At 32.7% G+C, this 70,940-nt stretch overlaps 9 protein-coding genes and 1 non-coding gene across 17 annotated transcripts in view; 7 read left to right on the top strand and 3 right to left on the bottom strand.

Annotated features, from left to right (window-relative positions):
- The window catches only part of LOC107371420 (uncharacterized), a 21,906-nt gene extending 7,016 nt beyond the window's left edge, over positions 1-14,890 (bottom strand). The window contains exons 1-4 of one of the 5 annotated variants that reach the window (XM_015939499.3): positions 14,107-14,890; positions 11,771-12,041; positions 5,281-7,903; positions 3,556-5,189 (exon numbers count right to left, since the gene is read on the bottom strand). In XM_015939499.3, coding sequence (XP_015794985.2) covers positions 3,556-5,189; positions 5,281-7,903; positions 11,771-11,821 — 4,308 coding nt within the window. In that variant the 5' untranslated portion in view covers positions 11,822-12,041; positions 14,107-14,890. Of the gene's footprint in view, positions 1-3,555; positions 5,190-5,280; positions 7,904-8,002; positions 8,254-9,417; positions 9,554-11,770; positions 12,042-14,102 lie in introns of those variants that run through there. The other 4 variants (XM_025162658.2, XM_089269783.1, XM_015939500.3 and 1 more) reach the window with 4 other exon arrangements.
- Positions 14,891-26,801: 11,911 nt separating this feature from the next.
- LOC107371861 (uncharacterized) lies at positions 26,802-35,561 on the top strand. 2 transcript variants are annotated; one of them, XM_015940021.3, is made up of 5 exons: positions 26,802-26,934; positions 27,076-27,231; positions 29,667-29,705; positions 29,847-29,934; positions 34,595-35,561. In XM_015940021.3, exons 1-5 carry the CDS (start codon positions 26,923-26,925, stop codon positions 35,317-35,319), a joined length of 1,020 nt encoding a protein of 339 aa, XP_015795507.2. In that variant the 5' UTR covers positions 26,802-26,922; the 3' UTR covers positions 35,320-35,561. The 2 variants fall into 2 exon arrangements, with proteins under 2 accessions (XP_015795507.2, XP_015795508.2); XM_015940022.3 differs by lacking the exon at positions 29,667-29,705.
- A 2,274-nt stretch (positions 35,562-37,835) lies between these two features.
- Mcm7 (minichromosome maintenance 7) lies at positions 37,836-48,015 on the top strand. 3 transcript variants are annotated; one of them, XM_089269457.1, is made up of 6 exons: positions 37,836-38,079; positions 38,234-38,329; positions 38,397-43,451; positions 43,634-45,543; positions 45,630-46,802; positions 46,878-48,015. In XM_089269457.1, the coding sequence occupies exons 4-6, from the start codon at positions 45,519-45,521 to the stop codon at positions 47,852-47,854; spliced, it is 2,175 nt and encodes a 724-aa protein (XP_089125583.1). In that variant the 5' UTR covers positions 37,836-38,079; positions 38,234-38,329; positions 38,397-43,451; positions 43,634-45,518; the 3' UTR covers positions 47,855-48,015. The 3 variants fall into 3 exon arrangements, with proteins under 3 accessions (XP_089125583.1, XP_015795208.1, XP_089125584.1); XM_015939722.3 differs by having other exon boundaries at positions 38,397-43,463; XM_089269458.1 differs by having other exon boundaries at positions 37,836-38,089; positions 38,397-43,463.
- Positions 38,585-43,312, bottom strand: GluProRS (Glutamyl-prolyl-tRNA synthetase). Its single transcript, XM_015939489.3, has one exon. It carries the CDS (start codon positions 43,200-43,202, stop codon positions 38,703-38,705), a length of 4,500 nt encoding a protein of 1,499 aa, XP_015794975.2. The 5' UTR covers positions 43,203-43,312; the 3' UTR covers positions 38,585-38,702.
- A 174-nt stretch (positions 48,016-48,189) lies between the features above and the next one.
- Positions 48,190-49,035, bottom strand: Gar1 (Gar1 ribonucleoprotein). The gene has a single exon (XM_015939882.3). The coding sequence runs from the start codon at positions 48,928-48,930 to the stop codon at positions 48,262-48,264; it is 669 nt and encodes a 222-aa protein (XP_015795368.1). The 5' UTR covers positions 48,931-49,035; the 3' UTR covers positions 48,190-48,261.
- Positions 49,036-49,234: 199 nt separating this feature from the next.
- On the top strand, positions 49,235-50,790 carry LOC107371730 (fidgetin-like protein 1). The gene has a single exon (XM_015939881.3). The coding sequence runs from the start codon at positions 49,235-49,237 to the stop codon at positions 50,567-50,569; it is 1,335 nt and encodes a 444-aa protein (XP_015795367.1). The 3' UTR covers positions 50,570-50,790.
- A 206-nt stretch (positions 50,791-50,996) lies between these two features.
- On the top strand, positions 50,997-51,106 carry LOC112539991 (U6atac minor spliceosomal RNA). Its single transcript, XR_003084032.1, has one exon. It is a non-coding gene; the product is annotated as a U6atac minor spliceosomal RNA (small nuclear RNA).
- A 3,204-nt stretch (positions 51,107-54,310) lies between these two features.
- LOC107371766 (uncharacterized) lies at positions 54,311-55,590 on the top strand. The gene is made up of 2 exons (XM_015939923.3): positions 54,311-55,111; positions 55,181-55,590. Exons 1-2 carry the CDS (start codon positions 54,575-54,577, stop codon positions 55,487-55,489), a joined length of 846 nt encoding a protein of 281 aa, XP_015795409.2. The 5' UTR covers positions 54,311-54,574; the 3' UTR covers positions 55,490-55,590.
- A 79-nt stretch (positions 55,591-55,669) lies between these two features.
- LOC107370836 (H/ACA ribonucleoprotein complex subunit 1-like) lies at positions 55,670-56,098 on the top strand (the record flags this gene model as incomplete). Its single annotated transcript, XM_015938788.3, has 1 exon — positions 55,670-56,098. A coding segment is annotated over one exon (414 nt), but the record flags the coding sequence as incomplete, so codon positions are not given.
- Positions 56,099-58,232: 2,134 nt separating this feature from the next.
- On the top strand, positions 58,233-59,593 carry LOC107371765 (uncharacterized). The gene is made up of 2 exons (XM_015939922.3): positions 58,233-58,812; positions 58,905-59,593. The coding sequence occupies exons 1-2, from the start codon at positions 58,261-58,263 to the stop codon at positions 59,289-59,291; spliced, it is 939 nt and encodes a 312-aa protein (XP_015795408.2). The 5' UTR covers positions 58,233-58,260; the 3' UTR covers positions 59,292-59,593.
- Positions 59,594-70,940: the final 11,347 nt, after the last annotated feature.

Genomic DNA, 70,940 nt, shown 5'->3' with positions numbered 1-70,940 from the left:
ATTAACAATATGAAACCATTAATCACAATGAGGTTAAGATTGACATTTAATTAAAAGCCTTAAAAGGTTGACAGATGAAAATGTCAATTGAAAGATTGGGATCAAATTGTTGAAAATCAAAGTTGATAATCATTTCCATTGTTGTGTTTAAGTGTGAAATGTAAGCAAAAACAAATTTGATAGTTTTCACCATTAAACTGATGTTCAATTAAATGTTTTCCAATCAAATGATTACTTTGCATTATTGCTTCCAATAATCAAGGTTTTTCTAGTTTTACATTAATCATGGCAAGTTCATATAAAATGAGCCATTTTGATTCATTGGAAATCGATTGATTACCATTTAAAGACAAATAATAACAGAAACTTTTACTTTTACTATTAACTAAACAAACACAATTTATTTATTCATTTCTCTGTTTCTTTACTGATTTTTTGTTCTCCTTCTCTTCATCATGTTTCTCAGTTGATAATAATCAAACTGATTTGGTATTCAGTTCATTCTGATGATGACCTCGTAATGGATTCATGTTGTCATGGTATTTCAAGTTGCCAAAGTTCCATATCATTTCTCTATCAACATTTTTTTTCTCATGTTTTTACTCTAATTGATCAATTAGTCAATTACAATTAATGGCAAATTAACTAGTAAAATATGAAAAAAAGAGAAGAAAAAGAAAGAAGGAAAATAATCTTAATTTTCATTTGATCAACTTTCATGAAGCGACAACAGGAAAAGGATGATTTCCATGATGATAATGATGGAATTGAGATGAAAAGATTATTCAAATAGATTTATTAATTATATTTGCTAATAAACATTGTTGGCAAGTTTGTTATCAAAGTGAGTGTAAAATTATCGCAATTGTTGAATTAAGCTTAAGGTAAAGCTTATCAACTTTAATCATCGTCTTGGTTTGCTTTTGCATTTTCATGATAACATGAAATGGAAAAGAAGAAGAAGAAGAAAGAAGTAAAAATAATAAGCTAATTGGTCTTATGTCTTTAAATGTCAACTTTGTACAATCAATTGTACAATATCCTTGGAAACACCAATCCAAAAGTAAACAGATGAAGAGAAATGAAGATGAAGATGAGGAAAGTTGATAAATAGGTAGATAGATAGTTTGAAATTGTACAATAAATAAATAATGTGTGAATAACTGTGATTATTGAAATGCAAATATTGATTGAGAAAAGCAAAGTGAGGCTAAAAAATGTTTCGAGGGGAGTTTTGAGGTGGATACTGGGAGGTGAAACAGAGTCCAAATTTTATACAAAAGTGTCTAATAGTCGAGATACTTTGTTTTACAATTTACTTGAAACCTTATTTTTATCGTTTTTTTTCTTCTTCTTCTCTTCTCTCTTTTCCTTGTTCCACCCACTCAATGATATTATTTAAGAAATGAGATGAAGGGGAGAGTTGTGGGAGTGTGTCAAGTCTCGTCTGTTGTTACATTAATGGCGGGTTGTTTTGTTTAAACAGCTTTTGCTTTTTGCTTTTTGCACAAACAAACTTTGAGGTTTGCTTTTTTGTTGTTGTTGCATTTAAATTAGCAAAAAGGAAACCATAAAAAACAATCAAAAGGTGGGTAAATGAGAAGGTGGTTGGTGGGTGGGGAATGAGGGAGAATCCAGAGTAAATTGAGTGACAGACAGTCAAGCTTAAAATGGGATACAACATGTCGGAAAATGTTTAATGTTTAATGTTAACAGAAAATTAGATAAAACTTCTTAATGGTTGGTTAGTATGGTGAGATGGATCATGTTGATTGCAATGTTAATGAAAGGTAAATTTAAAGCTGTTTCACTTTTGTTTGTTTTCGATAGTATAAATCAACAATCAGGTAAAATCGACAAATTTAAAGCTTCGCTTGTCTTGCAATTGATCATTATCCAGCTATTTTCAATGAATACTGTTTTTGTGCTTTAAACAAAAATTTACAAATGCGCGACTAGTAAATGAAGCTGAGGCTTTTCAATTTATTGAGATACTTAGAGTTCCAAGAAAAATTCATTCCAAGTTAAAATTTTGAATTTCATTTTCTTTCGATTAGAAACTTCGAGTTGAAATCTTCGATAGTTCAAGTCGCAGATACAGTAATAGAAGTAAATCGAAATCCTCTTCAAAAAAGAATCAGAAATTTCTTTTGGGGAAAAGTGATTCATGACTCAATCTTCATTTAAAAATAACTATTCAATTAGGAAACGATCCATTGGAACTTTTGATTCGAAGTAAAAAATTGTTTTTCATCAAATTTCTATTCTTGATAGTCAGAAAACTGATAAAAGGTGAAACATTGAAACATTTGAAAGCTTCACTAAGGAGGCTCATAAGCTTGATTAGTCAAAGATGAAGGCAATTTGAGTTGAAAAAAGTCATCACCAGACTTGAGAAGCTCATGAATTTGCTAATTCAATGTTTGTTTCATAAAATTGCAGCATAAATGTCAATATGGAACTTAACTTGATGCGAACATTGATTGTTATTAAATGTACTCAACCATTTCAACAGTTGGAGATAAGCAAATTATTATCTCACCAAAACTGGCAATTAAATGAAAATTTCAATCTAAATTAAATATTAATCTGAAGATGATCAATTTTCCTGTAACATGATTGAACCCAAAGAAACCAACAAAAAAAACTATAAAAATAACAATTTGAAATGAAAGTCAACTGAGCAATAAATTTCATCTCTTGCCAAGTTACGAGTTAACAATTTAAATTGAAAAGCCATTAATAAAAAGGAAAAATTTGCCTTCACTAAATTATACTTTTCATTGAGGCTTATTTGGTGTTCATTGAAAGACGAGAAAAAAGCAGATTATGATTAAAATTGTAATATCCGGATGAAGTTGATATTGAAAAATGAGGTAAAATGTTGATAAAGATAATAAACAAGAAGCAAGATGTTGGCATTTTCAACAAAAAATAATCTTTCCTTTCATCCTTATTATCAGTCGCTTTTTACACTTCACTGTACACAAGGGCAAAGTTGACACTCGGTTGGTCCTCTCATGCCAATGGTCATTTCTTTTTCTTTCCTTTAAAGTAAAATGCAAAATTTTGACCATTGGGTCCAAGGAAAGGTCATTATTTTTCTCCCTCTTTTGTATTATTAATATTTAAACCGGATTTTCAAGTGACACTTTGCAATTATTTCACTTTTTATTGCTTTACGTTTGTTTCATTTTTATATTATTTGTTGAATTTTTGGTCCAAAAAAAAATAAAATAAAACGGAAAAAACTGGCAACAAGCTCGAAGCTCATAAATAATGTAACCTCGAGCTTGTTTGCTGCAAGTCAAGGTTTCACTTTTGTAAAAACGCAAATCAACAAAAGCAAATGTCATCATGACTCTTGACAGGTAAAGACTTTGGCTCGTGACTTTTGTTTTCAATTTTGGCTTTTTTTGTGTGTTTAACTTTCATTGACCTTTGCTTTACCTTTTTTTTGCATGATTTTGCTTGAATTGAAATCATTTCTTTTTCATGACAATGAATATTGAAATTGGCTTGCTTTTGAGGGGAAAATGAAAATGTTAAACTTACATAATTACACAATTGGTTTATCAAAGTATCGGGTAAACTTGATGTTTCATGAGATGCTGAGGGTGGACTTGAGGGTGACATTGATCCGTTAATTCGTTGAGATGGAGTCACTGTTGATGGATTATCTTCTGTGCTTTGACCGTCAAGTCCAGCTAATGGTGACATGTTTGACTCTCGGTTGCACTGTTGCCCACTATTTGTTTTAATATCATTACTCGAATTGGAATTACCGTTATTAGCAGTAGCATTGTTATTACTGTCATCATTGATATTATTGTTATCATTATTGTTAGTATTTGAATTATTGGAATTATTATTATTATTATTATTACTAGAATTGTGAACAGAATTGTTGGTTGCCTTGTTGACTGATGAAGATAAATCAGTTGCCTCTGAATTGATGTCATTAAGTTGGGTTAAACCAAATAAACTGGAACCAGTTAAAGAAGCCAATTCTTCTGGACTCGTCTTGTGATCTTTCAACAAATGAATTTGCAATGCTATTCTATCGGAACAAATTTGTCCACACATGACACACATGCGACTCAGGTCATAAGAAAACTGGGAATGTAGGCCAGTCGAGAGATCAGAGTTGGAACAATGGTTTCCATTGCCGTTGGGTCGAAGTATATGATCACTGTGATCATTGGCCATGTGAGTCTTTAACCATTTAATTGACTTGAAACGTCGCTCACAAAGTGGACAGACTTCAGTGTAATGGCTAAAATAGCGATTACCCGTATCACCTGGATCAATGCCGACAGAATTTTCCTTGTCTGAGGCCAGGCCAGACGAACAGTCGAGACCAGATTCACTTTCCTTGCTTGTTACACCGGTTGAATGAGCCACTGAAGATGAACACAGAGCGTTGCTTGTACTGTTTGTTGTCGTTGTTGTTGCTTTGCTTGTTAGACTAACAACTTGATTTAAAGCGGTCAACCCACTTGCACCTGGAATCATTAATCCAACTGAATTGGCCAGGGAAACGGCAGTCAATCCCGTTCGAGCCGAGTCTTTCATGTTCGGTGTATCCTCACCTATTCCATGAGTGTTTTGCTTGTGAACTTTGAGAAAATACTTGGAACACAATTCTTTTTGACAGATATCACAGGTAACTCCACCGATTGTTGAGGTAAATGCAGCTTCAGCTGGATGCTCATCAATGTTGATGTTGTGCATCTTCATCATGTGAGTCTTCATGAAATACTTGTTACACAATTCTTTGTTACAAATGTTGCAATAATTTCGACAGTTGCCCGGAGGACGTGAACTTGCACCCGATCCACTCGAGGAAAGGTTTGTACATTTAACAGACATTATTCCTTCCATTCCAAAGGATCGATTCAATGCATATGCAGCGGCTGCCGCTACTTGGTTTGAGGTTGCATTTGTTGAACAGTTTCGCGGTGATTCGGGCGATTTATTTTCTTCACTTCGTCGATTAGAGTTGCAATTGTCACCCGACAGCGAACCAGTTCGACTAATGACACAGTTGCTCGAGTTGAATGTATTCATGCGAATACCGTGAATGTTGACTCGATGAGCTCGAAGAGAGGATTTACTTTGAAAATTTTTGCCACAAATTTCGCAAATTAATTCACTATCTGAGTTGAGTGTTAAAGCAATTCCGTTACCTAATGAAAGGACAATTAATTAATTGCTAGATGGTTGAAAATTTAATAGAAAGAAAAGAGAGAAAAGAGAGAAAAGGAATTTTAATCTTACCTTGATTAGATGATGAATTAACTGCACTTAAAGTTACTGAACTTTGGCTTGGAGTTATTGGTGATGCTGATGAAGCTCTCATTTTATCGGTAAAAGGTGTTGATGTTGTCGGTGTTATCGTTACATGGGATGATGATGTGCTAAATATGAGACCAGTTGGTGATCCAAGTGAGGAAGGACGTCGTTCTTGGTTTGAATCTTCATTGGCCGAAGATCGAGGTGACATTGTGTTGTCTTCTGGACACGAAATGGACTGCCTCTCACCAAACATGAACTCTCGAGGACCATTTAAACTTTTATCTTCCCTTTCACTTCGACTTTTGTCTTCACCTTTGATATGACCAGAAGCATTTGATTTGGTTGAACCGCAATTGGATGCTGTATCAAGAGTTCCAATGCCATGTTTATTCAGTTTGTGAGTTCGAAGGAAATATTTGTTACAAAATTCTCTCTTGCAAATCTCACAGAATGCATCAGCATTAATGACACCCATTTCACGAAGCTTTTCAGGAGTAAATATAATGTTTTCTCCGGCCGATCCAGCGGGAATGTTGATTGGTCGACCCAACAGAGCAAAGGATTCCGCTTGAAGGGAAGCCATCATGGCTTGCCATTGATCACGAGTCCATGAAGATGAAGGTGACCCTTGAGGTGCCATTGAATGCATTATCGTTTTGTGGGCTTGAAGAGCAATTGGATTGACCAGATCGGTTCGACAAATGTCACAATAGGTTTCACAATTGGTGTTGGCATTGGAATTGGTTAAACTGTTGTTGGTTGGTAAACAATTTGCGGTTGAAACTGTTGTTATTGTGGTTGCGGGTGAAGATAAAGGTGACGATGAGGTGGAAGATGATGCGAGGGAAGAGGCAATGATTTGAGTCGTTAATCCATTGCGATCGGTTGAGACTAGATTACCTGAGGATGAGGTGCGAATGACTGGTGTTACTGTTGTCACTTTAAGGGAAGAAGATGATTGGCAATTTTCGCTTTTAATGTTGCTATTGTTGGTAATCACTGACATGGATTCCTGTTGATCATTTGACAAGGGTGACATGGCCGGTGACCGTGAGGGCACCTTGGTTGAGACTAGACTAATGGCTTCAATTAAACCAGTTGAATCACTTTGACCAGATGAACTTGACGGTGAAATGGATCGGTTACAGGTTTGATGGTCCATTGATGAGCCTGCAGTCAATGCCAAGCCCGTTAAATTGGCTAAAGATGTTACCGAAGAGTGATCATTGGATCCATGATAACCTGAACCTTGGCCGGTCAACATTAAAGGAGCATTGCCCGACAAGGAAGATGAAGAGGAATGAATGTTGTGAATTTTGGATCGATGTTTCTTTAAGAAATATTTGTTGCAAAATTGTTTCTGACAAATATCACAATAAGATTCCATGTTGATCATTCCAACGGTTCGTGAGGCAAGGGCAACCATTGCCGCTGCATTGGAAGTATCGATATTGGGTGTTGTTGGATTTGACCCATTACCACTTGTACCGGGACCATTGGATCCAGAGGCTGAATTGGCGCTCGCCTGTTGAAGTAACTGTTGCATTTGCATAGCGGCAGCAGCTTGAGCCTGAGCAGAGCCAGTTGGCATTCCAGTTGATTGAAAGTAAGCTGCAGCAGTGTTGAATGCCACTGCCACTGCGGCAGCTTGAGCTGCATTCCCTGATCCACTGGTTGACGTTGATGATCCAGTTGTTGTTCCAGGACCCGATGAACTTGGGATCGTGTCTGATGTGTAAATACCGTGTTTATTTGCTTTATGAGTTTTAAGGAAATACTTGTTACATAATTCCTTATTACACAATTCACAATAAGCTTCTGGATTGAATATCTTTTGAACATTGACCGGATTAACAGCGTTTAATCCAGCCATTCCGATTCCATTGTGTATTGCACCACTGGTCAGATTAACACCAGTTCCGTTTCCACTGACACTTGAACCGTTGGCGTGGTTTGCACCAGAATTATTTGAACCATTTGATCCATTCGATCCAGGCAGAACATTGAATAAATAAGGAAACATTGCAATGGGCATTACATTTCCGGATGAATTGGCTTTACTTTCACCGCAATTCAGTTGACCGGATTGAGATGCAGAAGAAATGGCAACTTGTGTCTGAGGTGTTGAAGATGAGGAATGATGATGATGTTGATGGTGATGAGAATGATTACCTGTTGATATTGAGGGTGATGAGGTTGACGGTGGTGAGGGTTTAGGTGATGAACTTGGCGGTGAACCTGTAGGTGATGGCGGCTCCAAGGGCGGTGGGGTGGGTGAGGGTAACGGTGATATTACAGAATTTGGTTGTTGACAAGAAACACTGTGAAGTTTAAATGATAATAAAGAGGCAAAATCTTTGGCTGAACCTGATGCAGTTTCATTTATATCGTTTGATGAATCAGATTCCGGTTCAGGAGATGAACCAGAACCAGGTTCAGATGATGAACCATTTGTATTACTGGAAACTCCTGTTATGGTCATTGAGTGATGTCCAGAACCATAACGAACCGGGTTACTTTGTTTCCGTCGCTTTTTGGTTTTCGGTTCATCCATTTCATAATAACTCTGAGTATTATCTAAATGACCAGAAGTTTCTTCATCAGGCTGAGAGAAAGAAAAGAGAAGAAAAAAAGAGAAACATTATTTTCTCATTGGTCACTTTCAATCAACTTTCAATGTTAACACATCAACAATCAACCCAACCTTGTACAAGTTATCACAGTAACAATCAATTTAATTTATCCATATTTGTTGATGAAAAATTGACTTAAAAATTCGAAAATTTCCAAATTTGATTTTCGATAAAAAATCAATTTCGATTAAAAAAAATTGTAATCAAATTAAACTGAAAAATGGATCAACACAAGAAATAAAAAAAACTCAATGAGTAAACTTTACGAAACTAACATACAGACCAGTAAACGGACTTTGGTCATAATAATTCTAGTTCATCTTCTTTCCTCTTTTCACATTTGCTTCTCCCTAATACTCACTCAATCTGCCTCGTGGGTTCACTCGCATTGGTAGGTCAATCTAACGGACACACGGATAACTCCGCTACATTTGGGCAATAACTCAAATGGCCTTTAAAATTACTTTTACCAGAAGTACAGAGAGTGAGAAGAAGAGAGAAGTAGAAGAGGATGAAAGGGAGACTGGCTATTAAATAAAATCTTATGTGGTTTGGAAAGAGAAGAAAGAGAAGAGAAAGAGAGAGAGAGAGACTTAAAACCCTCCAAGGCATGGACATTGGCACGAGCCATCGGGCCAGACCAGGTCAGGCCACGAGTCTCTCTTTCCTTTTCATTCTTTAACTTAAAAGCTGACAAAATTTACAATGGAACAGGATTAGAAGAGAAAAGATGAAAAATAAATAAAAATTGTGTGGACAGTAAATTTATAATGACCAATATGCTTTGTATCACAAGAGAAACCCTTTTTTTCTCAAATCCTCATTTCCATCAAAATGAAAACATTTTTCCTTTAAAACATTCATTTCCTTTGCAATATTGCATTCACATTTTTAATATAAAAAATCAGGTTAAAGGTTAATCCATTCATGTATCATTGATATCGACAGTCTTTGCTCAATGGTCAACTCTTTTACCTATCCTTTTCAATCGACAACCGCTAACCTTTCATCTGATTCTCAATGAAATGTTTACTGAAACCTCGACTCTAGAACATTATTTTTGATTAACATTTTTAAAACAATGAAATCAATTAGCAACTAATCTTGACCAGTTGACAATGTCATCTTTTGATATCAATGAAATGAACCTTTTTACCTGCTTTTTTATTCTCAATTTTGATTGCATACAAGAAGTGTGGAGGAAGGAGTAAGATAGGTTGAAATGGGGTGGAGAGTAAAATTTTAAGTTATCAGGCAAGAATAGGGTTTGGTTTGAGAGTGAAGAAGGTTTGGTTTAAAATGAAATTGAACAAATAAAATATTGAACAATGTTGAAAAAAAGTTAAGAAAAGGGCTGAACTCACAGGGAAAGAGGAGGATAGCATGGAGAGAGAGAGAAGAGAGAGATTAAGGATGTTGGAGAGGGAGAGAGCAAATTTTGAATGGATGAGAAAAGATGAAAAATAAAAAATTTTGAGTGTCTTACCATTTTGAAGAGATGCTTGGAGTGACGATGGCCCGTTGCATACCCCTCTTCATGCAGCCATTTTTAACTTTACTCTCAGCAACTCATGGTTACAGACACTCAGACCCACAAGATGCTCACTCAAAGAGCAAGGGAGTTGCGTGAGCATTTGGGAGGTTAGAGGGGAGAGGAATCAACATCATTACATTGTAAAGCAAAAAATTATATCACACAAAGGGGAGCAAACTCGATGCTTTTCCCCTTTTCTCTTTTTTTTCTTCTAAAAAGGTTACAAGAAAGAAAAGATTTTAAGAGAAAAAAGAAAGACTCGATTCATTGAGCAAACTCACATTCAACTCCAATCAATAAAATTTATACTGATAACATGATAAATAAAAGGGAGGAGCGACAATGTTATGCGCTGGTAAAAACCAGAAGAGTGAGAAAGAGGGAAGAGAGAGGGAGGAGGAGGAGGGAAACACTTATCTTTTTAGTTTATTTTCACTTCGAATTTTTTTCAACTTCGAATTACTTCTAGTGACGCCACTAGCACCATCTATTGGTGGACAAGTTACTTTTCCATTTGCATATTCATTATTGATTGAATAACGGAAAGGATTGCAAGAGGTTTATCATGTTCTGGACTCGATTGTCACTCGAAATTGGGGAAAACTTGGTCGAAACTCAATTTTTAGTAACTTTAAGTTTTGAAGGAATCAAGTTTTCTGTAAAAACTATATTTTTACTTTGAGTTCAGAAACTATTCATTGAAAAACAGTAAATTTAAAGATTTGAAGATTTGAAGATTTTTCAAAAACTTTATGAAAACTTCGCAACTTACAACTCGAGTCAGTAATGTTACTTCATTGTAATACACTAGTAGTCAGGGTTAAGTTAAGAAAAGTGGAGATTTTTTTCATAGTCGCCATCTAACAAGAAATAAAAGTACCTTTAAGATCGAACTTAATTTTTCATAGATTTCATTTTTTAGTGTCTCTAAAACGGTAAATACTCGAGATGGCGACACTTAAAAATTAACTTAAATCTGACCCTTTTTTATTAACTTAACCCTGACTACTAGTGTAGCGTTCAGTTTGGAATTGAAACTTTCTGAAGCAATTTTAAAGCTCAAAGCTATTCAATGAAGTAAATCTATAGAAACTCATCAGAATTTAAACTTCAATTGGATTCGGAGCATTTCAAGACTTGCATCTGTCAATGAATTTAAATAAGATGAACTCGATTCTAGATTTTCCTAATTCGTTTAAAATATCATTTCTTCTCATTAAAATGATTTTTAAATGTTGAAGTTGAGTAAATGAAAAATATATTCATGCACATTTTGATCAACCTTTACATTCATTTCATCTGAATTTCGTTGCTCGCATTATTATCAACTTTTTCATTAGTTTTGATTCTTTGATTTCTTAAGATTTCGAGTTTCATTTCATGATCACAGCAGCCTCTTTTAAAACCTTGAATTCATTCAACATGAAATTGCGATTTTGATATTTTTCAAAAGCTTTTTTCATCAAATTATTTATCGGTGAAAAATGTTTGATATTAAGTATAATTAAGGTGTTTTTAAAGCAAACAAAACAATCGGTGTGGTAATATTTAGGTAATTTTGCTAATGTAAATTGCAACTGATTTCAATTGATGAGTGATTAGATGCGTATTTAGATACTTAATGCATTGCTATCCATAAAATTATCAACAGATCCTAAGTAATAAACAATGTTTGATTTGCATGAAAACATTGTTTCCTTATGTCTACAAAGGATGGCAACGACTTGAGCTTAACTAGTAAAAAGTATATCAACTGACTCAGCATTGAATCAAATCTCAAGGTTCAGATGCTTCATCAAGATATTTCTTAGTAAGTTAGAAGAAGAAGAATAAAGACAAATGAATGAAATTCACTTTCTTATGGAATCTCAGTATACATGAACTGCAAACTCTGTCAGTGTCGTAAAAATATTTCCAGATAAATTGCAGTTCTAAAGCAAATCAATTGCAAACCGCAAACTGTAATTTTCACTCAAATTATTGTCACTTGCATTGCTATTGATTTACAGGGAAAAGATCTTTTTCATGAAAAGATCGAACGATCGAACCAATAAATCGATGTAGATAATCTTTCTGTATGATAGATCATCTTACGAATCTGAAAACTGTCCAAGATCAATCATTACTACCAACGAAGCTATACCTTCATCGTTAGGACAGCAAGATTTTAGCTTTGAATTGGTTCTTTTCAGCGAAAAAAATCAAAGTCTGAGTCTTTTAAAAGTTCGGACTGAAGGAAGTCGGGAATGATTCAATGGTTCAAGTTTCATGGAACATTGAGATGAAATTTTATAAGAAAAATAACCTTTGTTAAGCATTCATTATCACATGCTTCTTTGCTTATCAAATTTTTCATTATCAATTTGATTTTGGTTGCGCCAAATGTATTCGTAATCCAAAAGTCGAAACTTTCCTTCTTTCAATCAACGGGTAAAACACGAACTTTTGATTCTGTATTTATCCACAAACTTAAGGTACGGTAACATCAATCCTGGAAGAAGTTGCGATTCGAAGTAAACACTTTGATCCAAGCAAATGTCCAATAAGTTGGCAAAAGTAAATTCACTTGTAAAAACCTGTTAAATTGAAAATGAATGGCATTTCAGTTAATCATCAATAATCAAGAAATGAATGAAACTAAACTTAACATAATTAAATAAAAGTTATTACTGATTGAATAAGAATAACGGAGATGTCGATTCATGTGAAAACTTTTAATTAACCCGTTTCCCGTTAATCAAATGAAGTATTAAAACGATTAAAAACATTAACCCTGCAATCTGCCGTGTGAATCTAAATGTTTACCTTTAGCCAGACGTCCACTAAGATCACATATTCAGATAACTTAAAAGGTGTGAAAATGTGGATTCAATTTTTCAAATCAACTTTACAATAGAAATGGCAACAATCAGAAAAGATAAGTTTATCAAATAAAAAGTAAATAAAACTAATTGTTCAACTTTTTTTGTCTTTTTTTTCATTTCTTTATCATGTTGCATTGGAATTGCATTTCAATGAAATTGCAATGAAACAATCAAATGAATGGAAAACGGAAAATCAATGTTTTTTCCTTTTCTGTCCTTTAATTGCTCGAAACAGAAACACGTGATTCTCTCAAATTTATCCATAGATGGCGTTTCAAGATAATCAAAGTTTAAGACTTTTGTTCATCATTAGATAACAAATCAACTGAGTCAAATCATTTGAAATTAACTAAATTGTTATCAACTGTAACAATCTAATCTCATGAGAAGTGAAAAAGAATGAAAATCTCTCTGTAAACAGAAGATATGAAAAGTAAAAAAAGTTTTCTCTGTTTTTGAGCAAACAAGAAGGTAAATAACGTTGATATTGCGTTTTGGGTGACATTTTATGACTTTTTATCAAAATTGATCAGCATTTATGATTATGAGCCAAAGGAAAGAAGAGAAAGTAAAAAAGTGAAGAAGTTGAAAGAAATATGATTTCAACTTTTCCAGGTAAAAAAAAGTTTTCTTGCAATGAAAAGTAATGGGAAACAAAACAATGTAATAAAGCAATGTTTACATGTGATATGAGAGTTTGCATTAATTTTTGCCATTTTGCCAGTTAATTGTAACAGTAAAGTGAATTGAGAAAAGCGCAAGAAACAATCAATCAAATGGCTTATTTTACTTTGATAACAATTTTCATTTTCATGATAAATTATTGGTTATAATAAATTAATATTACCTGACATTTTTCCCCTCAGTTGAAGCCTATTACACTCTGGTTTGATAACACAACAAAAAATGGCAAAAAACAAGCAAACATTATCAAGATAATTTCAATAATAAACTGCTAATTGTAATAATAATATATTAAAACTAGAATGAAGATGATAAAGTTCAACATCTCAACAATAATCTCTCAACTTTTTTTTTCTCTGTTTTGATATCAATGGAAAGTGATACTTTTGTTACAAACTCGAGTTTTTATCTCAAGAGCTTTTAACTTTCTCATCAGGTTTTACCTGAGATTTTACTTTGATTTCTTGTTCTTCAATTTTCAGACTTGTGTGTGTGTTTTTCATAGGAAGACAAAGGAGGAAGAAGAAGAAGATGAGAAAAGAAGAAGACAGAAGAAGAAGAATTAACTTTCTTGTTTTCCAATGAAAAAGTAAAGGGAAACTTGAACGAAGGCCGTTAGAAGGAGATTATTGCTATTAACTAATTAACTAATAAACAAGGATGAAGTTGGGTAAAGTGCCAATGAATTAATCCACGTTATAACTTGTTTAATTGTCACAAATGTAATCAATTGCTTTATCCATGTTTATTAATCCACAAACTTGTATCTTTCAACTTTAAACTTTTAAAGTAAAAACTTTTTTCCAAACTTTTTCTGACAAAAGGCAAAGTTGACTTAACAGTAAATTGCAGTTAGACTTTAAAATGAAAGTTAAATTAAAGTTCGAAATGACATTCGATTTTCTGGCTCCTGCGATCTTTGAAACTAAACAATCGACAGATTTTTCTTTGAATTGTTCTGGTTCTACCGGCTACTCAACGTCACTTGGTAAGTCAACCTAACTAACGATCGAAAGCGATGAAAATTTTGTCTCCGAATCTGAGAAATGTTCATCAAAAACATGCTTTAATGATGACTATGATGCTTACTTACACTTTTGACTGTCAAATGTTGATCATGATTTATCCATTTTTAATCCAAATTAGATTGAACTTTTGGTAAACTTTTTGTTTCACTTTGAGATCACTTTTTGAGTTTTGTTGAAACGTTTGTTGAGTTTGTTTTTGTTTTGTTTTTTGGTTTAATTTAAAGTTGAACACTGAACAATATTGAATACAATCAAGGTGAACAATGATAATTGACGATAATTATTAATTATGATGCTGATAAATTGTAATACTTGTAGGAATGGCAGAGAATGAAAAGAGAATGTTAAAAAAGACAATTAACTGATAATGTTTGGTGTAAGTTTCATTTCTATTTTTTTACACTTTTGTTTAACACAAAACACACAATTGTTTTGCTGATACTTTATTTGTTGTTGCAAGCTCGTTTGACTCACTCACCAGTGAGAAACAGATTGTGAGTCAATTGAGTGAGTTGAGTGGGAAACGTCGAGAGAGAGTGAGTGAGTGAGAGATCAAGACAGGAAATGTGAGATATTGAGTGAGATTGTTTAAGAAGTGTGGAAACAATTTGAAATATTGAACAATTAAAGGTGAGAAGAGTTGAAAACTGGGAAAAAGACGATCACCTTAAAGTAAATCGCGATTCACTGTAAACTGAAAAGTTGAATAACAATCAGAGTCGATAATACTAAAGATGAAAAGATGTTTAATGAAGATTAGTTTCTGCGGGTTTTTGGTTTTTCAACATTTACTTCTGCCGTTGTCAATGGACTTATACGGGTTAACGATTAAAGCCTAGCAAGTTATTAGACTTCAATTAAATTTTGATTCAAGTGGAGTTGTAATGAGAGAGAGAGAGAGAGAGGGAGAAGATGAAAAAGATGAAGAGCAAAGTGGGAGGGTTGAGCAGGCAAAAAAGGGAGTGATGAGGAGCTCTTAAAATATTAATTTAGCGTTGCTCCGACCAAATTTAATTAGAAACTTTTCCCCTCTTTTAGCGATTCCTCATCCAATCTTAAAGAGAGGGAGTCGAGATAAAGGCAAGAATGATGATAAATCTCTTTCTTTTCATCTTTTCTCATCTTCCATCCACTAGCGTCATCTATTGAGCTTTCAATCTGATAGACTTGAAATTCAACTTTTCACTTTTTTACGTTTCATTTCAGCCTTTTTTCAGCATTCAGCTTGGTAAACCTATAAACAGAACTTTTTTCAGAAAATTTTTCATTTCTTTTTCATTTCGCAACTGATTTAATCAACAATTGAATCAACCTTTTTTGCTTGCTGTTAACAGGTAATTTGATTATATTTGCTTGTATGAATATCATTGAGAAAAATGTTTATTTGCATTTTCCATCTTTTATAATCAATTGCATCTTTCAATCAATTAATCATTTAAGACGATTAACTGTTTACAGTGTGATTACGGTTAACAAGGAAAATCACTTAATTGTTGTTGACACCTTAATAATTGTTTAATCAAGTTTAACCTTTTTCTTTACGTTTTTGCCTCATTTCAATTGATTTACTTTTGTTTCTACTTTTTTCTACCTTATCCTTCATTGGTATTAATAACTTGACAGTCGGCAATTTATTTTCACAACCAATCAATATCAACATTCATCAGTTTTTACCTGTTTATCGCAAATTGTGCTCATCAAATGACGTTAATCATTTCCATTACTTTGTATCACTTTGTAATTAGAAGTTGAGAAAAATTAAAACTAATCTAATCAAAAGACAAACTTGACCCAAATAGCGCAGACAATTGAAGCTGATAGCAAGATTATCATGACCATTGAGTGAGAAAAAAATTCAAGATTAATGTTTACTTTGATTAATCTCGTTAAATTTTGCATAATTCAACTCTTGAGATAACCAGGAAAGCAAAAAACTGCTCAAAATAAACAAAAGATTCTTGCAAATGATTTTTTTTGTCAAACTTTTGAAACACAAAAGATGCGACAAAAAAGACGAGAATAAAGAGAATCGAAAAAAAAGTTTAATAAAAGTTGTTTAATTGCATTCAATTGCTTATCTTTCCCTTGCCTTAACCCTTCTAAGCCCATTGAAAGGCTCCAGGCAAATGGCGTATTATGTGTTGAATTAGCAGGAAGAAAAAAATGAAGAGAAGAAAAAAACTGGCCAAATGTTGAATAAAAGTTTCGATAATTGTTTTATAGATAAATATTGTTCCTCATCCTTTTCCTTCATCAATCGTTTGCATGAATTGAATTTGAATGCAAAAAAAAAGTTTACAATTAAATTTGATGAAGAGAAATAAATGTCGCTGGAAAATGTTGCGAATAAAAAAAACGAACATAAAAAGTAGAGAAAGAATAATGTCGAAAAGTTATGGATTAAGAGATGTGATGATGATGATGATGAGTGAAGATGAAATGTTGCAAAAAAGGTAAACTTTTCCTGAATTAACTGAAAAAATTTCATTTCAAATTGAGTTTGCTTGGAGTCATGTCACCACAATTTCAATGTAAACGTGCATGAATTTGCCAGTTTTTTGTGCTTCTCTTCATTTTCATCTTTATCTTCATCTGATTGTCTCTGACTCGGCAAAACTTGAAACATTTCTGTCAAACTTTTTATTCGTTTTTTTCGTTTTTTTTCTTCTCTTCTTCTCTTCTCACGTAAATGAGATTCGCAATCCCAATATATCAACCTTTCTTGTCTTTCGACTTTTTGTTGTCCCTTTTTTGTTCATCTCATCCAAAATGATAATTAAAAGTTTTCATCAAATTACTAATTGCATGTAATTTGGGAAGATAATTCTGAATTTGTGAATCCATTTTGAATAACTTTGCTTTTTTTCATCTTTTTCCTCTTCTTTCCATTATATTGCTTCAAGGAGGAGACAAAACATTTTCATCATTTGACTCCTTCTTCATGCTCATCATTCGAGTAACCCTCAAGTCTCCCTGAATTCTCACTCATTTTTTTCCTCTTGTTTCTCCATTCTATTTATCGAAAAGTCTTCTTTTTCGTTCTCTTCTATTCAGTGTTTTTTTTCAGTTTCATGAAAGTGAGAACGAGGTGAGATGCGTTTGCATTCTGAATGCTACTGAATGCTGATGAATTTTGCTGAATGTTACTGAATAATGCTTCGGGAGAATGAAACTATTCACTTTTTTATAGGCTTCTCAAATTTCCAGAAAGAAATAGAAAAAATAGAAAAAAAATTTCACTATAAATGAGGATTATCATGGAGAGAGAGAGAGAAAGAGAAAAAGAAGCGAAAAAAATTCAGTTACATCATATGAGTTGGAACTTTTGGCTGATAAAAATTGTAATTAGAAAAAGAGTTTGATCCTAAATTAACGTAGCTTCCAGGTTCATTCCGATTGATGAAGCAAAATTGAAGAAGCCTGAAGAGAAGCAGATTATAATATATTTTCACATTTTTTCATTTCTCTTTTTTTTGTTATCTGAAGGTGAGCGCACCTTTTCAATTGAATTCAATTGTCAACCGATCAGAGTCGCCTGATGAGCCAATGTTTAAAATGAGCTTTACTTTGAAATTAATGGCGATAATGATGAGAAGGATGATGATGCATAACCCATATTTGATGATAAAATGCATTTTTTCACTTTTCTTCTTCTTCTCTTTGTATCTTTCGGTGTTTCTCATGTTTGATTATATTATTTTCTGGATGAAAAAGTTTTACCAAGAGGATGAGGAATCGATCGTTATTGTTGTTGTTATATAATTTTATCTTGTTCACTCTTTCAAGTAGTTTTCAGCATAAAGAAGGGCAAAAAAATTTTCTAATTATTAAGCCTTGATAATTAATTTGAGAGTCATTACTGAACCTACATGGTTCCATGACTCTATCCCTAAGATTCACCAATTTTGTTCACTAATTTTTTTCAATCTTCACCCTTTGTCTTCCCTTCATCATTCATCTCAAGCCTTAAATTGAAATTGGTTGAGCAAAAAAACCAGACACAAAAAAAACTAAAGTTATTCAAATCGCTTCACAATCGCGAAATATTCACTTCCAAGTGTCAATCAATTGTCAATGGGAAATTTTAATCGCAATTAATTTCGAGTTTAAAAGTTTATTCTTCGAATTTCAAGGAAAGAAAAAATTTCAAGTCGATCTCAAGGAATTCAGGGTGAATTTCGAGTTTTCAAGAAGAGAAAATTTGAAATCGAAAAAAACTAAATTTTAATTGTCAATGGAAAAGTCGATCGCAACTTCTAGCTTGTAAAGTCCAGTTTCGCAGCTCTAAAAGAAATGAAAAAATTTGAAGGGATCGAGAATAAATTTCGAGTTTCAAAAGTTTCTGAGTTTAAAGCAGAGACGATTTGAAAGGAGAAAAAGAGGAAATTTCGATTGTCGATGGAAGGTTTCAATCGAACTACTAGACTCGCACCAGCAGACGAGCTCCAAAAGTCTAGTTTCTCGGATTTAAAAATATCAAAAATTAAGAATAAATTTCGAGTTTCCAAAGTCGACTTTTCGAGTTTTAAAAGAAGAGAAAAGTTGGAAAGAGAAAAAAGGGAAATTTCACTGTCGATGGAAGATTTCGAGTGAAAAACAAAGTCGAGTTTCTTCAGTTCTAAAGGGAGGAACATTTAAAGGAATTGAGAGTAAATTTCGACTTTTGAGCTTTAAAGAAGCGAGAAATTTGAAAGAGAAAAAGTGAAATTTTGATTGTCAAAAGATTTTAATATTCAAGATTAATTAGAATAAAAGATGGAATGTTTTGTTATCCGTTGATGATGATGTGCTGTTAATCAATTTAAAGTCTCGTAACATGAGAGGAAGAAGATGAGGAGAAAAAAAAGATGAAAGATGATAAATAATAGAGCAAGATGTATGATCGGGAAAAGTAACTCTTTTTTTATCTTCTTATTCTTTTCCCTCCCTTCTCTCTCTATCTTCATCATCTTTCATCCGCACTTTTTACCTCTTATCTTGTTTCACTCACATTTCCTTTAAACATTAAAGATTATGAATGGTTGTTGATTACAGGTAATTACGAAGAGGATTAATTAAAAAATTAACTTTTAAGGATGAGAGGACTAATTTTAAGATGAATTGCCTGGAAAAAGCGACTTTTGTCAATCTTCAACTTTCCAGTGACTTTAAAGGACCAAAAATACAAATCAACTTAACCATATTTAAATGATAATTAATTGTTAATAATTTTTCACTGGAAAATCAAGGAAAAAAATTAATGAACAAACTTTTGTAAACCTTTGGATGAAACAAAAAACTAATGAAACACAAAATGATAACAAATAATGTTGATCCGTTTTTTGTCACTTTGAGCAACAATTATAATTCATTAATCACAATCAATTGGTACTTTAACGCACAGGTGATTTACTAATTGTAACTTTGTTAACCAACAGAGAGACTGCAGATTGACTAATCAGTAGGAAGAATGATAATGACTAAATTGAATATAAAAATAGTGAAAAACTTTAATAATTACTTTTTTCATGAAAAAAAAACTCTAATCATGTTTCAATAAACTGTCAACCTTTTTTTACGTAAAGATTAACTCTTTTTTTCCAATGAACTTTTTTTTTCATTGTTTACCTTTTTTCACTTGCAAGGATTAACCAAGTGATTAGTTTTTACATTTTCATTGTAATTACAGTTTTTTACTCATTAAAAGGTCGATATTAACTGCTTTCTCTAGTTACAGTTTTAATACTTTTGTTACATTTTAATGCTCAGTAAATTGATCTTTGATTGACTTTCCATTGTAAATCAACTTTTAACAAAAGTGACATTTTTCACCTGTTTTCATTCCAATTGCTCAATTTAAGTTATTCAATTACAATCAATTTGCAAAAATCGAACCTCCATTTTTTCGATTCTCTCCTAAACTTTTGATGAAAAGAAAACTGAAGTTTCGATGAAAATGCTGTACAGTCAGAATCAATGATCTTCCAGAGAATCGCAATTTACAATCAACCTAAAAAATCGAATCCTGATTTTTTCGATTCTCTTTGCCTTTTAAACTTTTCTTGAAAAGAAAAATTTGAATGAAAATTTTGTTTTCAAAGTTATTCAATTGCAATCAATGATCTTTGACAGAATCGCAACAATTTGAACAAAATCATCAGAATCTCCATTTTTTGGAAACTTTTTCATGAAAACAAAAGTGAAGTTTGAAAATGTTGATTCCATTAATGTTAATTGGAATGTGAAATATCTGAGAAAATGAACTTTCTAATTATTATTAATTCTTCTCCCTGCAACTCTCGAGTCTCTTTTTTTACTTCACTAATGATTCAATGTAATGAGTTTTTCAATCAACTAATTGTAACAGCAAAGGCGCAAACTTGAAAAGATGAAAAATGTTGCAAATTGAATGATTTTCTGGGTGAAAAAGCAATAAACTGAATCTCCTCTTTGCATGGAAAAGGTCAACAAGAGTAAAAGAGCGGCGAAATTGATATTTAAGCAAATATTTAAATAAAACAAACCTGTTGGAATCCAATGTCCCAATGTTTAAATTGCGTTGTCGCTTTCGCACCGTTTTCCCGTCACTGGCAAGTAAATCACTGAATGTAAAGTTGAAAGTGAAGTTGCAATATAATTGTAATTGCAGCTTGTCTGAAAACTGTCATAAAATGTAATTAACGATACAATTTTGATAAATGATCATTCAACAAACAAAATGTTTTTACTTTTTTTTTCATCTGAAACTTATCAGTTAATGGCAACAAATAAAGTAAATTCATCTGATTCCAAGTTTACCGACTCAACAAAAATGATTCAATTTGTCGTAAAAAATGCAACAAAATGATGAAAATCATCAACAAGTTTTTCCTCTACTTTACAGCAAAAACAGATGCATCGTTTTTTTTTGAAAAACACTAACATCTTTTTCACATTTTTCAATGTGATTCCACATTTTCTGTGGTTGACAGAGTTTTCAGGGAAAAAGTTGAAGTTGATGAAACTGGAAAGAATGGAAATGATGAAAAGAGAGAAAAAATTTAATGCAATTTAAATTAGCTCAAGTTTATCATTATGTTATATTATATCATTTATGACTTTTTGTTGCTCCTTTTGTTTGCAAATTATCATTACTCTCTCACCTTTCATCATTCATTTTATTCAAAAAAATTGAACAAAAAACCTCATTTTGAAAAGTTTTTTTTTTCTCTTTTTTGGAACTTCTTTTTTCTCTGTTTGCTCTGACAAAATATTTATGTTTTTCAATGCAAATGCGATTCCCTGTTCAATTTGATTGAGCTTTATTTCAATTCTTTTATCACTCAATTTACAGAGTTGTTTCTTGCCATTTTAATTCAAATCAAAATTTCAAATTGATCATGGTTAACCTTTTCATCGTCATCATTCTGTCTTCATTTACCAGATTTTTTTGCTTCTCTCATTTGCATTGCACTTTTTTGACTTTGTTTCACTTTTTTTTGCCTTTCCTTTGCATCTTTTTCATTTCTGTAAATGTGTTTTCTGTCAATTATATCAATTATGATGTGAAAAAGAGAGGAAAATGTGAAAAAAATAAATAAATTTTGTTGATAATAATGCAAATGTGAAAATGTGGTGAAACAAAAAAAGTTTCAACTGAATGAAGACAAAAAACGGAAAGGTAATTAAAAAGGAAAGTTGAACAATAATGAATCAACAATTTTTTCATTTGCTTGCTGGTAATCAAGAGATTGATGTAAATTCAATTTCAATTGTTTGCTTTGCACTTTCCTTTCAACTGATCAATGGTTTGTAGGACTTGCAACAATTGAAATGAAACAATCAACATTGTAATTTGACTCTGCGGGTTGAACCTCGTTTAGTCACTAGGGCAGCTCAATGCTCATGTAATCAGAAAAATGAAATTTAATACAATTTTAAATTTTCTCTTTTAATCATTGATAAACTTGGATCGATACCATGAATAGCAAATATCTGAAAACACAAACCTCAAAAGTTTCAATAAAATCACATTCCACAATCAGAAGCGAAATGAGTCTTAATTTTGAGTTTTGTTCAAATATTTCAGCAAAGCAATACATTCTTCAATTGAAATTGAAATGCTTTGGGCTTTGAAATTCGCCACAACAAGTTGAAGCTCTTTATCGTATTGACCCTAAGGACCGACTTCTATCAGAAATCGACTCAGAAAGTTGAAAGAAATCAGAAGTTTGATCCACAAGTCGGACAAATGCTGAAAGTAAATCTTTCAAAACAATTTTGGTAACGATTGGTGAATTTTGTGGCAACATTCAACTCCGTAAAGCATAAACCTCAAAATTCGACTCGAATTTCAACTCTTTAGTTATTGTCTAAATAAGCGGATTGGAAGGTTAATCTGTGGTCATTATTTTCGATATAAATCATGGTTCTATTCGGCCATTTCGCTATAATCTGTAAGAAATCTTTTTGCAAAGCTGAAACCATTTCAACGATTTTGGCAATTTTGATCTTGAAATTGGAATACGAAGAAAAATCTGAAGAAAAGACCAAAAATTGATTTTTAATGCACCAAATATCAACATGAAAAGATCTGATCACTTGAATTTTCCAGATCCAAGAATAGTTTTGATTCGCGAAATGTTGATTTTGATATACATTGGATGATAATTGAGTAGTGAATCAATTTGATCGATAATCATTTTTAATTTAATTATTCAACCTTTTCTTTTTCATAAAATTAACTTATCATTTAGTTTTTTCAACACAATCTTAATTATTCTAATGGTGTTTGCTCATTTCTTAATGAACTTTTTGTTGAAAGTTGCGTGGTTTTCATAATTTAATAATTGTCATCATTAAATATCCAAAATTATTAATTTCAACCGATCCATTTTATAAGCTCAATATTGATTAGTCCAACAACAACAGTAAAAGCAAAAAGCAATCGAGAAGAGACAAAAAAAGTTATTCCAAATGTAAAATTATTTAAGAAAAGGTAAAAATAATGAATTAATGATTAACGATTAACAGCCTTTAATTGTTTTGTTTTAAAGCGAAGACCATTTAACAGTTAATTAATGTGCACTTATTGATTGTCTAATAAGTTTCCAATTGAATAATGATTAACGAATCCTGAATAAAGGAATTGAAATAAAAATTAAAATAATTGTTCAAACAAGTTGATAACATAATGCATAAAACAATTGATTAAATGAATGACAAGCAAAAAGCAAAAGACAATTGCATTTACCAATAACAAGGTAAACAAGGTTTGGGTTAAAATGAAAAAGGAAGTCAAATTAACAGTTACCTTTTAATCAAATTAGTTCAGCTGGTTATCATGGAGAGTGGGTGGCATCAGGAGGTGGTTAGGGGAGGTGGACCTTGTTTATCTTGAAAGGAACCGCAAATTTGTCAAATTTGTGGTAAAGAGGAAGAAAAAAGAGAAAAGCGAAAAAAAAATTCTTTCCGAGAAAAGATGAGCAAAGTTTTAATGGATATGATGAGGATAAAGGGTTGACTGTTGATGGTGAAAAGGCTTGTTAAAGATGGAGAAGAGTGAGAAGGGTTGAAATGGAAGAGAATTTTTTCTCTTTTTTTTCTCTTCTGAAGATGATTTTCTTTTGAAATTAGAAATGAATCAAGTTGAGGTTAAAGATGAGCTGGATGATGAGCCATGTTGGATGCTTCATCATGGATTTAATTTGAATCTTGTTTTAGCTTCTTTTTTCCTTGTTAATTAATATCGCCTGACTCGGGATCATTTCGGAATTCAATTTTCTAATAAGCCTAACCTTGCAAATTTTTACCTTCAATCTTCATCTCTACACTTGAGAAGATTTGCCTTTTTGTCTTCTCTTTTTTTTCAGCATCCTTCATCTTCCTTCATCTTCTGTTCCTAATCAATTTAACTTTTTTTTTATCAAACCATTTTTTAACCGCATTGCGGCCTTTCAAATGTAAAACATGATCATGTTTCCATCTTAATCAGTGTTATTGAATTAAAAATGTCTATTAATGGAACCCAAATCAATCGGTTAAAAGTTCACAAAAGTGCTTTGCGAAGGGTAAAGCTGATACATTTGCATTTACTGAATCATTTCAATTTCAATTGATCCAAGAAAATGAAACTTTTAAACTTGTTCTTTTTACTTTAATTTAATTGTTGATTCATGATTAACTTTGATTGCTGATTAGAAACAATTCTTGTTGGTTTCGGCGCTTTTTATGCTCCAGCAAACCTACAAATTGGTTGAAATTAATGGAAATGTTGAGGCAAAAAAACAGAGCATTTTGTTTCTCATCTGAAGATGACAAAAGTTTACAAAAGTCACAATTGGAAGTCAATTCATCAATCAGTTTTTAATTATTGACAATAAAGTTAAATAGGTAATAATGATAACTGCTTTTATTGAGTCAATAAACAATCGTATTAAATGTTAAGTGAAAACATCTGTCAATATAACTTTTTAGTGCAACTTTTCTGCCTTTTTCTCGTTGAAATATAATTCGTATGCAATTAAGTTTCAGTTTTTTGGTGTTTTAAATAATTACCGCAATAATCATTATTGATGTCAGTGGAACGTCAAGAATAATTGTGAATTAATCAAGTGATCAGTTGATGACAACAGTTGAATGTCGTCAACAGAAGTTTAATGTTGGCCAAAATTAACAAATTTATATTCCATATTGAATAATGTTGAGAGAAGGAAAAAGTCTGATTGACCCAAAATTGTCAGGATTTTCAGGATTAATGATAAGTTGGTCAGTTGATCGATTAATTATTGAATAAACATTTCAAAAGTCGAAGCTGAGTTATTTAAAAACGACAATTTCTGATCAACAGTTGAATAAGAAATCAAATTGTATAATTTTTCATCTTTTTAATCTTGGATTAGATTGATGTTCAGCTGGATTGGGAGACGTTCCTGGTAAATTAAAAAGTCAGGATTATGTAAACAAGATTTAGATTGTTCAGGATTCTAAGATTATCTAATCAAATTGCTGTTTGGTTTTTAAATCGTAACAAGTTGACTGAGGAATTTGTTAACGGAATCGAGAAAAATATGAGTTATTTAAATGCGAAAAGTTTTGAAGGGAAGTTCAGATTCGATTTGGCGATTTAAGGCTCGTTTCGATTCGATTGAGTCTTATGAACAAAAATGGAAGTTGATTTTACTGTATGAATTAAGTTTTTGACGACAATTTTATCGGATTTCTGTTCGAATCTAAACAAAGAAAATCAATTTGGATTCAATTTGGATGTCAATACCAATCGATTTTCATTTATTGATGCATTTTCAAAAGCGAGTTTCAAGAATTGTAGAGATATTATCACTTCTTTTGAACAGTAGCATAATGCTATTGCTATCAAAGCTGGTCGATGCAAGGGTTGATCAAAACATTTGAAAGGTTCGTGTTAAATAGGAATTTTAAATGAACCAGAATTTAAGGTAAATAAAGGCACAATATTTCGGTCGCTACTCAATGGCTAGATTGACTTCGTTCTGCATTCAGCATAACTTGATTTTCTGATCTGTGTGAGCATTGCCACTAGTCGATGAAGAATTGGCTTCGATCATTTCAAGAATCGAGAAAATATTCAGTCAACTGCAACGATTGACTGCCCAGACTTATTACATTGTAATATTATGTTCATCAATTGAAGAGCGACACCAATTACAATTAATTAATTGTATTAAATTTGCTTATCTGAATTATCGGCTTTCCTCTTGTATTTGGTGAAAATAATCATTTAAGACTCCTTTCTTATCAACCAAGAAACCATGTAATAGTAAAATGTCTTTCTATCGATTCCAATCAATCATTGGGTTCACTTTTTAAAAGTTTGTTTCCTTTTCTTGAAATTTGCCGATGAATTTTGCTGAAACCCAAAATTGTCGTTAAACGAGTATTAAACTGAAAATTGATTAGATCGCCTGTGAAATGAATTGGATTTTTAATATACTATGAAGATGTAATTAAGAAGAGCCTATCTTTTTCCATATAAATTACTGCCAAAGGGTTAAGCTCACTTCCATTACCTTTTCATCCTCACAATGAATATTAAGGAACCTGAAAAACATCATATCACACAACCTACACTTTCATTTATACGAATATTTATATTTGTATTTATTTATTTTTTTTACCTCTTTTTTTCTCTCCTTTTTTCTCTTCTCTCTCTCTCTCTTCCTCTTTTTAATTAACTCAATTTAATTAATTAAATTCAAACGTACGAAAGCATTCAAATGAAATCCAAGCAGATCTCAGGGATGCATAAGGAAAAGGGATGATGAGGGAAGGAAAGAGAGGAAAGGGTTCCAAAGAAATGAATGTGTAAAAAATGTTCAATTGAGATTAGAAAAGTTTCTATCATTTGGTTCAGTCTTTTTTGCCTTCCCTGATTAGTCCATTTTTTTCATTCTTTAATTATTAATTTATATTTCAGATTCACTTTGAATTAAATAATCTTTCTCTCTTTTCCCTCTTATTGCTTTTGTCATTCAACATTTTTTTTCTCGTCAATTGTCAACTTGATTTTTTATCGCTCTCTGTTCATGATAATGATTAATCTGTTTTTTGCATTGAACAGGGAATTGCCGCAAGGTATTATAACTTTATTATTATTTTTGTTGGTTTTTTACATTTCCCTTTTATCGAGACTATTAATTTTAATTGGTCCTAATGTTGACTCAAGTTTACTTCTCAATTTCATCTTTACATTCAATTTTAATTTTTACCTTTGTTTTGCATTTCTAAATTATAAAACGGTCCCTCAACTGCTGGGTAACTCAACTGTTGTTTTGGCTCAATATCATGTTTTATTGATTGTTTTTGTTGATTTCATTTTAACATTTATTTTAATTATTGTAATTGTTTCATTATTGGTTGTATTTTAAGCTTGATTGGCAGTTAAAATGGTTGGTCAGGTAAGTTACCAGAAATTAATGTCTTTTTCCCATTCACATGTTCTGGTTCCATATGTTTACCATTTGTCATGTTTTCTGGTTAGTTGCTTGTCTTTAGCTTTTGTTTTATTTTTGTTTTTGTTTTCTTGTTCTTCTTCTCAGAATCGCAAATTGAAGTGGAGTTTGGATGATTTAGATCTAACACAACCCATTGAACCTTTATCACGACTCATCAATGAACCGGAAAAGCTAATTGATGAAGTATTTAAAATTGCTGCTCAATATTTACCCAAAGATATTGTACCAGCTTCTCTTAAGGTGAGTTTTGTTTTCATTTTTAGTATTTTTTCAGTCAATTTTTTTTATTTAAATTAGAACCCAATTTGATGTATTACCTATCAAAATTTTACCTGAAAATGTTAACAGATAATTTAGTTTGGCTAATCCATCATGATTAAAATCAGAGTAGCTCGTGGTTTGAATAATTAGTTTCTCCTCCAAGTTGGTTAGCTGGTTAGAAATTTAATGTTTAAAATGAAATTGGAAAGTTAAATTGCAATTAGTTAGGTAATGTTCAATATTGAGCTCATGTTTCTTTTGCCGGTTAATCATGTTATCGATTTGAAATTTTGCTACCAATTCGAGTTTCCGTATCAACCATAAGCTTTTTACACCGCAAATTGAGATATAAACGATTTTACCATCTCAATCTCCTAGTAATTTACTGACTTGAATGAATGATTTTCATCCATCCTTGTAACCTTTACTGATATTTTTGAATCAAGCGACTCCAAAGAGGATTCACATTATATTTTATTAATTATTGTAGTCTATTGAAACTTATTTGATAATTGAAAATATGATGAAACTGTAAACAGTCTCTGATTGCCACAAATTTGAATGAAGAAACGAGCTGAGTTGAGTAAAATGTTTAAACAAAATTAATGGCCTGATGAATTGAAAAGAAATGCAAATTTAAATATTTCCATGTAAGATAAATGTTCTGCATAAAATGAGCATTTACTCAGAGAAAACATTTTCATTTTGCTCTTTTCAATTTTTGGCTGATGCGATTTTTGCCGGACAACTATTGATACTTTTTGATTGCAAAAAAGTAAATCGATCCATAATTCGAAGCTTTCATTTCGACTGACCAGAGCGCTAGTTTCTAGGGCAGTACATTGTCTTATTTACATTACATGCTATTATGTATCACCAAGTCTCAAGAGCTTCAAGTGATTTCTGGATGTGTGATCTTATCAAACAGATTCATCGAGTAATCAACGAGGTTCAATCAGAATTGAAACATCTTTCACTAGAGAAATTCAAAAGGAAGAAACCAGAAAATAAAAGTAGAATCCTTGATAAGAAACAATCACCAAAACCAAATCCTTAATATTTGACTGTTTATCTCCTTAAATTAATCTAAGCTGAATGCTTCATTTCGTTTCATGAATAATATTGAAAAAATGAGTTCTCAGCCTTCTTTGTTAAAGTAACGATAAATTCAGTTCGATGATTGCTTTAGATGCAATTAGGTTTGTTCTGGTCAGTAGAATCGGTTCAAGCGATTTCCCTGTTAACAAGAAAAGGTTGATAAAGATTTTCATCGCCTTTTCATTCATCTACACACGGAACTCACTGCAATCTCTTGATGCAAGATTCTTCCGTAACTTCTGATGAAATTCGCAGTTTCTCGAACTTGCAACGAATCTAAAGACATGCAAAGTTTTCTCATTCTTTTCCCTCTTAAAACAATGTAACTTGCTTCTTAGAGCGATTCTCTTGCAATGACAAGAACTCATCGCGAATGGAATCCATCAGGAAAAATGAATAAACAATTGAATCAGATGAATGTCGTAAAGCATCCTCACCACCAGCATCATCATCTTTTATGCAAAATTTGACTTAAAAAAAGGGAATGATTATGATGAGAATGAACGACAAAGTGATGGAAGTATGATTTGTAATGAATGGATCAAGCAGCCATGAAGATGAGAAAAAATTGCTCATTAAACTCCACTTCTAGTTTATATGATAAAACCGATTGAGGGTTAAATAATAATAAAAATAATAATAAAGAGTGAAAAAATGAAAGAGAGCAAAAAAAAGCTATAAGCTGCTTGTTTCTCAAATTTTTTGCCTGGCTTAATTAAAATGAGCCTTGCATTTCCCAAGCCTTTCTTCATTTAACTTAATTAAACAAATTCAAATGAGTTTATGAGTGAAAAAAAACTATGCAATGAGTATGATTGAGGAGTTATCCTCTCCCCTCACCTCCTTCATCATCTTCCCTCTTCCATGTGTGTTTGTACAACAAACACTATTCCAATGGAAAAATGTATAAATATATTTATATTTATCATTCCCTGTGAAAAGCATCTTATTATCGCGCCTGTCGAGTCCCTTTCCATTAGTTTCTAGTTAGTTTCATTATCCATTTTTTTCTGTATTTATAATTCTTCTCCGTCCTTTCACTATCTATGGGTTTAATCAGCAAGAAAATTAATCAGGTTTCATGACAATTCTGAAAGAAGAGAGATTCCATTGAAAAAAAATGTTTAAATTGTAACTTTAATGTCAGGAGGAAACTTTTTGCAACTTGCAAGGCATCAGATTAAAGTAATTAAGGTTAACCCTTGAAACTGGTAAGACAATGTTCATAATGGATCCCATGATTACTCATAATGATGTTCAACTTTCATTTATCAATCGAGTTTAAATTTCAATTATCTTATCTCCATCTTGATTAGGTTTTTTCTGGTTTTTATGGAAAGACGAAGAAAAAAAAAGTAAAGCAAAATGTTATAATCTTATTATCATCTTCTTCTCACTCACTTCTTTATAATTGTGAATCCAATTTGAAATAATTATCTTTTATATTAATTAACTAATTACAATATTAATTGATATTTTTTGCCTTCTCTTGACAGGATATACCAACCGTCGAGCTGAAAAAATTATGTCTTGAACAATTGAAAAAGGTTGAACACCAAACACTTCTAAATATACTTTCCAATGGTAACTCAATGTTTTTTAACTCTCACCTTCTCCTCCTCATCATCCTCATCCCTTCATGAGACTCTTCAAGTTTCTCTTCTTAATTGAGTTGACGCTAATTTCACAAAGATAGTTTGTCATTTTGGGTTTTCTGGTCTCACTTATTCCTCTCTCTCTCAGTCGGATGATTAAATGAGGAATCATCGATATAATTAATTCACTCTTCAGTCATTTTCATGCAATGAAAAGTAGATGAATCTCTCTCATTACTATTATTGCTAATATTATCAAGTTTGATGTTTAAACTCCTTAAATTAACTCGGGTTGGAATGATAATGAAGACAAACCCTTGCAAGAATAATTTCATTTTTATTCCATTTTTTTCTTCTTCTTCTGTTTAACGAGTTTTTTTTCTCGCTTTCAGTTGATAGTTTACACTCTGAATATCATCTGAAGCTTCATTTTCACTGTGAGGGTGTTTTGCAGCAACTCAATATCGTGTGTTTTCTGCAATTTTTATCAACATTTTTCTTCCTTTTTCCTTTGCTCATTCCTTCAATTCATTCATTTAATTCCAATATCTTTTGTTTTCATTCAACTTTTTGCTTTTGTTGTTTGCTGTTGCTAATTCAGTCTTAATTCATCTTTTCACAGTCGAGACCTCACCTACTGTTTACTCATTTTTTGTTTTCCGTTTTTTTTCAAAAAGACTACAAATTCTGAGGTCATCCTCCTGTATAATCAGCAAATGCTGGATAATTTCAATTCATCCGTTTAATCGATGCAAATATTAGGCGATATTAGAGCTTAAACAATGATATTATTAGCTAATTTCAAAATTGACTCTTTAATGAATTCATATTTGATTACCGGTCAAGCTTCAAGATTTTACAATATTTTCAGGAAAATGAAAAAGTCTTTTCTCCCATTCCATAAAGTTCTGAACATATTTTCTGTCTTTTTATTTGTCGAAAGTGAAAACTTCTTCTAACAGTTCGATGCGAAATTTGAGGAGCGCTCAGAACTTTTCTATTGCATGGAATTGGTTCGACAAGAAAACTTTCAAAAAAAAGGATTTTAATTTTAAATTCATTTTCTAATTTTGATTTTTCGACTTTATTCACTCTCTTGATTACCGGTCAAACTTCAAGATTTTTCAATCTTTGGCAAGATATTTCCAGGTAAAGAAAAAGTGTTTCCTCGAATTCATCTCTGATTATGAACCATAAAGTTCTGAAGATATTTGCTATATTTTTATCTGTCGAAAGGGAACACTTCTTTTGACAGTTCGACATGAAATTGGAGAAGCGTTCAGGACTTGGATATTAGGTTTATTGTATGGAATTGATGAGACAAAAAAGTTTCGAGATTTTATTTTAAATTCATGCTCTAATTTTGATTTTTTTGACTTTATTCGCTCCCTTCTTAGTCTCATAAAAAGTTTACTTCAACACTGATTGATATTCACTGAAAACTAATTTGTTTTTATTCGTTTCCAGTGTAATGATCTTATGTAACATGATGATTTGAATCATCTAATGTGAATCCAACAGTCTGCTGAAACAAATTATTAGTTTTTGCCATTTCTCCTTTGAGAATTTGTTTGTCAAAAGTTCACAAAAAGTTAACTACTTTACTGAATCTACACAGAAAAAACTGATATAAAAAGTGATGTAAACAAAATTGAACCTAGTTTTTAGAGAATCTGGTTTTAATTAGAATCATTATTCCAATGAAATCGCGACTATCGATCAAGGTGAGCAATAATTCGATGAAATTGTGTTGAACAACGAAAATAATTGATAGATTTATAAATTAGTGTTGTTACTGTAAATAGTGAAAGTCATCTTATTGAGTAACAATCAATTTTATTTATAGACAATTTACAGGTTGATTGAGTTGTTGATTGAACAATTGAACAATTTAAAGTCCATTAAAATGTATAACTTTACAGATGAAAAGTCAACCTCAGAATATTGAACTGAATTTAAGAATTGAATTTACACTTTTCACTGTTTCCCTGAAATTGATTAAATCATTTTCTTGTCCAAACCCAAACGCCATTTTATGCTCTTTTTGATTCTTTCATTTCTGCCAATTCAATGGTTGTTAGTCAATTGTCAACAATTTGAGTCAACATTTTTTGATTAATCATTTCCGATTGAAGTAAAACAATTAACCGTAACCAGAAAAAAAAGTTGCAAACAAAACTCATTCACCAAATAAAAGTTGAAACATATTAATTTAAGCAACTCTAAAAGCAACTCTTAAATGCACACAGAGATAAATACAATTAAAAGATGTAATTGAAAAAAAAAGTTTCATAATTTACTGAAAACATAATGATGATAATGATATTTACCTTACCAAGTAACTCACCCAGTCTCTTCCTCCTTCACCATCCTTCATCTTACTTCATTGTCTTATATCAAGTCTCGTTTTATCTGCAATTACTTTTAAATGTTTAATGATATGGTTAAATGCATGTTAATTATAAATAATTATATCATGCAGATCCGCCCAACTTTAATGTTGATCATCATAATAAGAATCATCAGCAACATCATCATGGTGGTGCTGGTAGTACGGTGTTTGTGGTTACTGTTGTCTTTTGTTTCTCTTCATGTGTAAATTTATTGCTTTGCATACAGAGTGTTGATGAGGATAGGTTTAGCTTTAAAACAAGGAAAACGTTTTTCAATTGAAACTCAACTTGGAATCACAACGATACAAGTCTCAATATTTCATGAGAGTTACAAGATAACTTCATATTCACTGTTTCGCAAATTTTGTTCCAACTTTTTCATCAGTCAAATATCGATGAAGACAAACAAAATGATGAAAATTTGAGAAAATAAACTTTTCGCTCGAATTTTGAAATTATCCAAAAATCAAAGTTAGAAGTTCGAGAATCTGGAAAAGCACAATATTTTCAGTGATTTCAAGGAACAGAGTAACAGCAAAATTCAGTGAAGATTTGTTCAGTTTTGTTTGAACTTGAAATTCTCATAGTTCCAAAATTAGCTAAAATCTAAGGTTCAATGATAATGTTTTACCTTAAAAAGTATTTTCTTGTAAACTTTTATAGTTCTTTAAGATAAAGTCTTCAGTTATTGATAAGGTCATCGACAAATCTCCAGAATCAACTTTTGAAATATGAACTTTTCTTAACTTTTGGTTAGTTGGAAGCTTCGCAGTTGAATCATTGAATTTTGTAAGCATTGTCTTTACGTAAATTTCATCGATAATGAAATCCATAAACCCTCCAAGTTATTAATAAACTTTCATCTGAAACCTTGACCTTCTATGATAACTTTATTTCAATCATTTCATGTTTTGAATAATTGTTTCATCTTCTATGGACAATCAATCTCGAAGCTCATTTCAAGACTTTCAAAGAACATCTTTGAACTTGCAATCCATGAACCACCTTGTATCCACATTAATATTATTTAAAAGTTTCCAACATTTCCTTTTTTTGTTCAGCTTATTAGAAACTATTCAAGTATATATAGACTTTGGGAGGATTCAAGTGAAAAAAGTAGTAACTGGAATGAATATCAAATTATCTTAATCATGTTTCTTAACTTGAATTTTGCTTCTTCTTCTTCTTTACCATGTTATTTGATTTACTCATTATTTTATTCACCAAGTTAAATGATTCTTGGAATGATTATCATTATGCTTTAATTGATTGCCATCCATCTTTAACTTGTTTTATAATCGGCCAGGTCAAGCAAATGCGATTAACAAAACTATCATTTTTGATTGTCATAATTGTTGCAGTAAATGATGAAAACAATTACCAAAGTGAAGCGCATTTTAATGATTATTAAATAAATGGACTTGATAATTATTCCACTTAAATGTGTAATAAGTAAACATGATTAAAGCATGTTAACATTGCTACATTTACCAGGCAGTTAATCATGTTGATATCAATTTGGTTAGTTTATTCTAATTAATTGTTGTCCATGTAATTGATTGGATTAAAGAGTAGCAAAGGAATAATGTTGATGATAATCATTAACTTCCAACTGAGAATTGTAATCAGATAAATTGACATATTGAAAATAGTTGGACAATGATGAGTTCATTTCTATCAACTTTTCTTGTTTCATCTTTTTCTTTCCATCATAATCATGATTCCTCATCATTATCACAGTTATTATCATTATCATTATCACCATAATCATTATCATTACTGTTGTCTGTTGATTTGCTGATTTAATAAGAATTTTTCATTCCATTTTCCATCCAGTAAAAGTAATCAATAACCAGATATGCTTCATTACCTTCTCCAAGATGTTTACTGATTTTCACTGAAATTTAAGTGATGAACATTAATTTCTTTTGTTATTACCATTTCCCATTATTTGGCTTTCATTTCAGATATTATCGCATTTATTGTTTCCCTTTTTTCTTGTAACTTTGCTGCCTTTTTGCTTCTTATCAAAAAAAGCAGCGTCATTGGTGATTAGTTTGATCATTCCTGCAAAAGTAAACTGAAAATTTTTCTCAATAACTTTTACCAGAATGTGAATAGCATGAAAAAGTTTCAAATTAGCGAGTCACTTTGCTTTTCTTTACTCAATCTTTTGTGGTCATCATTTTAGACTCATTGACATTTTAAATGAAAATTTGATTCTAATTTTGATTTTTTTTCTACTCTCATTTACAGAGTCCGATGATCCGACTGACTTGACACAGACTCATCTTGCTGATGTTAAGGACGGGGAAAAGACAACTCTGAATGTTGATCAAGTAAAGACAAAAGAAGCCAAAGACGTGGAAATTCAGGTTGAAATGAATTGCATTCCAAGTGAAAGTGAAGTTGCCCATTGTTCCAAAGCTGATGAAAAAAGTACAAAATCTGAATCGAAAGGCATTCCATCTGAAACTGCTTCTACTTCAAATGAAACGACAAATTTAGACAGTATTCTGGATCAAGCTGAGATGGAAATTCGTGAACTTGAGTTGAGAGCTCAGGCAATTCGAGAGTTGCTCAAAAAACATGAAGAAGCTGATAATGCTATCAAAGCAAATGAAAGTCAAAAAGATTCAAGGAAACGGCAGAAAATAGATTCCAGTTTATCGCATGAAACTAAAAATACTTCAAAAATTGAAACCAAAACTGATTCTGCTAAAGCAGTTAATCTTCGTAAGAGTGAAAAACCGAAAGAAAGTAAAGTGACTTCCCGTTTAACTCGAAATCCAGTGTCGATGATTGAAGAAGATGAAACAGGAGAAGAACAGCGAGACGAATCGAATGGCGAATCCGATGAACTTGGGCGGAAAGTAAAACAAAGACGAAGCTTGGATGAATCTGCGAAAGAAACCAACATCATGATGCAGGTGAACAACGATAGCGATGATTCAATTGATCGGGAACTGAAAGGTGAATGAAAAGTTGCCTCAAAAGATGAAATTACTTGAAAGGAATCTACTTAATTGGTTTCAAAAGTAAATTCAATTTTCTTGTTGAAATGTTTGTTTAAACATTAACATTGGACTTGACTTTTGAAAGTACAAAAACTAAACCAATAAAACCTGTAAAAAAAGCCTGACAAATGAGAGGAAAAAACGTAATCTTTTGTAAATATTTGTTAATATGTATCATTAAAAATATAAACTTGTCTTGAACAAAATGTCTTTAATAATTGATATCATCAGCAATCAACTGATCACTTAATTTTCCTGTTTAGACCTTAAATAATTAAACTGTAAAAGCAAACATTGAATCAACCTTTGGAAGAGCCTAAATTTAAAAGCCAAGTCCAAAGCGTTTTTTTTTGGGTTAACTTGAACCCAAACCAGAAAAAGAAAAGTGTTAATTGAAAATTGATTAATCAATGTGATTTAATTAATGGGCAAAGCAGATGACATTGATTGATATGCGGGTTAATAATGATTATCATCAGCTGAAGACTTGCGACAATATTTAAAAAAAAGGAAAACATGTTTTCATGTTTATTATCATTTCTTGAAAGATTTGAGGGAAAATGTGAAAAAGATGTTGAAATGAAATGACATATGATGTTTCAATTTTTACTCCTCATCATCCTGACTACCACCATCAGGTTAACCATCAGCTTAACCATCATCATCATCACAATTGCACTCATCATCATCATTATGATGATCAGTTTGAAATGAAGAAACAAAGGTGCTGGCAAGATGAAAAGTTAAAGAAACGAGAAACAAACAAATACAGAGAAAAGCTGTCGACAGGATAAATTAAATAGATGATGATGATGATGATGATAACATGATAAACATAAATTTCAAGTCAATGATTAAATTATAATAATCAGCTAATCAAGATTCTGGAGAAGGCGATCAACAAAAGTAAATAAATCAACAAGTAAATTTAAAAGCTAATCTTGATCAAGACTTGAGTCTTTTTACCGTTTGTTTCTCGTTTTCCTGCATCATGTTAATTCTTGCTGTTTCAATTGATTAACATAATCATAACCATCAAACCTCTCAACAATCACCATTCACCTGCCTTTAAATGATCATTTAATTTCTTATCTGCTTTTCAGTTGAAAGTCTTTCAGAAGCTTCTGTTGATGTGCTTTTTTTCAATGTTTCGCGTTTCATCAATTTTTCATTTTTATTTTTCTTTTTCTTCTCAATTTTAACAAACTCATGGTGATGAGGCAGATTATGAACTTATGGTTGAGAAGCAAAAATGGCTTTTAAAAGTAGAAATCATTTTCAGGAATTGTTAATGAGCAGTTGATTCGTAAGTGTTGAAAGATCAGCAGAAAAGGAAACACATTTCCCTGAATTTTATCACGATTTTTACCTTTTCACCAACTTTCATCTTTCCCTTTAAATAGCCATTGAAATGATTCCTTGAAAAACTGTGTTTGTATTATTTCGTCTTTTCCTCTTCATCCTCATCCATAGGTATTACCTCTTTAGATTGACTTTGATATCCGGGTTTAAATATTAAATGTTAAAACTTGTTGAATGTTGTTGACAGTTGCAATTTGAAATAATAATAGTTGCCAGTAAATGATGGTAAAAAAAGGTAAATCAGATTAACTTGATATCAATATTTTTCATTTTTATTTCCTTTCATATCCAATTGATTCCATCTCAAGTGGAGTTTTGTTTTTTTCAATATTCAATGAAACATGAAAAAATGTTCAATTGATTTCACGTGATTTTGTTCAAATCAAATGAAACGTAATTTTGCCTTTATAACCATTTGGATAATTCAGTCCATTTTTGTCTTGATCAATGTCGTCCAATTGTAAATTTATATTTACCTTTCAAGAATCTAGTTTTTACCTTAATCTAGACAATCAATGGTTGACCTGATTTGGTTATTTACATTTTTAATTAAACTGTGTTACAGGTTACACACTTTACAATTGCTGTTTAAAGTGAATGTTGCCAATCATTTTTGATTATCTTGATTGTTTTGTGAGAGTAACAATTTTCATTTATAACTTGATGTGAGCAAGAAAAGCGCAAAGATTGTTTAATAATGATTGTTTATCTAATGATTGTCTAATTAAGTGTTGACACTAGATATGAAATAAACTGATTTCACCTTGGTAAATGGTTAAGATTTATTTTCATTAGAAACAATTATTATTTTCTGCCAATTAATCGACTGTTGGCAATTTGATCAAGAGTAATTGAAGATTTGTACAAATTCAATTAGCAAGGATTGATTAAACATCACTTTATTTGGTGTTGGAATAGATTGACAAATCTGTGATGGAAATGGCATTTACAGGTAATCATGTTTAAAGATATTGACAAACAATTCTGTTTAATTGACTTATTTTTCAACATTTTGTTTAATGTTTAAGACGCGAGGAAATTCAACAATTCAATTATAATACATTCCCTTGATGTGGAGGGTTCACATCAGCTGATTAATATTTTGTTTGCGCGATAAATTTCAATCTTTTTTGGTACCTTTTCACTTTAATTGTTATTGTCACCTTCATCATTACATTGTATTATTTTAATTTTTCATTAGTTGGCGGATTTCTTTCCTTCTCTCTGTTTCTCTTTGTGTGAGCTCGTTAAAAAAACTTAATACAAATCAAAGTTAGTGTTGGTGAAAAAATTGATTGATCATTTTCTGTCATCACCGTCAATTGAATAATGGCAAAGAGCGCTGAAACATTGCAAGCTGTGGTAAGTCAATGTGGGTGGCCCCTTTTTGCCTTTTAGTTAATTATAACAATAATGTATTGTTAACCTGTTTGACTCAAATTATTGAATCAACGTGTTTAGTTTTCATCAATTTACCTGGCTTTTTCATTTTCTCTTTTTTTTCAACCATTCATAGCTAAATAATTGTGACTGTAAATTGGAAAGCATATTAACCCATTTAGAGACAACTGCACTATCAACCACCAATTTATTGGATGAATCTGTCATTGAGGTATTTTGTTTATTCATTTTTTCTCATTTACTCCTTTATATTTTCACTCTTTACTTTTATTTTACAGGAAACGCCAAATCCATTGCAACTCACAACACAGATTAAAGAAATTCGAACGCGATTGACGTCGGCCAAAGAGAGATTTGAGGAACTCCAGGAATTAAAAAGTAGCATTGATTATGAATTGGGGAAAAGATTTGAGACTCTGAAAGGTCAAGTCAGCTCGGTTGTCAAATGAATAAAGATAGGATAATATTGAGAGTATTTTTTTAATTGTTTATTATATTTATCAAATTTTGAGTTAAAAAACTTTTAAATATTTGAATGACATTTCTCTTTTCGATTGTTTAGTTTTTTATTGCATTGTATACCTCTAGTAACTTCTACCGAATAAAGTGAAAAATGATGGTTTCGCTTTACAGTGTGGATTTACACACTTCATTCCATCATCTATGGCTTTAGGTTGATCAAAAGGTATACAAAGTGATTTAGCACCCATTAAAGGTCCACTAGAATCAGATTGATCGACTTTGACACTGTTTTTCTTAATCAGCTCTTCACAGACAGGTTCACCACAGAAAGGAGCCATCAGAAAGCATTTTTGATCCAATTTGGTCAAGAAATCATTCCAATCATACACAACAGACAGATGATCATCCCTAGACTTTTTGGCTACATTGAACAAATTACCATGAATAGTTGTCAAAAGTTTTTTGATCGAATCTACTGATGATTCCAAATTATAAGTAACTTTGTTTCCTGTATCACGACGAGCAGCTACGAATTGTTTTTTACTCAAGTCTTTGGGACCCAATTCTATTCTTATTGGTACACCTTTCAATTCCCAATGATTAAATTTCCAACCTGGAGAGTAATGATCGTTAAGATCACATTTACATCTTATTTCAGCTGAGGTCAATGATGCAGCCAATTTGTTACATTCCTCGTACAATTTAGTCTTCTCCTCATCTGTTGTTGTTGCTGTTATTCCGCAAGGCACTATTACTACTTGATAGGGTGCAATATTTGGTGGCAACACAAGTCCTTTATCATCAGAGTGCACCATAATCATGACACCAATAGTTCGAGTTGTTAGTCCCCACGAGTTCTGGTATGCATAACACTTTTTACCGGGTTCGTTGGGGTCTTCAAAAATGATCTCGAACATTTTACTGAAATTTTGACCAAGATGATGTGAAGTGGCAGCTTGAATACCTCTCCCATTACTTGGAATATAACCCTCAATTGTTGTAGTGAAATCTCCTCCAGCGAACTTTTCCTTTTCTGTTTTTCTGCCTTTTATCACTGGTATAGCTAGTAAATGTTCATAGACTGCAGTGTATAGATCTAACACTTGATAAACTTCCTTGACCGCATCCTCTTTATCAGCGTGAACTGTGTGTCCTTCTTGCCAAAGAAATTCTCTGGTTCGTAAGAAAGGAGTTGGATTCTTAAATTCCCAACGAACGATATTACACCATTGGTTTACTTTAATAGGCAAACTACGATGTGATTGGCACCATTTGGCAAAAGATGGGTACATTACAGTTTCTGAAGTAGGACGAATGGCTATGGGCTCAGCTAAATCGGATTGTCCAGACTTTGTAACCCAAGCTACTTCAGGAGCAAAGTCTTCGATATGAGTTTTTTCTTTTTCGAGTGCTGCCTGTGAAACAAACATTGGAAAATAGACATTCTCGACTCCGAGAGATTTAATGCCATTATCCAAAAATTTTTGAATCATTTCCCATATAGCATAAGCCCAAGGACGCAGGATATAACAGCCACTAACATCATAGTATTCAATCATTTCTGATTTGGTTATTACTTCTGTATACCAATCAGCAAGGTTCTCATCTTTCTTGGATTCAATTCCTAATCGCGTTTGTTTTTTGACACCAGCTTTCTCTTCTTTTGGTGTATCTTTGGCGGGACTTTTCTTGGTGTCTTTGGCTTGTTTTGGTTTACTGGTCTGATTAGATTGATTGGGTTTGGTCTGAGGAGTTTGGTTAGCTGGCTGTGGAACCCATTCTGTTCCTGTTATTTCCTTATATTTTGCTTTAAGATCTAAAAGAATTTGAACATTTTCTTGGATAATCTTTTTATCCACCTTATCAGCTTTTAATTGACGAATATTATCACCAACTGTTTTAATGCCATGGTTTAGTTGAGTGATTTCATTTTCTTTATCAGAATTGTCTCCTGCAACTTTAATAGGATTGTTGGATTGGGGCTTTTGTTCAATTGCGGGCTGAGCACCAGGTACATATTCTTTACCAGTGAGAGCTTTGAATTTTGCCTTTAGATCTAAAAGCACTTGAACATTTTCTTGAATAACCTTTTTGTCTGCTTTATCAGCTTTTAATTGACGAATTTTGTCACCAACAGATTTTATTTCGTTGTTAAGTTGAGTTTCATTTTCTGCACCAGAATTATTTCCTGGTTCTTTGACAGGAACACTCGGTTGTGGCTTTTGTTCAACAACAGGTTGAGGAGTTGGTACATAATCTTTACCAGTGAGTGCTTTGTATTTTTCTTTCAACTCTAGTAAAATTTTCACTTTTTCTTGAACAACCTTTTTGTCTGCTTTGTCAGCTTTCAATTGACGAATGCTATCACCAACAGATTTTATGTCATTATTAAGCTGAGCGACTTCATTGTCCGCACCAGAATTATTGGATTGGGGCTTTTGTTCAACTACAGGCTGGGCACCTGGTACATATTCTTGACCAGTAAGAGCTTTGAATTTTGCTTTAAGATCTAAAAGCACTTGAACATTTTCTTGAACAATCTTTTTGTCTGCTTTATCAGCTTTTAATTGACGAATTTTGTCACCAACAGATTTTATGTCGTTGATTAGTTGATTAATTTCACCCGCTCCACCAGAATTACTTCCTGGATCTTTTGCAGAAGCATTTGATTGTGGCTTTTTCTCGACCACGGGCTGAGGTGGTGGTACATATTCTTTACCAGTCAAAGTCTTGAAACTATCTTTCATTATTTGAAGAAGCTTTACATTTTCTTGAATTATTTTTTTATCAACGTTAGCTGACTTCAACAGGCGAATGTTGTTGCCAATAATCTGAATTCCTTGAACTACACGTCCAAGCTCACTAGAAGCATCAATTGTACCATAGTCAATCTGCTGTGCCTGGTTATTTTCGACTGAGTTTTTGACCTCCGTTGATTTCTTGGATTTTCCTTTTGAGATATCTTGAACCAATTTTAAACTTTCATCTCGAATCTTCTTTTTCCATTCAATCACATCTTGAGGGAAAATATTAAGATCAGTAGTACCATCAGGAATAGAAATTAAAACGGCTGGCTGTGGTTTACCGACATGAGCTATCGTCTTTTCATCGTATTCCTCATCGACGATGAAGTATCCACGTTTCAAAAATTGAAATGCTTTTCCTTTCTTCTGTTCACGAAGGAAAGTATCAGAGACCAAGAATTCTACTTGCTTGACACTTTCTTTATTGATAAAGTCTTTGAAATCATCCCCTTTGTCGAGACAAGGTTTAAGAATAAGATGTTCATAGTATATAAATTTAGCAACAACAGATGTGTCTGCCTTTAACCAAGAAATCTTCAGTGTTTTCTTGAAATCTTTATCCTCCAGTGATAATTGGCCATCAATTGAAATAACTTGACCATTGGAACCTTTATTAACATCTTGGACCAAAATATTACCCCATCCCATTAAAGTAACTTTATCTCCTTTCTTGATTTGTTGAGCATCAAACTGTTCAATAAGTAATTTAGGTCCAATAGAAACATTAAGCATTGGCAAGTCTGTTCTTTTTGGGTGAGCTGGTATTTGGACAGTGCCATCAGGACAATTAAGATTCAAAACAACATGATTGGCAGCTTCGATTGCCATTAACCGGGTACAATTGGCATCAAGAATTTTACGATTAAAGCTCCAAAGTTTATCCCAATCCATGTAAACTACTGACCTAGATGAACCTTGAGCAATAATGAATTGTTTGAGTCCATCAATGGTCAGACCACGACGAATTATGCCACGAACAGTTGGCATTCTAGGGTCATCCCAACCTTCCACAATTCCTTCCTCTACAAAGTATGTCAGTTTTCGTTTTGACAAAACGGTATTCATCATATTCAATCTAGCATAAGATACAATATTGACATCTCTCAGTCCAAGTGCTTTGATAAACCACGCAAACTGTTCATCTCGGTCTTCATATTCTGTGGTTCGCAATGCATGAGTAACACCTTCACAGCTGTCGACGATTGGACAAGCAAAATCATAAGTAGGGTAAACTTTGTATTTGTTACCCGTCTTAGGATGAGCCATTTCTTTGCATCGAAATATAGCCGGATCCCTCATGCAACCATTATTAGAGGCCATATCAATTTTAGCTCTAACACAGCACTTTTTTCCTAATTCAGTTCCAATTTTCATTTCATTCCATAGCTGGAGATTTTTTTCAACACTGTTTCCACGATTTTTTGACTCCTGCCGAGCCTCTCTTTCCACTTTGACCTGCTCAGCTGGCGTGTCATCAACATAAGCTAATCCTTGCTTAAGTAATTTTTCACATTGTTCAAGGATAAGATCAAAGTGATCAGATGTATAGGAACAAATGTCAGGTTTGACTGCCAGTAATTTCAAGTCTTCACGAATTACTTCTTCAAAGTCTTCTTTTTCTTTTTCTGGATTAGTGTCATCAAAGCGGAAAATTAATTTACCTTTGTAAATAAGTTGATAATGTTGGTTGAGTAAAGCAGCTTTGGCATGACCAATGTGAAGATATCCACTGGCTTCAGGAGGGAACCTCACAACCACGTTATCTACATTACCGGGCAAATCAACGTATTTACCCTCATCTTTCGTATTTTTTGACATTGTTTGTTATTAATAAATAAATTAATGAGAGATACAAGAGAGAATCAATAACACGTGGCAGACTAAATAAGAAACTTTAAAGGTAAAATGCCGTCAAATATTTTCTAACTGGATCAGCCTTGTTATGTATTATTGAATGAATGCAGCAGCTTAGGTGCAGCCATCTGCTGGTTTGCTCACTCGCTCTAAATAAACTTAAACCGTTAACTTACAGCTTAAAACTTGTTTAGAGTTCGACGATTAATTTTGGTCAATTTTTAGGTAATTTAAATCAAATGAGTCAATATTTCTTTTGTTTTACAGATTTCATTTGTCAATTTGTACAGTAACATAAAATTCATCCGATTATAACAAATTTTAATGAGTTCTTTTCCAATCAACTAACTCATCCAATTTTATTTTCTTTTGATTTCTTATTTATTGTTGCTCAGGATAAATAATACTTTCAGTGGTTGAATCTGGTTGAGCAACATAATCATTTGTATTATCAATTTGGCCATAGGAATCAGAGTCTACACATGCTAAACCATCCCAATGACTTCCAGCTGGACATTCAAAGTAACTACCAGTTTCAGTATATGGCTCATAGTTGCCCATTGGAGGATTATCATACTGTTCAGGGGCATCAGCAATTGATTGAGCTTGTTGATCATCTGGTCTTGGTTCATATTGTTCTTGAGCTTGTTCTTGTATTTGTTCATGAAATTGTTCATGTGTTTGTTGTTGCTGATCTGGTTCGTTCTGTTGCTCCTGATATTGCCATGCTTGTTGGTCAAAGCTGGGATTGGATTGCTCTTCTACCGGATTAGATTGTGTCTCAGGGTTCGGATTTGTTTCTTCATTTGAAGGATGGACAGCTGAATTATCCAACTGCTCTTGAATGCTCCATGACCATTCTTCCGACGGCTGTTGATCAATCTCTGGTTCATTATGTGAATAATCCTGATTCTGATTCATTTGGTACTCTGCTTCTTCATTTGATTCACTTTGAGAATCTCCTACAGAATCAGAGACTTCAGCAATAATTTCTCCGCCCATTCTATCAGATTCACTGTAATCATGACTCCATTGTGAATGATCTTGGAATTCAGAAGTTTGTTGATACTCTTGATACTTATCTTCATAACTCTTGTCCTCAGCCTCCAGGCCATTATCATCTCGATCTCGATCATCATCATTATCCTCTCCAATCTTCGACGAAACATAAGATTCGACGCCATCATCAATCGATTCCCCATCAGAAACAATTTCACCTAAATCTCTTGAAGAATCACCATCATTAAACCACATTAAAGAAAATCCAAGCGATACAATAATCGCAATTATAACCAGCTTGAACAGCCAACTGCCAGAAGATTCTTCATCATCTAAACTTGAATCAAGAGAACTGTAATCATCGCCATCATCACCATCGTCCACATTGACTTCACGTTTCTTTCCAATTTTACCCTTCAGATCAATAGCTTCACTTGTGACTTCTTTCTCAGGGGTATTTACGTTGCCATCGATTTTATCATTTCGACCTCGTCTTCGTCTTTTACTCGCACCATGAACATTTTCACCTGGACTGCTGTATCCATCATCACCAAGATTTTTATTTTTACCCGATTTCCTTTGTCTAACATCAACTTCTGTTAAATCTTCACCCATCTCGAGATTAGTTATTTACTGGTTATAAAAAAAGATCTGTGGACAAGGTTGAACCTGAAATCACAATTAATTATTTGCTTTTATTCAAACAGTTGCTAAAATTAATTTTTCACAATAAATATTAAAATGAGACTTTTCATGCAATTACTTTTGATATTTAAATGAAGATAGAGATGAACCACGAGAGAGTCTAAATGATTAAACAAACGCAATTTTGATTATTATTTCTTCTAGGTTCACTTTGGATGCAATCTATTTTTAACCTTTTTCACTCACATTTATATATTTAAATCTCTCTCTCTTCTAGTTCCTTTCTACTTTACTTTCGATTTATCTCCTTAATCATCAACATCCTCATCTTTTGTTGTTTAACTTTTCAGTGGTTCTCTTTGAATGCAAGCCAAAAAGTTCCTGAAACATTCATTGAAACTTTGTCATATAACTTTATTTGAGTTAAACTCAAATAATTGCTTACGATATATCGATCTATTTAGACATCTGAAACGATATTTAAAGTTGAGACAGTCCCTATAAAATCCCGCCAAATTGTGAGAAATTTTTTAACCAAGAACAAAGCAAAGTATCGTTTGCTGCTATTTGAGATCATTTAATTTTATTTCACTTATCAAATTTACTTTTTTTTAATCAAGCTAATTTTTATTAATAATGGTTTCGTACGAAAACGACGCTGGTAAGTAGTATTTATGTTTCTTGTATCCTTATTCATAGCTCCTCGTTCTTCCTGTCATTTAATTTATTTACTTTATTTTTATGCAGAAAAAATAAAAGACTTTCTGGAGTCATTCACGGCTATTAAAGATGATTCGACCTCTAATAAATATGCTGAGGAAATACAATGTTTAGCCAATAATGAGAAAAATGTAATCACCATAGATTTGGATGATCTTTACGAATTTGATGAGGATCTTGGTGAAAAAGTGATTGCCAATGCGAAGCGTTATGTCGTTTTATTTTCAGATGCGATAACCTCATTATTACCGAAATATCGGACAAAAGATAACATCGCTAAAGATATTCTGGATGTTTTCATTGAGCATCGTATTCTTGCAGAACAAGCAGCCAAAGGAAGTGATGATGTATCGGCAGATCTCTACAATAAATACCCTCCTCAATTGATGAGGCGATATGAAATATATTTTAAAGCACCAGCCAAACAAAGACCCATTTCTGTTCGATCTGTAAAAGCTCAAAGTATTGGTAAACTTGTCACTGTAAAAGGAATTGTTGTACGGTGTACTGATGTTAAACCAATGATAACCGTGGCTACTTATACTTGTGATAAATGTGGTAATGAAGCGTATCAACCTATCAACAGTTATTCTTATATTCCAATGGATCGATGTCCCTCAGTTGAATGCCGAACAAACAAAACTGGTGGTAAATTGTTTTTCCAAACTCGTGCCTCTCGATTTATCAAGTTCCAAGAATTAAAAGTTCAAGAACACAGTGATCAAGTACCAGTTGGTAATGTTCCTCGTAGTCTAACCGTGATTGCTCGAGGAGAGAATACAAGATTAGCATTACCCGGTGATCATATTGCTATCACAGGCATATTTTTACCCTCACTTAAAACTGGTTTCAAGGCATTGGTTGGTGGTTTAATCAGTGAAACATTTTTAGACGCTCACCGTATAGTTAAAATGAACAAGACTGAAGATGATGAAATGTCAGACGATTGTATGAGCCGTGAAGAGGCTAAAGAATTTGCTTCAAAAGAAAATTTCTATGCTAAATTAGCTGAGAGTATCGCTCCTGAAATTTATGGCCATCACAATTTAAAGAAGGCTCTTTTATTATTACTTGTTGGTGGAGTCGATAAAAGTCCATATGGAATGAAAATTCGTGGTGCCATCAATATTTGTTTAATGGGTGATCCTGGTGTTGCTAAATCTCAATTATTGGCTTTCATTGATAGATTAGCTCCAAGAAGTAAGTTTATCTCTTTTAATCTGCAGCTCTCTATTAGTTGGTTTAAGTAAATCTAACCCCAATTTTTCTTTAAAGGTCAATATACAACTGGTCGTGGTTCATCTGGTGTTGGTCTCACTGCTGCTGTTATGAAAGATCAGGTTACTGGGGAAATGATTCTTGAAGGTGGTGCGCTTGTATTGGCTGACCAGGGCATTTGTTGTATCGATGAATTTGACAAAATGATGGATGCTGATAGAACTGCTATTCATGAAGTCATGGAACAACAGACAATCTCAATCGCTAAAGCTGGAATTTTGACTACATTGAACGCACGTGTATCAATTTTGGCAGCAGCTAACCCTGTTTTTGGTCGATATAATCCAAAGAAATCTGTTGCTCAGAATATTCAACTTCCTGCTGCATTATTGTCTAGGTTTGATCTACTTTGGTTGATCCAAGATAAACCGGATCAAGATAATGATCTTAGATTAGCCAAATTCATTACTTATGTCCATCAGAATAGTTCTCAACCAACATTAGATTTTGAGCCTTTCGACATGAAAACTATGAGAAGGTTCATTGCTGCTTGTAAGAAGGTGAATCCAATCATTCCAGAATCCTTAACCAACCATATTGTCAACGCTTACATAGAAATGAGGAAAGAAGCTCGTAATGATAAAGATATGACTTTCACCTCTGCAAGAAGTTTATTGGCAATCATTCGATTATCATCTGCACTGGCTCGATTACGACTTTCTGATACCGTCGAAAAATCTGACATTGAGGAAGCAATTCATCTCATTATAGCTTCAAAAGAAACCTTATCTGCTGATAAAGATGGAAATCTTGACATTACGCGAAGCTCTCATGGTCCTGACAAAATATATCGTCTTATTCGCGGAATTTTCGAGGAAAGACAATTGAATGAAATTACTTATGAAGATGCTATCGATAAATGTCGATCTCGAGGATTTTCAATGGACGAGATTGAAGAAGTTCTTCAGGAATACGAAGTTCTCAATGTTTGGCAATCAGATCAGGACAAAAATACTATCACCCTTGTAAATTAAGCTGACATTGTGCTCAGCGATTTAACCATTTAGCTCTTTTTTAGAAACATCATTTTTTAATTGGTGAATGATAAATTCAAACTTCTGTCTCTTGTGCTTCAGTTTCGATTTCTATTTTTTCTATCTCTTAAGCAAAATAAAACAAACTAAAAACCCAATAATTGGCATCTTTAAATTATTTAACTTCTGTTTTCTACTCTAACACTTTCCAACCTTTCCATAACCAAAGTTTTTTTGTAAAGATCGCTTTGATAGTGAACTAATTTGATATGTTTCTAATTCCATGTTATAGCTAAAATTGAAAAAAATTGATGAAATAATTTATTGAAACTAAATTACCAACGAAGACAGTTTAATGATTAAAGGTAGAAGAATTAATAGACTTTAATTGAAAAATGGAGTAACAATTAATAACGTCCACGACCACCTCCACCACCTCTGCCTCCGCCTCCGCCGCGACCGAAACCGCCACGACCGAAGCCTCCACGATTACCACCGCCTCCGCGGCCAAAGCCTCCTCCACCGCCGAAGCCTCCTCCGCCGCCACCGCGACCAAAGCCTCCACCACGGCCTCCTCTACCGAAACCGCCTCCACCGCGATCTCCTCCTCCTCGTCCACCACCAGACTTCTTCTTTTTTATCACCTTGTTGTCCACAGGTTTAGGTAAGAATCTTGAAAGTGGTAAAAGCTTGTTTGGGTCAATGAACACTTTCTGGTTAGTGGGAAATGAATTTGCTTTGAATTTGTCCGATAAAGATACTGATACGGAATAATCCTTGATGGGTCCAAATATTTCATCTACTTTACCAATCATCTCTTTGTTTTCAAGATAAACTGGAGCGTTAAAATATGGCACATCTTCGGAAGTTGCTTTAACTACCAATTGTGATTGACATGGATGAGTGTAAAATCCGAACTCTGTTACAGATTCTGGAGGTTCATTTGGGTCTTGTCGACCAAATCCACCTCTACCTCCGCCACGTCCTCCTCCGCGACCGAATCCTCCTCCACGTCCACGACCACCGCCGCTACCGCCGCCGCGGCCAAAACCACTTCCACCTCGTCCAAAACCCATTTACAAAATAATAAATTATGAAAAATAAACACTATTAAATTAAGAAAGTTTGATAGTAAACAAATATCACGTCAATGTGTAAAACATGTGATTTTCAAAAATCTTATTTCCTTTGCCCGTGAAGATGGCGCTGCTTTCTAAACTTTGAAACGAATAATTGCTATTTCAACATGAATTTATGTAAAAATAACGCTTTTTTGGAGGGTCAATTGAGTTTAATTTATCCTTTGTTCAATTGTTTTTGTTTTAGTTATTAATGTGACTTTGTTATTCCATTTGTTAAAATCATAATCATTGGATTTTAATGTCGGGATCACCTCTAATGGAAAAAAATAACTCGACCAATTTTTACACCGCTCGGCAAATGTTGCTGAAGAACCACAAGCAGAAAAAGAATTATGAAAACTGGTCTAGTCATCCCATATTCAAGAGAACAAATAAAAACAACAATAAACGACATCGAACAGATGAATCTGATGGTGAAGGTGATAATGAAGTTGAAGTAGTATCAAAAGATTCCGTCCGTGCTGATTTCTTAGCTAATAAGTTACCTGCTGTTGTTAAACCGTTTGTGCAGCCATGTAAAAAGGTCCAAAGCTCACAAAAAATTACCAGCTCCACTAGCTCTCAGAAAGCTAAAAAAAATGATGATGATAATGAAGGAGAAGTTTCAAAAGAGGTTGAGGAGATATTACAGCATCCAAAAGCGAAAAATTTGGATGCCAAAATTGTCGATCGAATACTCAACGAGATAATCGAAAGAACTGATGGTCAGGGCGTCGATTGGTCAGACATTGCAGGATTAAAATCTGCTAAAGAAAGTATCCGGGAAATCGTTATATTACCCATGCTGAAACCCCAGTTGTTCGTTGGTCTTCGCGCTCCATCTAAGGGAATTCTATTATTTGGTCCTCCTGGTACCGGTAAAACATTGATAGGGAAATGTATAGCAAGTCAATCGCGATCAACTTTCTTTTCTATTTCTGCATCATCTTTAACTTCCAAATGGATTGGGGAAGGTGAAAAAATGGTTAGAGCCTTATTTGCCATAGCCAGAATCAAGCAACCAGCAGTTATCTTCATTGATGAAATTGATTCACTTTTAACTCAACGAAATGACTCGGAACACGAATCTTCTCGTCGATTAAAGACTGAATTTTTAGTTCAATTTGATGGTCTTGCTACCGATCATGAAGAAAGGTTACTTGTGATTGGAGCCACTAATCGTCCCCATGAACTAGATGAAGCTGCAAGGCGGCGATTTAATGCAAGACTTTATATTCCACTTCCAAACAAGCAGGCTCGCTGTGATTTAATGAGAAGACTCATTGCTGCTGAAAAACATACTTTGAATGAAAGGGAACTAAATGAACTTTGCGAACAAACCAAAGGCTACTCTGGAGCTGATATTTGTTGTTTGTGTCGAGAAGCTGCCTATGGCCCGATTAGGCGAGTGATGCCTGATTTAGAAAAATATGAAACTAAAGAGTCTCTTCCACCCATTACTTACCAAGACTTTACTGCCGCACTGGACACAGTTAAGGCAACTGTTGCCCCATCTGATTTGACCAATTACATCGAATGGAATAAACAATTTGGACGTAAAAAAGATTATGCAGAGGATGGTGATGATGATTAGAATATTGTTTATAACTCCTATATATTTATATCTGTATTTAATTCGTCTGTATCGATTTGATAAAAAATTTATTGTATCCATAATTTCCATAATGTTGACAATCAGATCACAATCATCAATATAATAGTAAACTCGGAACCACAAGTTCAAACCAATCGAATTGTTTTTTCTCTAAAAAAGATATAAAACTGCAATAAAGCACTTTTAGCTACTATGAACAATCTTTTAAACAGCTATAACCAGATTTCCATGAAATTTCAATCAGAAAGAAAGAATCATTTTACTGAAATAAAGTCAATTATGCAAATTAATAATTTATTTTCGTCATAGTCTTATTAAGCAGATGAAATTATTCATAAAGACGTTTCTTTTAGATTCGCAAATATTTCCTCTATACATATTACGAGCAAAACAGTTTCACTAGATTGTGTTGTATGAAAGGAGAGATGTTTAGCACTCCCCTTGACAAGGACGGAACACACAAGACCTTTAGGAAGGCACTCTGCTTACTTCGCAGACCCTAAAGGCCACATTTTTTTCATCTAACTAATATCAATCAATTTCTAATCAAGAGATGAAACAGCAGTCATTTGTCACAACTTTATTTGAAGCCCAATAGATGGCACCTCGTAGATTGAAATGATATTGAGTTGCATTATTCTGGTAATCATGAAGAGCTTTTAGTTTGTTTGGTTTGTTTAATTTTCTTAAGATATACAAAAAAATAGACATGAACAAAAGAGACAGAAGTTAAAATCGAGCTAAATGGTTAAATCACTGAGCACAATGTCAGCTTTAATGCACAAGGGTGATAGTACTTTTGTCCTGATCTGATTGCCAAACATTGAGAACTTCGCTAATCTCGTCCATTTAAAATCCTCGAGATCAACATTTGGCGATAGTATCTTCATAAGAAAGTCGTAATCGGATATAAAAAAGGTTGTTAAAAATTGATTCTTGTGATTAACTTCGCCTCACACGTTAGATAAAGATAGATTGTGTGATTAGTTGAGGAAATGAAAAAGTATCGGAATCCCATTCAAATGATGAAAAAAAGGTGAAAAAAGTGAAAACCAATGGTTTCAAGTTAATTGATAATAAAATTGTTAAAAGTCACTATTATTACAATATAACGCAAAATTCATGGACTGAACTTGTTACTCTTTAGTTGCTTAAAATATTGTTTCAACAATCATTAGGGTTTTAATGATTTTACCTCTTCGGTGTTTTTCAAGTCCAAACGGAATCGACATTCGTAACTATTTCTCGACATTTTTACCTTTTAAAGCTCCCAAGAGGCCTAGACTCGAATGAGCATAAATTTTACGTTCTGTCCAGTTTCACCAATCTCTTAATCTTTTTATGACTTTGTTCGGATCTGCAAAAGGAACCGTTTAAAAAGGTTGACTATCTGCCTGGCTATCAGGCTCTAAATGCTTCTTTGGTTGATTCATTGAAAAATGTCTTTTTATTGTAATAACATCTTTACGAGTTTCAAGTTTAGTAAGGTTTAGCAGATTTTAAACCGAGTTGAGTCAAGAAAATTGTTTCATTTTTAAATACGATGACAGGTCATAAAGGTTTTCCAGAAAACTCTTCAAATTTCAATTCTCAACAGAAATGGTGAACTCTTAGGGACATAACAACTGAAACCATTTGGGTGATTTCGATCGGGAAAATTTTCTGATCGAAGGTTTTCATTGAAATCGCTTCGTTACTGCCTCTAATAATAATAAAAGGTGAAACAAGGTGTTGAACCGCCCAGTCTAAAAGTCCAGTTAAAAAGGAGATTGAATTGTCGCCTTCAACGACTCTTCAAACAGCGACAACACTAACGGCCACATCAACATCCTCATCGAACACTTTAGTGTCAGATGAATTTTCGGAGCACGATGAAAACGAGCAGAAAGTAGAGATAAAAGGTCAAAAGAAGCAGAGGAAGGCAAGAACAGCCTTTACAGATCACCAACTTCAGGTAAGTCTTTAATCTTTAATTGTTAAGCTGGAAAAATGAAAGTGAAATTAATGAAATTTGTTCTTATTTAGACATTGGCGAAGAGCTTCGAGCGCTCAAAGTATTTAAGTGTTTAAGAGAGGATGGACCTAGCCTCAAAGTTGAACTTAACTGATACGCAAGTAAAAACTTGGTATCAGAATCGACGAACCAAATGGAAGAGACAAACGGCCGTTGGCCTAGAGCTGTTAGCTGAGGCTGGAAATTATGGTGCCGTTAAAAGGATGTTGGAAACAAATCCAAATTGGATGAACCTAACAAGCATTATGCCTCAACAGACGATTCCTTTCCCTATTTATTATCGTCAGGCTTCCTTCATGTCTCCATATTTTTCACCACACTTCAACTAACGATATAAGCAATTCACTCTCGGGTGTTTAATTTTTTAAATAAATAACAATTAAAGTTATCAATAAAAGCGCTTTTTTTCAAATTGACAAAATGGAACAAAAATTGAAGACAAAACAGCTAGCGGGTGAAAAATCCCATGAAAATAAGGTTAAATATAAAAACTTGAAAAATTTGACAAAGATTGCTTTCTCTGATTTTTTCATGGGCTAGAATGAGTAGAGGTGGTGGAGGTGGTCGTGGACGTTATTAGTTGTTACTCCATTTTTCAATTAAAGTCTAATAATTCTTCTACCTTAAATCATTAAACTGTCTTCGTTGGTAATTTAGTTTCAATAAATTATTTCATCAATCTTTTTTAATTTTAGCTATAACATGGAATTAAAAACATATCAAATTAGTTCAATATCAATGCGATCTTCAGAAAAAAAACTTTGGTCATGGAAAGTGTCAGAAAGCAGAAGTTAAATAATTTAAAGATAGCAATTATTATGTGTTTTTAGTTTGTTTTATTTTGCTTAAGAGATAGAAAAAATAGAAATCGAAACTGAAGCACAAGAGACAGAAGTTTGAATTTATCATTCACCACTTAAAAAATGATGTTTCTAAAAAGAGCTAAATGGTTAATCTCAATTTTTACATTGTCTTGATTGGATACTCAAAGTCTGTAAGTCTTGCTAGTTACGCCTTGTGTCCGTGTAACTGGACTGTTATTAAAATTGTTAAAAGTGACTATTATTACAATGAAGTCAGTAGAAGTCAATGACACAATGTAACGAAAAATTCATGGACTGAACTTGTTTACTCTTTAGTTGCTTAAAATATTGTTTCAACAATCATTAGTGTTTTAATGGTTTCACCTTTACAGTGTTTTTCAAGTCCAAGCGGAATCGACATTCGTAACTATTTCTCGACATTTTTACTTTTTAAAGCTCCCAAGAGGCATCGACAATGAAATCGCTTCCAAATTTCAAATTTAAATTTCATTTTGTTCAGCTGTAGAAGCAGATTTTATTTTATTCAGTTTTTCACATTATTGATGGTTTTCATCGACAATTTGAGTTTTTAAATATGGATTTAATTTCTTGTATTCAGTGGAAAGATATTTACGATAATCTGATCGGAGGCTTCCACTTAACATAATTGCATCGTAAAAGCAAAGATTATCTTAAATCCCAAAGATGGCGATGCTGTTCTAAATCCAAGTGTTTGAGAGGTTTTTTACTCAACAGTGTAAATAGAGGTAAATCAATCCAAAGTTTACTGCCTCTAATAATAATAAAAGGCGGGATGAAGAGGAGGGAAACAAGGTGTTGACCCGCCTCTCTCTTTTTAGTTATACTTCAGGATCATTTTCAGTTTTGTTGTTAGTCTGAATTTTGCCATTCATTGAGACATTTTAAGTCAAGACCCAAGTCTTTAACTCTAAAACTTAATTGCAGAAGTTGTGCCTTTTTTCAAAAAAATTGCTCTTTAAAGCAAAAAAGATTTCAAATCGTTTCTTCAAATTCAAATCAAATCAAACTACAACATTCAAATTGCAAACATTTTTGCTACAATTTGTTTGTGTTTTCATCAACAATCAAGGATTAACATTATTTATCAACAAGTGAGATCATTGTTTTTGTAATGCAACTCAAAGGATGCCTGTAACTACATCATTTCCAGCTTTGATCAACTCGACAAAAAAACTAACAATGTCCTCTTCAAATGAATGTCCATTTAAAACACACTTTTCATCATCACCAACAACTCCACCAGCATTGTCATGGAACTCTTCAGTATCATCATCATCTTCTTCTTCTTCATCTTCATCGCCACCGATATTATTACCAGCTTCATCAACCTCACCACCATCAAATGTTGCCGGTCCCGTACTACCTCAGCCACAAGCAATACCAAATTTTTCATCAAACGTTTCTTCGTTTTTTATTAAAGACATTCTCAGTGGATTCCCACAACCACCTCATCACCTTTATCATCCACACGCTCACCATCAACTTCACTCTCACAATTCTCTTAACCAACATCACTATCAACTTCATCAAAGCCAATCAACCCTGGAATCTGATGAGGAAAATGAATTTTCAGATTTAGATGAAAACGAGCAAAAATTAGAGATAAAAGTTCAAAAGAAGCAAAGGAAGGCAAGAACAGCCTTTACAGATCACCAGCTTCAGGTAAGTCTTTAATCTTTTAATTCTAAGCTGGCAATAGTTAATTTAATGCAAATTTTCTTTTGTTTTTAGACTTTGGAGAAGAGTTTCGAGCGATCGAAATATTTAAGTGTCCAAGAAAGGATTGAATTGGCAGTTAAATTAAATTTAACTGATACGCAAGTCAAGACTTGGTACCAAAATAGAAGGACCAAATGGAAGAGACAAACGGCCGTTGGTCTAGAGTTGCTAGCCGAGGCTGGAAATTATGCTGCCGTTAAGCGAATGTTTGAAACGAATCCAAATTGGATGAACATTATGCCTCAACAAACGATACCTTTCGATGTGTTCTATCGCCAGGCAGCCTACATGCCTCCAAATTTTTCACCACATTTCAACTGAAAGCTTTCAACCAATTTTTAATTCACTCTCTTGTGTTTAATTTTTTAAATAAATAGCGATTGCAGCGTTACCAATAAAAGGACTGTTTTTTCAAATTGTAATTTACTATTTATTATTTATTATTAATTATTTTTGTCCTGATCTGATTGCGAACATTGAGAACTTGAGATCTGATTGAGATTTGGTCGACAAGACCCGAATGAACCTCCAGAATCTGTAACAGAGTTCGGATTTTACACTCATCCATGTCAATCACAATTGGTAGTTAAAGCAATTTCCGAAGATGTTCCATATTTTAACGCTCCAGTTTATCTTGAAAACAAAGAGATGATTGGCAAAGTAGATGAAATATTTGGACCCATCAAGGATTATTCCGTATCAGTATCTTTATCGGACAAATTCAAAGCAAATTCATTTCCCACTAACCAGAAAGTGTTCATTGACCCAAACAAGCTTTTACCACTTTCAAGATTCTTACCTAAACCTGTGGACAACAAGGTGATAAAAAAGAAGAAGTCTGGTGGTGGACGAGGAGGAGGAGATCGCGGTGGCGGCGGAGGCAGAGGTGATGGAGGTGGTCGTGGACGTTTTTAATTGTTACTCCATTTTTCCATTAAAGTCTATTAATTCTTCAACCTTAAATCATTAAACTGTCTTCGTTGGTAATTTAGTTTCATCAAATTATTTCATCATCTTTTTTAATTTTAGCTATAACATGGAATTAGAAACTTATCAAATTAGTTCACTATCAATGCGATCTTCAGAAAAAAAACTTTGGTCATGGAAAGTGTCAGTCTGACACTGTCAGAACAGAAAGCAGAAGTTAAATAATTTAAAGATAACAATTATTATGTGTTCTTAGTTTATTAATTTATTCTCAGTGACTTCCCTCATCCGCAGCATCTTCTCCATCCACACTCTCATCACCATCACTATCAACTTCGTCGCAGTCAATCAACCCTAGAATCCGATGATAAAAATGAATGACGAACCAAATGAGCCAATTTTTTATGCACTCTCGAGTGTTTAATTTTTTAAATAAATAACGAGTTAGTTATCAATATAAGCGCTGTTTTTCAAATTTCATAATTTATTCAAGATAATTATTTAAGAGGTTGATGATGTTGAAGATGAGTTGAAGATGGACTGATGAAAAATCGTAAAAATGTTAACAAAAAGAATGATGATGTTTGGTGTGTGAATGCGCCAAAAAGCAAAAGGTTAGGTTAGGTTACGGCAATAAAGTAATTAGCTGATTGCGGTTAATTTTTGGTTCTAAGTTTAAACAGAAATCGTTTTTTATTGCTTGTCTCTCGGGAGCTTTAAAAGGTAAAGATATACAGGTAAAGCAAAGGTAAAGGATAGAAGATAGAAGATAAGAAAGGAAGAGAGAGAAAGACAGAAAAGAGTTGAAATGCCGATTTCGCCTGAACTTGAAAACAAAAGATGATTTACACAAAAAAAGGTAAATCATGTTAAACTTGAATGACACTGGACAAGACATTAATACCTGTGTTGCAAAAGTTAACCCGTTCCCTTGATGAGCCTTTTTCTCGGCCAAAAGGATTACATCGCTAAAGTCAAATAAACATTTTAAAATTAATTAATCTCAATTGAGAGTCAATCTTAATTGTGATTTATCCTTGTATACAACAATCAATGGAAAGGCAATCATCGATTGATAAAATTAGCAAAAACAAAGAAGCACTGAACACACAACAACTTCACCAAAACACTCTGCAAAACCTAAGGCCACATCTTTCGATGAAATACATCAATATAATGAAACTAATTAATAATCGAGTGATAAAATTATAGCAATTATTTCTCAACCCATTTGTATACCAATAGATGGCACCCCGTCCATTGAAATTATATTTTGATTTGAATGATTTTCTCATGAACCTGAACTCCTCATAAGCTCAAACGAACCTCAAATTGTCAGTCAAATCATGCCCATCATTTGCCCTTACAATTTCTTTTAGAACCTTTTCCGTTTTGACGAAAATGAAAGTAAAGTCTTTTTGCACTGAGCAGGAAACAATCAATTGACATCGAAAAGACTATCGTCAGATCAAGAAATAAGCATAACTATAGTAACCAATTATTCTGAATCATGAATAGCAAAATTATACACTTTTCATCTGATTGTAAATTTGGCCAATTAAGATTTTTAAAGAAGCCAGCAATTATCATTTGAAATTGGTGGTTTAATTTGTTTCATTTGAGAGGCAAGAAGCTAACACGATGTGATTAGTGGTAAAATCGATACACTGTTTGCTGCATCTAATAATAATAAAAGGTGGGATTGGAAGAGATGAAGAGGAGGGTTGAAGGTGTTGATGCAATGTTGATCCGCCTATTCAAGTCTCTTTTTTAGTTGCCTCAAAATGATTTCCAGTTATTTGTTTGACAGTCGCTATTTTGTGTGTATTTGCAACTTCTATGTTCATTTAGACAATCTTAGCTCTTAAGCTTAAAGTCAGTTGTTGTCTAACAGTTGAGTCTTTTTTTGAAGAAAAAAAATTGCTCTTTAAAGCAAAAAAGATTTCGAATCGTATCTTTAAATTCAAATCAAAATACAACATTAAAATTGCGAAAATTTGCAAAAATTTGGGCTTCTATTTGTTTGTGTGTTTGATCAACTATCAAGGATTAACATTATTTATCAACAGATTGACAAGTGAGATAACTGTCATTGTAATGCAACTCAAAGGATGACTGTAACTGTATCATTTTCAAATTTGATCAACTCGTCAAGAAAACTAACAATGTCCTCTTCAAATAAAAGTCCAGTTAAAAAGGAGATTGAATTGTCGCCTTCAACGACTCCGCCAACAGCGACAACACTAACGGCCACATCAACATCCTCATCGAACACTTTAGTGTCATCATCATCTTCATCCTCGTCTTCATCTTCATCGCCACCAGTGACAGTATCAGTTATGCCTCAGTCACCAGAGATACCAACTTCATCTTCATCAACCTCACCGCCATCCAATGGCGCAGCAACAGTGCAACCACAGCCACCAGCAATACCCAATTTATCTTCTTCAAACGTTTCTTCGTTTTTTATTAAAGACATTCTCAGTGGCTTTCCTCATCCGCCTCATCCTCTTCTCCATCCACACCCTCACCATCCACTTCACCATCACCATCAACTACACCAACATCACTATCAACTTCATCAAAACCAATCAACTCTAGAATCTGATGAGGAAAATGAATTTTCGGATTACGATGAAAATGAGCAGAAAGTAGAGATAAAAGTTCAAAAAAAGCAGAGGAAGGCAAGAACAGCCTTTACAGATCACCAGCTTCAGGTAAGTCTTTAACCCTTTACTGTTTACTCCTTCAATCTCAACTCTACGATGGAAATAGTGAAGATAATGATAATTTATGTCTCCGTTTTTAGACTTTGGAGAAAAGTTTCGAGCGCTCAAAATATTTAAGTGTCCAGGATCGTATGGAGTTAGCAGCAAAATTAAATTTGAGTGACACTCAAGTGAAAACTTGGTATCAAAATCGACGGACCAAATGGAAGAGACAAACGGCCGTTGGCCTAGAGCTCCTAGCTGAGGCTGGAAATTATGCGGCCGTTAAGCGAATGTTTGAGACCAATCCGAATTGGATGAACCGAATAACAAGCATTTTGCCACAACAAACGATTCCTTTCGACATTTACTATCGTCAGGCAGCTTTCATTCCCCCAACCATCTATCCCAACCTGTTCACATCTCCCCATCAAGCCCAATCATTTTCACCCTCATCCTCATCAGGTGATCCACCAAAAGGCAACTGAAACCTAACCAATTTGTGATCATAATCCACTCTCCAATGTTATATTGACAAAAAAAACAAAATATTGATATACATATAAAAGAGAGTGTTAGTTATCAAAAAAAGTGTCGTTTCTTTTTCCTTCAAATTGTTTACAATCTGCGGTTCTTTAAGGCATTTACTTGAGAGTTGTGATGTTGGATGAAGATGGGTTTCAAGAAAATTGTAAAAATGTTAACAAAAAGAATGATGATGTTTGGTGTGTGTGTGTGTGTGAATAAGCCAAAAGCAAAAGGTTACGGCAATAAAGTAATTAGTAGTTAATGATTGCGGTTAATTTTTGGTTACAAGTTTAACCAGAAATCGTTTTTTATTGCTTGTCTCTTGGGAGCTTTAAAAGGTAAGATATACAGGTAAAGCAAAGGTAAAAGATAGAAGATAAGAAAGGAAGAGAGAGAAAGATAGAAAAGAGTTGAAATGCCGATTTCGCCTGAACTTGAAAACAAAAGATGATTTACACAAAAAAAAGGTAAATCATGTTAAACTTGAATGACACTGGACAAGACATTGATACCTGTGTTGCAAAAGTTAACCCGTTCCCTTGATGAGCCTTTTTCTCGGCCAAAAGGATTACATCGCTAAAGTCAAATAAACATTTTAAAATTAATTAATCTCCTTTCAAATGCAATTAGTTTAACCTTTATCTTACCTATCTTTCCGAGTCAATCTTAATTGTGATTTATCCTCTTATTCAATAATCAATGGGAAGACAATTATCGATTGAGTTACTGGAAGAAGAAAAAAAAACATTTTCCTTTCATTGATTAGGTTAATTAAAGTAAATTAAGTTGATGAGAAAGTGAAAAATGAAATTAATCAATAGTTAATTGGTATAAGAAAAGGTCTCTCCATCAATATTGCCATTAATTAAAAATTAAATTACATTTAATTGTTATTGCCATTTCAAGTTAAAATTGGATTACAATTGATTCTCGATACTTGATCAAGAACCATAATTAAATGTTGACAATAAAAGTTAAATTACACTCTTTAATTATTAATATCATAATTTGGATAAATAATTAATCAAAAGTTGAATCCAACATTTCATGAGTTCACCTCATTGAAATTGCCTATCAATCGTAATAATTATGAAAAGTTTCAAATTAACAGCAATTTTTAAACGAATGGTAAACAATTAAAGTTGTTACCATTGTTGAGGTAAATGGAAATGAATGGAAACCATTTCAATACAATCAAGGTAGAGATACAAATTAAGGTGAATCGCGAACAATTGCCTTCAACAATTAACCATATCGAGAGACGAGAAGTAAATAAAGTTGAAGTGAACAAAATTTGTTTGAACAAGTGCTCTTAACTACACAGCAATTTATTATAACCATGATTATCATTATTATTCAATTTTATCCTCATTTATTTTCATCACCTCACAGTTTATTGTATAATGATCCTAAAGGCTAAACACGAAAAAAAGCTTGAATTGAAAAAAAAGGAAAGAAATGAACAAAAGAAGAAAACTTTTTAAACAATAATTTTCATTGTTCATTGAAACAAATATAAATAATGGAAGACGCGATTTATCAGAATAACAAAGTCACTCTTTTTGTGTTAACAGTGACAATTGCTGTGTCAAAAATTCATGAATTAAAATGAAAAAAAAACATTGTCAATGTGTTGGGTTGGAGTTGCTTTTTTGTGGCTTTTGGGTTCAATTGTTTGACTTGGAATTAACTTGGACTCTTTTTTTCTCGGCATAAATTAACGATTATTTAGTCCTCAAGTGTTGATCATCTCAAGGGCCGAGGGTTGAGGAAGGCGGTTGCATTTACATTCATCTTGGCGTAAAATGAATCTTGTCAATATTAGCTAATATTAACTTTTAATCATTATTGTTAAATTGTTTGCTTCTTGCTTTGCAAGTTAATTGTGTTCATTTTTTACTATTAATTTTGTTTCTCTCCCTTTTCATCTTTTCATCAATCTTTGATCATCTTAAAGTCGTTAATGTGCATTTCCTGCAACTCTTGATTCATCATCAACATTTATTGTTAATCATTTTGTAACTAAACTTAACAATTTAATTTCTTTTGTTGTTGTCAGTCTTTTTCTTGGAGTAAAAATTGTTAAACTCAAAATGAATGCGAAAATGGTTTTTTAAGGCAAAAGATTTGGGAATCACCAAGCGTTTACAGAGTTTCCGTTTAAAAATGAATTAAATTAAGATGAAGTGAATTGATGATGATGATGATGAGTAGGTAATATGATGGGTTAGTGAAGGAAAGGAGTAAATTGTGAGTTAAAAAGAGCGACTGACAATAGACGGAAATTAAAATGGCTAAAGATTTACATTGTATTGCTGTTGTGTGGTTAAAGTTGACTATTGTTCAGTTGATGATGACGATGATGATGTTGGTAAATTTAAAGTTGCAAAAAAAGTTAGAGAAAAGGCAAAGATTGTTTCAACGAGACAAAAGGCCAACGGGATACTTGTATGTGCATTGATCAGTTTAAAGGGCGAATTAGTAATTTTTACCAATTCTTTTGTTTGCTGTGTTCAACTTTTGATTTATCATGAAACAATCTTTTTTCTCTTCTTCTCTAGATGATAATGTATTGATGACATGCTCAAGTAGTAGCAACAGTAGAAAGTAATTTGTATCATTTCAAGTTCAAGTTTAAAGGCTATTACAAAGTGAGAGAAGACGAAAACTCATCATTTCTTTTCTCGCTTCTCCGCGTTTCCTATTAAAGGTAATACAAATTGGGTCGATTGTTGGAGGAAGAAGAAGAAGAAAAAAGCTAAGCTTGAAAATGGAAAGAAAATGATTAATTTAGAAGAGAATGGAAAAAGTAGCGAAAATTGTGTTAATTTTTAAACAGATTACGCCTTCTCTATTAGAAGGTAAATTCAACTCTTTGCTTTGCTTCTTCCTTCTTCTTCTTCACCATCGATCCATCTTCATCAAGAAAAGTCATGAGAGTGTTAGGCTAATTTACTAAATTAATGTAAAATCCTATTAATATTGTTGATCATCTCAACCCTTAAACTACAATTTGAAGGTTTTCGAGATAAAAAAATGAATTCTTTATATTGTTGGAGAAAAACAGAAGAAACAATTTTCTTTTGTCTTTTTTTTCTACTTTAATAACTTTTCCTCTAACAACAGGGTGGTCATCAATTAGTCATGGAGGGCAATAACAATCGACATGAGGCTTGTTAACGTCGTGGTTAACCTCAATTAGCTTCTGGTTAATATTACTTTCACCTGAACTTTCCTTTTTCTTCGTCTTGCAGTCATTCTATAGGTTTGCCTCGTTTTTTTTTGTGTTCCTTGCCTTCAACTTGTTTCCATAAACTTTTCTGAAATAGTCTGAAATATTCATCAATCCTGGCAATAACTATCAACATTGAAAGATATTGTTGGAGATAAATTGTCAATGAGCTGAAAAGGTTTGTGAAAGATTAAGATGATTGGTATAATTTATAACCAGAATAGTTGGACAAAGGTATTTAGCAAAAGTTCAAGAATCGCTCTTATAGGCTGGTAAAAAAAAAGTATTCAGCCAAAAGGGTTTAGGCAAAAGTCGGTAAAGCAATAAAGTTTTACGTCCTTTGGACAAGAATGTTCGGCAAATGTTTCCTTTTGTTTTCACTTTGGTTTTGCGCTTGGTGATATCATCGACCAACAAAATGTCCCTCACAGTTATTCATTCATTTCATTGGCCATCAGTCGGCTAAAAATTAGCTCAATTGATTAGTGTTGCTCTTTCAACGATCCTTTCCAGATAAAGCAAACTTTTCACCGACAATGATTGACAATTATTGTAATTGTTATTTGGCCACAAAAAAATTAACACAAATGATTGCAATGAAAAAGTAATTAAAGTTTCAACTTTAAACTAATTTCAATAAAAGATTTAATTTGAGCAATTTGGTTCAATTTAAATTTCATCTTGCAGGAAGAACTCAAGTAAACTTTAATGACGATTAATATCAGGTTATCGTTTATTTTTTGGCTGTTGATTCAAAATAACAGGTTGAAACTGTTGGGTGAACGAAATATTTTTCAACTTTACCTGTCGATTTAATGTAGATTATTAATCATTGATGGCGACCAACTTGTGAAATTGATTTCTTCTGATGAACCAAGAAAATGAGTTATCCTGTCATCATTTTTTTCTCTTCTTCTTCTTCTTCTTCCACCTGATGATATTAAAACCCTGAACATGGAGCAACATGCCTTTTCTCACCCTTGTGTGAATCTTATCTGTTATGGATGACTGATTCATTATAATTGATTCCACTCATGATACAACTATCAATTCATGACATTTTTTAAGCATATAATTATTATAGAATGGAAAAAAAGTGTTGGTCACTTTTTTACATGAAAAGAGTTTCAAGATTAAACAACTTGCAACATTAATCGTTTTCAATCAAATACTTTTTTTTCCTCGAAAAGGTAACTTGATTATAACGTATAAAAATAACATTTTTCAAGTGATGAGAATAAATTTATAGCCAGTCAATCATAAAGAATATTTTGTTTTGGAAAATTCAGATTATCCTTTTTTCGCTTCTTCTTCTTCTTCACCTTTCCATGTTTCCATTTTGATTCTTGGATTCTTGAGTTGTCCATTAATGTGCAAATACAATGATGAAGATTGTCATGAATATTGTTTGCTCTTTTGGTGTAAATCAAAATGATATAATGTAATGGCTAATGATTAATGTGCTTTTGGTTTTCTCTATAAAAACGAAATTCTGTTTTCCCTTCTAATCGAACCTATTTGGACATTAATGCCTTTCTACATTAAAATGGTAATTTTATCGGGTTAACTTGGGCTCAAAGGAGTTGATAATTATCATCATTGAGATGACAATATTTACTTGACATTTCAATCTCCATTCAACTTCTGTGCCTTGTGAACATTAGTTGATCCAATTTATACTGATTATCCCATGAGATGTTACTCTTGTCCTCCTTTTTCCTTCCAATAATAATCATCTCTTCTCATTAATTTACGCATTAAATTATCTGTTTATTGCCTCGTAATTGGTTCCAAAGTAAAGGAATCGCTTCAGCAATTCCGTTGCCCGTGTAAATCCACTTTTTCCTCCAATTATTCAATTCCATTTCAACTTTATTCTTGCTTTTTGGGTTGATCAAAATTCATGAGAAATTTTACGCTCAACCAGATGAAATGTGTTTACAAGTTGAAAAATATACAATTAATGATCAACACATTTACAGAATCGAAATCGAAAGACGAAAAAATAAAAAAATAGAAAAATTTTGATTCTTTTTAAACGATGTAAATGTTTGTCTTTTTCAGCCCACAATTGACCAAAGTACCGAAAAGACAAAGCTTCAGATTTATTTCAAACTTAATCGAAAGACGAAAAAATGGAAAATAGAGAAGTTTGGACTTTTTTAACGATGAAAATGTTTGGTCGATAGTACGATGCTACAAAAAGGTGAAACGCTAATCGACACCCGAAGATTCAAAAGATGAAAAATCGAAAAATTAGTTTTCTTTCCAAAACGATGCAAATGTTCGTCTTGCTTTATCACACAATTGACCAAAGTACTAAAAGGACAAAGCGCTCATCATCAGATTTACCAAATTTCAACCTGAATCGAGAGACGAAAAATGGAAAAATTATTTTTCTGCTCAAAATGATGAAAATGTTTTCCTTGGTTTTTGCCCCTTGAACGACGAAAGAAGCAAAAAGACAAAACGATTCGATGTTGCGTGCAGTTTAAACATTGATACAAGATTGACCTTGTTGAACATGAAGTTCACGCAATAACAATAATGATAATAATTGGCACTTTTGTTGTTACTCTTCTTAAAAGAGTGAACCCAAAAATTGACCAAATTTTCTTGTAATCATTTATGTTTGGCTAAAAATTGGCCAAAACAATTTACTGATTGTACTTGAGCCTAATTGAGAAAGGCAAATATAAATGATGTATAATGATATTATATTACGGGCTGAAGAGGGATCGTGAAGAGGTGGCAAAAGGCATTGGGTTGGTTAAGTAAAGAAGTTAAAAAAAAAGCTTCTGTAGTTACGCGCAAATGATAAGTTTAAAAAAATGTAAAGAGTATCACTTTTTTTGATAATCATTATTATGTATCATCAATGAACCTTTTTATTATCACAAGGCAGACAAAGTAAAATGTAGTTTTTCTTGGTGAGATTGATTTAAACATAATCTGGATCGCATGATGATGGCGTGTTTCCGTGAGATTCTGTTTGGTGTAACTCATCATGAGATCTAACAACCAGTAATTGGCTTTATTTGCCCAACAACAAGCCAACACACACACAAGCAAAATAATGGGCAGAATCATTGTGAGGTGCAAATGACCTTAATTTGGGATCATCCTTAATATCACTTTCTTCAACTCCCATTTTCTTCACAGTTGGTTTTATCTCATCAAAAAGCTGAAGAAGAAGAGAGAAAAAAAAGTTTCATTCCAACAGGTAACGAATAATGTAGAACCGCAAATTAGGTGTAATTTAAAGTTTAACTCGTGAGCCGTTGAACAAGCCGTGAGAATGTTTACGCAAATTTAGTTGAGGTTGTTTTCAATAATCATGATAATGATGATAATTATGAGGAAAACGATTATTATCATGAGATTCACTACTAGGTAAGTAGGAAGCAATTGACAGATAGTCGGTTGCTTCAGGCTAAATCAAAAACTATTCATTCCATTCATTATATTCTGGCAAATTTCAACAATTGGAAATTAATTTTTTCTACTTTTTTCTCTGTCAAATTTTCATTTCAATTTAATCATGAAAATTGTTTGAGGTTAAGAATAAACAAATTAACTAGAAAGTTGTTCACTTTTCAACCAATTAACTCTTGATCATGAAGATGAACAATTTTTTTTCTCTTCTTTTCATAACAAGTAATTATTCAGTTTGGTGAAAGTCGAATGGAAAGGGAAAGACATTTTTCCAAGTTGCTTTTTTTACCATGGAAAAGCAAAAGAATACTTTTAATCGAATCTGGGCGGAGAAAAGTTGATATGATAATGTGTTACAAAAGTTTACTGGGAGTGAATTTCAGATGACATGGGAGGAAACTTATCGATTTTAAATCATGCAACACTTTTTGCTTACATTTATCACTCTGGATATGAATAGTTGATTGGATGAAAAGGCAAAAGGTAATTTGCATTTGTTGATTTGAACAATCATTACCGTAACTTCATGAAAACAGTTCGATTATTGTTGAAAGGTGAAGAAGAAAGAAAATGATTTTTACTCGAAGACGAAAGGAAAAAAAGCGATTAAATGTAAATTATTAAGTCATTATCATGATCATTGATGAATCAAACTGAAAAATAATGAAACCAAGAAGAAGAAGAAGAAAAATGAAAAGTAAAAAAGTGACTTTGTTTTATTGAAAATAACAAGACAATTTAAAGGTAAATCATCAATTATGAAATTACCTTTTCCATTATAATTGGCTTTTATTATTCGTAAAATGATTCGTGATTAACCACAAATTTACTTGATACTTGAAATGCTGTTTACCGTGAGAAATTAGCTCAACTTGTATTCATTAGCTTTGAATAGTTTATCAAAGTTGAAGGGAAACGTTGAAAAGAGTTACAAAGTAAAGGCTCGAGGTTAGTAAATCAATTGATATCAATAATGTAAACGCTTTCATTTGCAGTTAACAACATTGAATTAGGATGAGTTTCCATCGTGAACGTGACAATCAAGTAAAGTGTTTCACCTTTAATGGCACTTAATCTGTTAACAGGCAACAATCAGTGTAAAAGAAACGATAAATTGATGCAAAATCCAATGGAATATATTGATGTGCTTTTATTCATTTTTCGGCTTTTCATTATCAATTGAACAGCTAATCGAAATTCGGCCTTTTAAGTTCTCAACTGTTCAATAGCAATTATTAATGAAATCATAATCTGATTCGTAACTTGAGGTTAATGCAAATCAACTTTCCAAATGTTTGTTCATCTTGTTTTTGCATTTTTATTCATTCTGTTTGTCAAGTCAAGTCATGCAAAGTTTTAATCATTTAGCACAATCAATTGAGTTGCTAAGTTAATTGGTTAACTGAATCACACCTGAATTCAACTTTTAATTTCTTCTTCCTCTTCTTCCTATTTCTATTCCTGGACTTTCACTTGACTGTTTGATAATTGCTTTTCAATATTTAAAAGTGCGATTCAAGTTAATCCAAAGTCAACACTAAAGTATATTTAGATTGAAGGAAAATAAACATTTAGTTGACATTGGTTTTGTGACATTTACTCAATAAAAATTGAACAATTGATTCAACTATTTAATTTTAAGATAAATCTTTGCTTATAAAAGTCATTATTTATTTCATTTAAATGCTTCTCCTTCCTTTCAACCCAACCTTTTTATCCTTTATTAATTGTTTCATTCATGATTTTCCATTATTAAGCATGATTGATGATTTGATAAAAAATAAACTACGATTAGCTTAATAGTAATTTTTTGCTCCTGTCTATTTATCTATGTAAATATTTTAACAATAAAAGTATAAGCTAATTGAAAGTTGAATGGTGGGAGGAGGTGAGGGTGGTTAAACTTTTACATTTCAATTGAGTTTACTCTTGTTTTTTCAATGTTCATTCACTTCACCTTTAAATTTGTTTCCACAAACATCGTTTACTCTTCATTCAATAACAATCAAATATTTATTTCCATTGATTTTTCACATTTGTAGCAATGTGCAAACTCAATATGAAAGTGTGCAACTTGAATCAAAACTTTCAAAATTCAATTTGTAATTTGGTCGAAACAGCGAAAGCAAAGTAGCAAAGGCCGGAACAGAGAATGTCTAGACAAAAAAGCTCAAAATCGATTCACTTTTTTTAACAGTTTTTACTTTTTCTGGCATTTTGCTTTCGCTGTTGTGTCTTTCTCGGTTTTCAGTGCAAATCTGTGCTTTTGCAGAAATCTCTTGAAGAATTGAGAAGCCCCGAGTTTCGCTCTGAAAACTCGAGCTTTCATCAATGAGTTTCGGGTAAAATGAATTTTAGCTCTTAGTCTCAAGTTTCAACAATTGCAGTTTACCAAACTTGCTTGACCACTGGATCATTTGTCCAAAACAAACAAAAACTTAGTAAATTAAAGGTAAGCTCAGGTTCTGTTAGCAGGCTTTAGTTTTCAAAGTGTCTTTAATAGCATTAGAAACGATTAAAAGCATTCAGAGACTGGAAATTGAACGATTTTTTAAAGAGTATAACCTCATCTCGCCACTAAAGACAACCTTTTTAAGACTATAGACGGGTTCAACTCACTTTCAACCAAAACTCAGATCCATATTTGACTCATTTGTTTGGACATTCTTCTCGCCATTCAGAAAGAAGCGAAAATCGTATTGTGTCTCAATTCGGTTGGAATATTGTCAATTTTGTTCAGGCAAGTTCATGAAAATTTTTACTATTGCTATCGACTAAGCAAGAAATGCAAACTCTGGTCAAGTCAAAGAGATTTCAAGTGACTAAAAAGATTTGGCTTAAAAGCTTTACTGGCGAACTAACAACGAACCTTTTAAAAGATTTGGTTTCATCTAATTAGAGATTTAGCCATTTAATCAACAATTATATCGCTCAATGTAAACTGAATCAATTGAATTTGAAAATGTAAAAGGCGGCGGAAAGGAGATTAAAGCCAATAACAAGCGTGTTAACACATTGAAAGTGTACTTGAGAGTATCAAGTAAAAATGTAAACTTTGATGATGATTAGTTAAGTGAGCAAAATTGCTTCTGTTGACTGTTATTGAAGCAAGGTAAAGAGTGTCTCTGGGCGCGTGTCAGTGAACATTATCATCAGCGATCAAGCAACCTCTAGATTAAAGTAGTAACTCAGGATGAAACCAAAGGACCATTTTGATTATGTTTACTGTATCAAAAACTTTAATCCATGAAGAGAAACTCTTTCATGTAAACATTTCTGTCAATCTTTGGCAAGAGAAGAGGGAAAAAAAGATTAGAGTTGAATGAAGCTATTAAGAAGGCTTATTAGATGAAGGTTTTTCCCTTTTTTTTGATACACTTAAAAGTGATCCATTGATGTGGTCTTGCATCCAATTTAACTGCCTTCTGGGACTGGGACTCAGTCTATTTTTAAAAAGCAACATTCAATATGTTCACTTCTCGTTCAGTTATATCATCATCTTATTGTATTATTGGTTGACCCTAGGCTCAAGGACTGTACAAGGTTCCGCTAATGTGAATCTAAATGGCTAACTGATCAAAGGCCATTTAAGTAACATTGAGAAGTGATGAGAAGAAAAGAAAGTGAAATGCAAGATAATATTGTTGTTGATGATGTTGATGATGATAAGTGATCTTTCTTGCCACTTTGGAAACATTGTTACCATAATAGTGTATTGACAGTCGCAGTCAACACTTTAGTGTGTTGCCGAGCATCAAAATAAGCAGCAAATCCTCTTAACATCTTTCATAATCTATTAACAATAATAGAAGCAATTTTTAAGTCTCAATAACTCCCACTTTTTCCTCCTTTTTTCATCATCATTTCTTCCCTTTCCTTCATCTTCATAAGGTTTTGTATTATGAAACTGAAAACCAAAAAGTGACTTATCAAACATGATCAAATGATTATGATGATGATGATGATGATGATCAGATTATACATGAAAATAACAGTGAACAATAAAAATGTGTCAAATAAGCTTTTAACAATTACTTTTCCATTGTTAACCACTAATCACAGGGTCAATCATTTATTATACCACTAAAAATAATCACAAATCAACTGTTATTTTGTGGAGCATCGCTTTGAAACATTGACATCTTTATTGCTCTTTTAAACCCTCAAAGGAGTTAAACAAACACATCAACATTGACTGTTAATTGCGCCTTCTTTTTTGTTTTAAACATTTTTCACTCAGAGATGTTTCAGTTTCAATCAATTTATCCATTGCTTTTTAATGATTAAGAAATGAAATAAACCTTTACTTTGATTTCAAGCCAATATCATTTGGACATGAAAGTTAAGTGAAAAATCAAGTGTTAAGGAAATGTGATTGATGACAGTCTTTCATGATCTCAGGCAATCAAACTATGATTGATGCTACTTTTCGGGTAAAAATTGATTCTTTTCATCTGAAAAAAAAGAAACTTTCCAATTGTCTAAAGATAAAAGCCAATTGTACAAGTAAAACATTGTGATTAACATGATATTGAACAGTAATTTCATTGCAAAATCAATATCAAAATCAGCATTCTTCTTTTCCAATAAATTCAGATAATCAGGTAAAAGGCAAACTTTAAACATGAAAACCTTTGAACAGAGAAAAAGTTTTTCTCTTTTTTTGGATTGTAAATGAAGAGTAACCACAAGATTTGCTTCAACTTTGGACTTCTTTTTGCTCATCTTGAGATTCATTCTGAACTTGCCTTGAGCACTCCTCAACAGAATAGTTGATTAAATGGTTGCGTGTTTGTATAAAGTTGAGGGATGAGCCAACAAATCGCAACAGGTTGAAGGAAGAATGGCGAAAGGGCGAAACTAGATGAACAAGATGAATCTCAATTAAAGTGAAATGAGTTTCAATTGGAAAATGTGTTTGAAAGTATCATTTAAAAACTCA

This window comes from Tetranychus urticae, chromosome 3, assembly GCF_039701765.1.
Source record: "Tetranychus urticae isolate SD_2017Ah chromosome 3, NJAU_TeUrti_SD_1.0, whole genome shotgun sequence".
Taxonomy (NCBI): Eukaryota; Metazoa; Arthropoda; class Arachnida; order Trombidiformes; family Tetranychidae; genus Tetranychus; species Tetranychus urticae.
The sequence above is the reverse complement of the archived record's forward strand: the minus strand, read 5'-3'. Positions and strand labels throughout refer to the sequence as shown.

Bases quoted from the DNA above. Each gene is read 5' to 3' on its own strand.
- Mcm7 (XM_089269457.1), top strand. From the start codon at position 45,519: ATGGTTTCGTACGAAAACGACGCTG. The intron at 45,544-45,629 runs GTAAGTAGTATT...ATTTTTATGCAG, and splicing joins TTCGTACGAAAACGACGCTG to AAAAAATAAAAGACTTTCTG. The intron at 46,803-46,877 runs GTAAGTTTATCT...TTTTCTTTAAAG, and splicing joins TGATAGATTAGCTCCAAGAA to GTCAATATACAACTGGTCGT.
- GluProRS (XM_015939489.3), bottom strand. From the start codon at position 43,202: ATGTCAAAAAATACGAAAGATGAGGGTAAATACGTTGATTTGCCCGGT.
- Gar1 (XM_015939882.3), bottom strand. From the start codon at position 48,930: ATGGGTTTTGGACGAGGTGGAAGTGGTTTTGGCCGCGGCGGCGGTAGC.
- LOC107371765 (XM_015939922.3), top strand. From the start codon at position 58,261: ATGTCCTCTTCAAATAAAAGTCCAGTTAAAAAGGAGATTGAATTGTCG. The intron at 58,813-58,904 runs GTAAGTCTTTAA...CTCCGTTTTTAG, and splicing joins TTACAGATCACCAGCTTCAG to ACTTTGGAGAAAAGTTTCGA.
- LOC107371766 (XM_015939923.3), top strand. From the start codon at position 54,575: ATGCCTGTAACTACATCATTTCCAGCTTTGATCAACTCGACAAAAAAA. The intron at 55,112-55,180 runs GTAAGTCTTTAA...TTTTGTTTTTAG, and splicing joins TTACAGATCACCAGCTTCAG to ACTTTGGAGAAGAGTTTCGA.
- LOC107371861 (XM_015940021.3), top strand. The intron at 27,232-29,666 runs GTGAGTTTTGTT...CATCTTGATTAG, and splicing joins TTGTACCAGCTTCTCTTAAG to GTTTTTTCTGGTTTTTATGG. The intron at 29,935-34,594 runs GTAACTCAATGT...TCTCATTTACAG, and splicing joins TCTAAATATACTTTCCAATG to AGTCCGATGATCCGACTGAC.
- LOC107371730 (XM_015939881.3), top strand. From the start codon at position 49,235: ATGTCGGGATCACCTCTAATGGAAAAAAATAACTCGACCAATTTTTAC.